The sequence below is a fragment of the Equus caballus genome, chromosome X (assembly GCF_041296265.1).
Source record: "Equus caballus isolate H_3958 breed thoroughbred chromosome X, TB-T2T, whole genome shotgun sequence".
Lineage (NCBI taxonomy): Eukaryota > Metazoa > Chordata > Mammalia > Perissodactyla > Equidae > Equus > Equus caballus.
Window position 1 is genome coordinate 116,251,084 of NC_091715.1, and position 57,644 is coordinate 116,308,727.

General features: G+C 41.1%; 3 protein-coding genes and 2 long non-coding RNA genes across 10 annotated transcripts in view; 3 read left to right on the forward strand and 2 right to left on the reverse strand.

Moving 5' to 3' along the window:
* Nucleotides 1–2,703, forward strand: part of LOC102147461 (uncharacterized) — a 7,528-nt gene extending 4,825 nt beyond the window's left edge. For both annotated transcript variants that reach the window (XR_011435027.1, XR_001377993.3), the window contains exons 6-8: nucleotides 1,329–1,626; nucleotides 1,825–1,880; nucleotides 2,489–2,703. This is a non-coding gene — a long non-coding RNA (uncharacterized lncRNA). The remainder of the gene's footprint in view (nucleotides 1–1,328; nucleotides 1,627–1,824; nucleotides 1,881–2,488) is intronic.
* Nucleotides 2,704–9,477: 6,774 nt separating this feature from the next.
* UPF3B (UPF3B regulator of nonsense mediated mRNA decay) lies at nucleotides 9,478–25,196 on the reverse strand. Of its 5 annotated transcripts, XM_014729140.3 has the most exons (11): nucleotides 24,710–25,196; nucleotides 23,713–23,819; nucleotides 23,435–23,541; nucleotides 19,411–19,509; nucleotides 17,862–17,972; nucleotides 16,787–16,830; nucleotides 16,138–16,320; nucleotides 15,703–15,741; nucleotides 13,714–13,874; nucleotides 13,096–13,390; nucleotides 9,478–10,475 (listed from the first exon to the last, which is right to left on the reverse strand). In XM_014729140.3, exons 1-11 carry the CDS (start codon nucleotides 24,863–24,865, stop codon nucleotides 10,329–10,331), a joined length of 1,449 nt encoding a protein of 482 aa, XP_014584626.2. In that variant the 5' UTR covers nucleotides 24,866–25,196; the 3' UTR covers nucleotides 9,478–10,328. The 5 variants fall into 5 exon arrangements, with proteins under 5 accessions (XP_014584626.2, XP_014584627.2, XP_070114426.1 ...); XM_014729141.3 differs by lacking the exon at nucleotides 15,703–15,741; XM_070258325.1 differs by lacking the exon at nucleotides 23,713–23,819 and having other exon boundaries at nucleotides 24,710–25,115.
* Nucleotides 25,174–31,632, forward strand: LOC111771656 (uncharacterized). Its single transcript, XR_011435028.1, has 2 exons — nucleotides 25,174–25,279; nucleotides 31,492–31,632. It is a non-coding gene; the product is annotated as an uncharacterized lncRNA (long non-coding RNA).
* An 18,237-nt stretch (nucleotides 31,633–49,869) lies between these two features.
* On the reverse strand, nucleotides 49,870–50,957 carry RNF113A (ring finger protein 113A). The gene has a single exon (XM_001491814.4). It carries the CDS (start codon nucleotides 50,955–50,957, stop codon nucleotides 49,923–49,925), a length of 1,035 nt encoding a protein of 344 aa, XP_001491864.1. The 3' UTR covers nucleotides 49,870–49,922.
* Nucleotides 50,958–51,237: 280 nt separating this feature from the next.
* On the forward strand, nucleotides 51,238–54,385 carry NDUFA1 (NADH:ubiquinone oxidoreductase subunit A1). Its single transcript, XM_001491785.6, has 3 exons — nucleotides 51,238–51,372; nucleotides 52,289–52,378; nucleotides 54,239–54,385. The coding sequence occupies exons 1-3, from the start codon at nucleotides 51,271–51,273 to the stop codon at nucleotides 54,257–54,259; spliced, it is 213 nt and encodes a 70-aa protein (XP_001491835.1). The 5' UTR covers nucleotides 51,238–51,270; the 3' UTR covers nucleotides 54,260–54,385.
* The last annotated feature ends 3,259 nt before the right edge of the window (nucleotides 54,386–57,644 follow it).

The following is a 57,644-nucleotide window of genomic DNA, read 5'->3' on the forward strand; positions in this document are numbered from 1 at the left end:
GTTTTTGCACTTTTCTGTATGGGTGTTATATTTCAATATAAACTTAAGAACACTTTATGTGGATCTACAGACAAAACTCTAAATGAAACATTTCCAGAGGGCTAGCTGCCATCCCAGTCTTCCCTCCCTCCCCTGTTCTCTCCATCCTCCATAAGCTATTTTTTTCCTCATAGGTAGTTTTGATTAGTTGCTGATTTCTCCTTCCATTATTTCTTTTGGAAAATATCTGAATATTTTCATTTTCATTTTGAATGAAATATTGAATAAGTCCCACCTCTGCCTTCCTATGGTAAAAGTAACATGTTATGTACAGGAGAGAGAACTTGGAGGTGGAGAGAAGGAAAACCGGAGTGGCACCTAGCGGATGGCTCGGAAGGTAGGAAATGAGGAGGCTCAACAGCCTTCTGCAGAGAATAAAGGGATTTGGAGAAAGAAGACAGGATTTGGAATAGATACATGCCTTCGCTCAAGAAGTTGAATGCCCTTACTATGAGCAATAGATTGTATTGTCACTTACAGAACAGTGTGACCCACATGCCGAGAGGGATGCACGGGATGCTGGCAGAGCACAGAGGATCCCCTCGCCAGCCCCGGCAGTAGAGAGTCGGGAGAGGTCTTCAGAGAAGGGGCTGCTTGAGGGAAATCCTGATGGAGGACTAGGAGTGGGCAGAGTAGGGCAGTGAGGGATGGCTTTCCAGGAAGAGGGAACTATATTTGCAAAGTTGTAGAGGTGGAGAGCAGGTATCCAGGGCCTCCCAGGGTCGGCCCAGGAGTCTGAGCTTTATCCTGGAGGCCAACAATGTGCAATTGTTTAGTAGAATAGTTCTTTGGGTTGAAAGCCGTTTTATATAGAAACCCACCCTTGACTCTTCTCTTTCTCTTACACCCCTATTCCAATCCATTAGCAAATTCTGTCAGCTCTCTCTTCAAAATGCGTCTAGAATCCAAATGTTCCTCACTGCCCCCACCCCAGCTCAAGAGACGACCATCTCTCGCTGGGATCATGACAAAAGCCCCTGACTCTTCTCCCTTCTTCTGAACCTGCCCCCTATGATCTTTTCTCAACACAGCAGCCAGAGTGATCCTGTTAAAACCTACCACATCGTGTCACTCATCTGCCTGCATGGCTCTAATGGCTCATCATCTCAGTCTTGTAAAAATCCAAGTTCTTACAGTGGCCTCCGGGGGCAAACACCGTCAGACCTTTCCGCCCCCACCTCTCTGCCCTCATTTCCACCTGCTCTCACCTTCAGTTCACTCCCGTTTTCTCCATAGAACTTATCTGACTAACATGTATTTTATTTCTTTTTGTTTGACTCCCTCCCTAGAATAGAAATTCCACGAGGAATTGTGTGTTTTGTTCACTGCTTCTTCCCTGAGCGTAGAATTGTGCCTCGCACATAGCAGCTCAGTAAATATTTGATGAATGAATGAACGAACTCTAATACAGCAAACAGACAAAGTACAAGAACAGGCTCCTCAGGGTGGTTTACGTCTTCAGTGTTTGGCCTGGACATTTGTTTGAGGAACCCCTGAAGTGCTTCTGCCCAGCCAAGAGGGTTCCTCCGAGAAGAGTTTCAAAATGACTGCTGAAGGCAAACGGGAGCAGCTGAAAGCTTTTGAAGGGTAAGTGGCAATTATGTAAGTATTTTAGGAAGATCCCTTGGGCAGCTGTGTGGAAAGCAGATGAGGGTAGAGGCAAGAGTGGAAACAAGGAAACAAGGAGACCCACGGGAGGCTGTAGCCACAGTCCCAACGCGCTGATGCTCTTTTTCGTTGCAGTTGCCTACCAGTCCCTGAGTCTCTCCCTCTCATTCCTTGCAGATTTAGCTCTTGGCTCACTGTCACTCTCTCGAACACTACTCCTGTCACAGTCCCTGGTGAGTTTGATATCCATGCAGATACCTCCAGACCCTTGGCCTCCTCTCCTTCAGTGTCTTGTCCTCCACCACCCTGCAGCCACTCGCTCCCTTGCCCTTCCTTTGACCGTGGCATTAGCCCATTCTCTGCTCTCCGTGCAGCTCCCTTCTTCTAGTACCCCAACACTGACTACATTTCCACCCCACCAGGACCGGCAATCCACTGAACCTGTACCTTTTCCCTTTTCTCTCCGCCACCCCTCCTTGTCTCCTCTTCCCTCCTTACTCAGTTTAAATTATATCAACCACTCACTTGTACACACCTTGCCCTTTCTTGTACTTGCTGGGAGAAAGCATAACCCTTGTAAATCCAGTTCTCCACCTGCTCAACATATCTGCACCTCTGGCAGCTGAATGAAGCTGGAGGAAGCCGACCGGCCTCACTTCAGGTTCATGACCACTGACTTCGAGTGGGCCCTCAGTGCTGTCCCACAACCCTACCTTTCTTTAGTCTAGCCACCCTCCCATTCTCCGAGAACAGTGCTTCTTAAGCTTGAATGTGCACACACTTCACCTGGGCATCCTATTAGACCACAGACTCTGATTCTGTATTTCTGATAACTTCCCAGGTGATGTGCATGCTGCTGGACTGTGGACCCGCACTTTCAGTAGCAAAGGCCTGGACCAGGGGTTGGCAAACTTCTTCTGATAGTAAATATTTTAGTCTTTGCAGGTGACGTATGGTGTCTGTTGCAACTGCTCAACTCTGCCATTGCAGCTAGACAATACATAAATGAATGGGTATGGCAGGGTTCCAATAAAATTGTAGTTATGGAAGCTGAAATTTGAATTTCATAGAATTTTCTTGTGTCACAAAATATTATTCTTCTTTTGATTTTTTTCAACCATTTAAAAATACAAAAACAATTCTTAGTTGGCAGGCTGTACACAAATAGGCAGCGGCCCGGTTTGGTCCACAGTTTGTCAACCCTTGGCCTAGACAACTGTTTCAAACCTCTTCTGTCCTCAGATCTGCAGCCCTTCCTCCTCCGTTCTCTCACATGATGGCCTTGCTTCCTAGTCACCGAGAAAATTTAAGCAATCACAGGAGATCTTCCATGACTCACCTACCACGTCCCAGCTCCCAGCACCTGCACTCGAATCCTCTGCCTTCATCCTGTTCCTGCGGATGAAGTATTTGCACTATGGCCAGCCTTTCTGCTTGCTTGTGCCCTCAATCCTAACCCCTGTCACCTAGTCAAGAACCTTGCTCTGGCAGTTCTGTCCTTTCTGTCCCTGCTTTTCACTGGATTGTTCCCAACAATGTACAAATAAATAGGCGGGCATTTCTCCCCTTTTAAAAGCCTGCTCTTTATCCCAACTCCCTTTCCACTGCTACTCCGTTCCCTCCTTCCTTTTACAACAAAGCTGTGCAAGATTTGTCGAGATTTCTGTTTCCAATTTCTCTCCTCTCATGCTTTTTTTTTTTTTTTGAGGAAGATTAGCCCTGAGCTAACTACTGCCAGTCCTCCTCTTTTTGCTGAGGAAGCCTGGCCCTGAGCTAACATCTGTGCCCATCTTCCTCTACTTTATATATGGGACGCCTACCACAGCATGGCGTGCCAAGCAGTGCCATGTCCACACCCGGGATCCAAACCGGCGAACCCCGGGCCGCCGAGAAGCGGAACGTGCAAACTTAACTGCTGCACCACCGGGCTGGCCCCTCCTCTCATTCTTTTTTTGAAATATAATTCACATACCATAAAAGTCACCATTTAAAAACGTACAATTCAGTAGTTTTTGGTGTGTTCACAAGGTTGTGTAACCATCACCACCATCTAATTCCAGAACACTTTCACTATCCCAGAAAGAAGCCTCTACCCACTAGCAGTCGCTTTCCATTCCCCTTCTCCCCCCAGCCTTAGGCAAGCACTAATATACTTTCTGTTTCCATGGATTTGCATATTCTGGACATTTCACATAAATGGAATCATACATTATGTGCCCTTTTGTGTCTGGCTTCTTTCACGTAGCATAATGTTTTCAGGGTTCTTTCATGTTGTATCATGTGTCAGTACTTCATTCCTTTTTACAGCTGTGTAATATTCTACTATATGGACATATCATTTTGTTTATCCATTTATCAGTTGATGGACACTAGGGTTGCTTCCACTTTTTGGCTATTGTGAATAATGCTATAAACACCGGTGTGCAATTATCTGTTTAAGTACCTGTTTTCATTTATTTGGGGCATATTCCTAGGAGTGGAATTGCTGGGTCATTATGGTAACTCTGTTTAACCTTTTGAGTAACTGCTGGACTATTTCCCACGGTGGCTGCCCCATTTTACATTCCCTCCGGCAGTATATGAGGGTTCCAATTTTTCTACATCCTCACTAACACTCACTGTTTTCCATTAATAAAAAATTATAGGGGCCAGCCTGTGGCCAAGTGGTTAAGTTCGCGTGCTCTGCTTCCGTGGCCCAGGGTTTCACCAGTTGGAATCCTGGGCGCGGACATGGCACTGCTCATCAGGCCACGCTGAGGCAGCATCCCACATGCCACAACTAGAAGGACCCACAACTAAAAATACACAACTGTGTACTGGGGGGCTTTGGGAGAAAAACGAAAACTAAAAAAAACTTTAAAAAAAATTATAGCCATCCTAGTGGGCGCCCATCCTCTCAGGAACCCACTCCAATTCGGTTTTCACCTAGCACTCAAACTGAAACTGTTCTTAAGATCACCAGTAGGAGTGGCCCCGTAGCCGAGAGGGTAAGTTTGTGTGCTCCGCTGCAGCGGCCCAGGGTTTCGCAGGTTAGGATTCTGGATGTGGGCATGGCACCACTCATCAAGCCATGCTGAGGAGGCATCCCACATGCCATAACTAGAAGGACCCACAACTATGTACTGGGGGCTTCGGCGAGAAAAAGGAAAAAATTAAAAAAAAATAAAAAAGATTACCAGTGACCTCTGTGTTGCTAAATCCTAAGTTAATTTCTCTGATCTGATCTTAGCTGACCTATGCACAGCATTTGTCTTAGTTGAGTTCTCCTTGGAATACTTTCTTCACGTGGCTTCCAGCACAGTACCCCTGCTTGGTTTTCTTCCTCTCTTTCTCACTGCTCCTTCAGAATCTCTTTTTCTGGTTCTTCTTTATCTCATGTCTAAATGCTTGAGCGCCCCAGACCTCAGTCATTGTACTCACTCCGTGGTGATCTCAATCCCATGGCTTTACATGTCTAAAACTGAGCTCCTGATAGCCCCCTGCACCATCACACACACACACACACACACACACACACACACACACACACACACACACACACACTGTTTCTTTTGCAGTTTTCCCCATCTTGATAACACACACCCCGTTTCTCTTGCAGTTTTCCCCATCTCAATAACTCCATCCTTCCAGTGCTTAAATACCTTTGACTCTTCTCTCATACCCCACATCTGGTCAATCAGCAAATTCTGTTGGCTCTACCTACAAAATACATTCAGAATTTGATCACTTCTGACTGCTTCCACTGCTACCACCGTGGTCCAAGCCAGCATCAGGTCTCTACTAGATTACTGCAATAGCTTAACTTCTCTACATCCTTCTATCTTTTCCATGCTTTGGTCTGTTTTAACACAGCAGCCAGACTGATCCTTTCATTTTAAAATATTAAGTCAAATTATATTACACTTCTGCTCAAAACTTTGCAATGGTTCCTATGTCATTTGGAATAAAAGCCCAAGTTCTAACTATGACCTATAGGATCTTGCCCCTGTTAGCTCTCTGACTTTATTCCATCCCTTTCAACTACTCTCCCCCTTGCTCACTGTATTCCAGCCATAATGGCCTTTGCCATTCCTGAAGAGGCCGGTCCCACTCCCACCCCAGGGCCTTTTCACATACTTTTTCCTTTGGAAGGTTCATCCCCCAGATATCCAGAGCTGGCTCCCTCATTTCCTTCTCAAGTCTTTACTCAGAAGTCACCTTCTCATTGAGGCCTTTTAGCCCCACCCTTAAACATCACATTCCCTTTCCCTGATCTATTTTTTTTCTCCTAAGCACCTGTCACTTTCTCACAATACATGTTTTGCTTGTTTTATTTAGTTTCTCTCTCCACTTGAATGTAAGCTCCACGAAGGCAGGAATTTTGTCTGTTTTGTTCACTGATGTAATTCCAAAATCTAGAACATGAATGGCACGTGGTGTATACTCAAAAAATAGTGAATGAATAAATGAATGAACAATGGCAGCCGGAACTAGGGCAGTGAAGGGATGGAGAGGAGGGAGATGAACTTGACAAACAGAATGTAATGATTAATTGGCTGTGGGGAGTGAGGATGGAGTCAAATATGACCCTCACTGCTGAGCGGAAAGGGGGTTAACATCCTCTGTGAAAACAGGAAGGTGGGAGGAACCTGAGTTCAGTTTGGGACCAGAGATACCTAGGGGTCATTTGGGTGCAGATGTCCAGTAGGATCTGAGATCAGGGGAGTGGTCAGGGCTGGGATACAGAGGATAGCCTTAAAGCCTGCAAACATAGGTAATATATCATGTATTACAATAGCAGTGAACAATTATGTATTTACCCATGTCTCCATAGTAGGAGCTTAATAAATATTTGGTGAACGAATAAATGAGCTCTGTGAGATTTCTAAGAATGGCTAATCCTATGTATGTAGCTGTCGATATATACTTTCCAAGAATTCACCAAGTATGAACCTATCTTCACTATGGTCATAATAAATTTTTGTGGTATAGAGGACAGCCCCAGAGACAGTCAAGAAAATTCTGGGCAGCCTCCATGAAAACATATACAGACCTATATACCAACAAAAGGCTGCAAAACTCTAGTTAACCTTTCTCCTATGGAATTAGCTTAAAGATAATGTCTGTGAGTACCGTAGAAAGTTAGATCTTAATTTATAATCAGAGTTAAATTACTGCCTCAGGACTACCTTGTGTATGCCTGCTGGGGCAAGAGGGTGCGGTTCCTGATTTTGAAGGCGTGAGTCTCATGAATGCCCAAGCCATCCTGTTTTCACTGTCCTGGAGATAACTGTTCCCACTGCCCTCACCCCTTGAATTTTCCCTGCCTACTTCCCTTAGCATCACTTCTCTCCACCAGAGCAGTGAACTCCCCAGGGCTGTAAGCATCACGAGGGCAGGGACCTTGCTCACTATCGTAGTCTCAGTGCCAACACATAGGAGGTGCTCAGTGAATGTTCAGATATCCAGTGTCTGAGCTCTCCATCCTGTCTTTGTTTCCAGAGAAATCAAACCTGTGTCTGAAGAAAAGTAGGCAGAAATGGAATGAATGCTCACTTTTCGATTGTTTATAGCAGTTTATTTTTATGAAGAACATGAAAATATGAGTTATGAGGAAGCGGTCCTCCCCTCCCTCGGACACAAGAAAGAGTGCAGCAAGGGAGCAAACTAGAGAAAGAAAGGTGGCACCGTGGAAAAGGAAGTCAAGATGGATTTAGAAAATTGCTTAGGAGGGAGGGCACTCCTGTAGTCTCCCCAGTCGATCTGGTTTAGGGATTTTCTCCAGCAACACTTGGCAGCTTAGGGACAGGAGACTCCCACAGCAGGCCATGCCACCACAGCCCTTCTCACACGGTGCATTGTGCTCTGGTTATTTCTACAGTCACGTGTCCCTTAATCATGGGGATATCTTTGGGGACATGTTCTGAGAAATGCATCATTAGGCAATTTCATCATTGTGCAAACATCCTAGAGTGTACTTACACAAACCTAGATGGTGTGGCCTACTACAAACCTAGGCCAGATCGTACAAATCTTATGGGACCACCGTTGTGTATGTGGTCAGCTGTTGACCACAACATCGTTACCTGCCGCATGACTGTAGTTGTTTCTTGCCACTACTGGACCATGGTTCCTCACGGACAAGGACTTGTTTGAGCCCTTGACCCCCAGGGCCTGGCACAGTCATTAGTAAATGTTTGCTAAATGAATACGTAAATGAGTGGAAGAAATTTAAGGGGGGTGGAGAAGTGTGGTTTACCAAGTTGGACTGGCAGGGCAAGTAAAACAAGAGGGAGGTGCTGATGCAAAAACAGCCTCTAGAGGGCTGGCAACAGGCCCTGGGCTGGGTAAGGAGGCAAGCAGTGCCAAATCATGACTGGTGGTTCCAGAACCTCACTTATCCTAAGGCCAGCTCCTCTAACCTCTGCCGCCCAGAGGCTGTTTTCATCTGCCTTCTCCAGAAACCTACACTCTTGGTTATCACTTCCCCTGGGTATTCATCCTTTCTCAGAGCTTTCCTTTTGGCTTCTAAACATGCTTTAGTAGTTCTCATATTTAAAATAATCCCTCATCAACACCCTTTACCTCTCACTGCCAAACTTCTCTAAAAATTTGTTTATGCTGTTTCCATTCTCAACCCAGTCTGGCCTCTATTCCCCATAATTCAGGTCATCAATTATTTCTAAGTCACTGAGTCCCATGGCCTTTTTTCAGGCATCACACTTGACCTTCCAGCAGCATGCAACCCTGACGGCTGCTGCCCTCTCCTTCCTCACTCTTTTCTCTTGGGTTAGGTAATACTTCCTTAACCTGTATAATTATCTTAGAGTTCTTCAAGGCTGGGCCCCAGTCTGCTTCTGTTCTTTCTTCATTCTCCCTCCCCAAATAACTAAATCTAGGCCCATGGCTTCAATGATCGCCTAAAAATAGATGAATTCCAAATCTGAATCTCCAGCCCAATCTCTTCTTTAAGCTCCAAGACTCATTTATCCAACTGCCCCCATCTCCATTTCCCACCTGCTACTCACCCCTTACTGTACCATGGTTTCTGCCGCACCAGTTCACTAATGACCTCAATACTGGCAAATCCAATTAACACCTCACATTTCTTATCTTCCTTAACCTCTCTGTGGCATGGGACACTGCCAGCCATTCTCCTCCTCAAAATTTTCCCTACCCTTATTTTAGTACTCTCTCCTAGTTAAGAACCATTCTTTTTTTTTTGAGGAAGATTAGCCCTGAGCTAACATCTGCTGCCAATCCTCCTCTTTTTGCTGAAGAAGACTGGCTAACATTCGTGCCCATCTTCCTCTACTTCATATGTGGGACGCCTACCACAGCATGGCTTGCGAAGCGGTGCCATGTCCGCACCCGGGATCCGAACTGGCAAGCCCGGGCCGCCCAAAGCTGAACGTGTGTGCTTAACTGCTGTGCCACCAGGCCGGCCCCCGAACCATTCTCTGTTAGTCATCTTCGATGGCTCTTCCTCTTTACCTGCTGCTTGGCGGGTGGGGGGGTGCGGGGAGGATACTGGTTTCTAAAAGCTGAGTAAAACATAAAGCAGTAACTTATGAAGTAAAGGCAAACTGACGCCACATTAGGAGAAGCTGGCAGAATGAAAATTAAGCAGCAGCCCAAGGATGTCCAAACATTTTCGTTCTTATGGAACAAGTGTAGTGAACTATGATTTCATCTTCTTGGTGGGCAAAATAAAGGCATAATGCTAGTGAAGGCAGAAACAAGTATCTTTCATCCCCTTTCAAAATTCCCAAGAGGTTAATTCAGTATCAAAAGTTTAACTTCTTAAAACTAATAGCTATTTAGTAAAGTTAATAAACACACATAGCTTCATACTTGAGCAATGTTGATATTTATTGACATCAATGCAAAACAAGCTAAGACTGAAAATTGCCATCTAACAGGAACAAAAACTGGTGCAGTTTCCTTCCTGGGGAGGGTATGCACTCAGATCATGAGACCTAAGATAAAACAAAGACTGGATTGTCAAGAACCAAACAAGGGTTAAATTTTACTTATTAATATAAAAATTGCTAAAGGTAAAAGGAAACATTTAAAAATATTCTTTATGCTAAGCTCACATAGGCAAACAAAAAGCTAAACCTAAAACTTTAGGACAGAGGATATAGACAGAACATGACTATTTAAATTTTTGCAGAAGCGAAAATTTGTTATAGCCTTCACTGTACTTGTACTACAATTACATGCTTGTTGCTTCTACACTATACAAAGTCAACAGTTATCACCAACAATGACTATAACTAGATCTGAACAAGACTTCAAAGTGACTTTGCTCCACTCAGATTAGGAAAATTCAATCCAGGATTAACAAAACCTTTTGATTTTAGAGCCAGCTCTCTTTTCTTCTTGTGTCATACCTAATTAAGTCCTCACTCGACATTTCCTGCTTGCAAATTGCAATCCATGTCCTCTCCCTCATCTTTGTCTGACACTTTGAAATTAATTTGTAGGAACTGCATAAAAAATGAAATTGTACTTCCAATCTGAACCTGCTATCAGGTTCCTGCTTTGACACAAAACATACTCCTCTGCAGTGTACCCCACCAGCACAGCGACCCCCTTTCTCTCTCTCTATTCCTTTGCCCTGAAGGCACTTCTGGATTGCTTAATACGTGCTCTTTGGCTGCCTAGACAGTCAGGACACCTAAGGCCATCTGGACTTATCACTCCTCTCCTTCTTTTCTATGGCTAATACCACTTTCCTGCTTTTTTTCTATTGCTGAATCTCCAGACTTGGTGCTGTCATCAGGGGGACAGAGTCGATTTCGGCTTCGAGCTCCTGGTTGGTAAAGCTGCATTGCTGGGCGATCCTAAAGTAAAATGAAATGTTAATGTTACAACATTGTTACTAAACGTTTACAGGGGATTTTCAGTGTTATAAGTTATGCATTGATATATACCAAGAACAACTCATATAAGACCAAAAATGTGAGGGCACAGTATGTGACAGTAAGTGTTGATGGTTAATTTGCTTCTAACTGCCCAGTTCCTTTCCTCTATCTCCAAAGAAAAGCAACCATTTCATAAATATTATTTTATACGCCTAGGGAAATTTTTTAATAAATCTACTGCCAAATTTTCTTAACCATCTCAAGATGAACTGAATCAGACTGAATTTTTTTTACTTAAAAACCATAGCCATTGCCTAGCTCTCCTCCCCATCAGGAAATTGACTTTAAAATGCATCACCACATAAGAAAATTTGGGGAGTAAAAACAACGATAATAAAGAGTGCAAAGTCTTAAGTGGAGACCTCCCTGAAGTTATGAGCTCAGACCCCATGTAACTTGCAACAAACACGACTGTTTCTTAATTCAGGTATGACAATGTAACACCCCAGCTTGAGATTCTCTAGGTGGTACTTTTGATGTCATATTCTTAAATAAGCCTCAATAAAGTCACCATGTATCTCTCAGTTCAAGTAATGTATTTGGTTTATGACAATATGATCCTGGAAAACTTAGATGTATAGGCCTTTTTTAGAATCCAACAAAAAATTACATGAGGCTTCCTTACCCTGTCTCCCTGATGTATGAAAGTTAGCCTTAAAGCATTATTCTCAATTGACTAATTCCAGCAAAATATGTCACTGTTTTCACAAGATGAAATGTTAAAACAGATGAGAATCCTGCATAGTAGAGAAATGGATGATGGGGCTCCCAATGTGCAAAGATGGGACAATTTAAACATCAAGAAGGAAAATTAACTGATAATAACAAGTTGGAATGCACCACATATTTCTAAATCCATGAGCTCTTAAAGACTAAAGAAAACAAAACTCATTGATAACCCCTAGAAGTTGCTGGGACACTAACTCATTACTCTGAATACTGGTAAATAAAGGGAAAAGATCAAGTGCTTATCTTGCCTTTCCTGTGTAAACTGAATTTCAGGCTAACCGAACAGTTGATGAGGGAAAATTCCTCTTTATAGAAGAACATCAGATAATAAATGCAACCGGAAAGGCAGAATTCTTATCTCACCATTGGCCAACCCCCCCTAACACATGAAATAATGAACCTAAGCGAAATCATTAGGAGAAAGGCTGATGAAATTTTTTATGACAGATGGATCAGGCTTACAATGCCTGAACCTACTAATCAGTTGTTTTTCAACTTTTTATCTTGAAAAATTTTAAATCTATAGAAATGTTGTAAAACTTGTACAATGAATACCTAATACCCTTCTCCTAGATTCAGTTGCTAACCTTTTGTCACATGTGCCTTTTCTGTCTCTAGTGTGTGTGCACACAAACATATATACACATTATTATTATTTTTGCAGAACTATTTGAGAGTACGTTGCAGGCATCATGACCCTTCATCCCTAAATATTTCAGCTTGTATATCCTAAGAACAAGGACATCCTATTACACAACCACAATACAATTGCTACTAATCAATCATAACATCACACTAAAAGGACACCCAGACACTGTATGCTTCCTGATATGATCCAATAGGAAGTGTACACCACTACCTATGAGGTATTCTTGCCAAAAACTGAACCAGAATATATTCAGGCCACTAGGTGATGGCCAACTATTTTTTGAATAAAGTTTGATTGGCACACAGCCACACTCATTCTTTTACATACTGTCTATGCCTGCTTTCCTATAGAACTTAGTGGTTGTGACAGAGACCATATGACCCACAAAGCCTAAAATATTTACTATCTGGACATTTACAGACAAAATTTGCTGACCCCTACCCTAGGTATAACTACCAGTTTTCAAGGAAACACAGAAGATAGAGGAACATGTTAAATGATACCCCAAGGATGTAATTAGCCAATCCGGACCATTAGAAGCTCTACAGGACAAACTGGTTTCTGCAACAAATAAATGGTAGGAAAACAAAAGGAGGGGGCATTGTTTACCTTAAAAGAGACTTAAGGAAACATTTCAAGCAAATACAATTTGTGGACTTTGTTTAGAGCCTATAAAAGAAGATATTAATGAGACAATTGGGAAAATCTGAACACTGAGTAGGTAGGATATCAAGGAATTATTGTTAGTTGGGTGTGTGTGTGAAATGCTATTGGTGTTATATTATGAAGAACAACAGTCTTTATCTCTAATATGGACATATTTAAAGAAGAAATTATGTCTAGGATTTGCTTGCAAATAATCCAGTAGGGGTAGGGATGGGGTAGAGTAGAAAGAAGGCTGGCCACGAGCTGGTAATTGTTGAAGCTGGGTGATGGGTACATCATAGTATTCTCTGTTCTCTCTACTTTTATGTTTACGTTTGAAATTTCTATAATAAGTTAATAAAAGGACCCAAACAATACTGGAAAAAAATTGCAGATAGTTAAAGTTCCCCTTTAAAAATTCTATCGTAAACAACGAGCTAGCCCTTTCCTATACACGCGCAGGAAAAGCAACAAAAAATCCTCGGGAAAATAAACAAGGGTAACGAAAAGCAGCACCTTGTTTCTTATGCGATCTCTCTTAACCACTTCCTCTTTCTTTTCAGTTTTTTCTGAGCTGCCTACTGATTCCGTACTTTCAGTCTTCTTCCCTTTGTCCCGAAGTGCTTCTTTCTCTTTTTTCACTTCCTCCTCCTTCCTTTTAAAAGCCTTCTCCTTCTCATAGCGCTCCTTCTGCCTGCGGCGCTCTTCTTCTTGCCGCTTGAGTCTCTCTCTCTCCCGAAGTATGCGCTCTTGATCACGTTCGTAATCCCGGTCCCTCTCCCTGTAGTCTCTGCCACTCTCATCTTCAGGTCTGCATGACAAACAAATCTCAGAGTGACCCTCAAAGATCTCCTAGTCACAAATGCAGGAACACTCTGATTGAGACTTGGCCACTACAATGAGGTTGCACTTTTGGACGAGTACAAAGATATAACGTTTTGAAAAACATAACAAAAACCAAAAGTCATTCACCCAGATTAAGATACTAGAATATTTGAAACTTTTCCTCTTTCTCCCCCCACCCCTCGCAAAACAGCGTATCTTAATTTAGGTACGAGTCCAGGACACAGCAGTAAAACTGGCATCTAGAAACACACTGAAAACAAATGTACCAAAGAGCCCCTGACTACCGACCTCCTAGGCTTTTCCTCTTTAAGTTCACCATCAGAACGCTTGGGCAATGTGCAACTTTGCCCACTGGCTCTTTCATCGTTCAGATTCTCTTTGTCCAGTTTCTTGGCTTTTTCTCTTTTGTCCAATTCTTTTTCATCTCCTTTTTCTGGCTTCTTGAGCAGCTTTAAAGAGAACAAATTTATTTTTATTTTGAAGAACGAGACATTGTCTTCTGATTCTATCAAAGAAAATATACTAAATATTTTAAATTTAGACTATAGAAGGCCCCTATCTCTGCAGGTACTCCTAAACTTTCAGATGAACAACTAGGCACAAGAGCAGTAATTTACTAAAAGGATGCCATTAATGTGAAAGTGTTATCCACTCAAATGCAGTGGTTTAATCACTTTGTGGCAATAGGATCAACACTCCTTTGGCTTTAGTTGGGTCAACCTTTAAGTGAACCAAGGCACACTTCCAAGCATGCCTTCTGTAGCAAACCAGCACATCGATGTAACTTGATGGGAACCCATGCCACAGTTTAAAATACTAGGCATATCATTACTGTTGGACTGTTTTAATGTAGTGCTTGGAATGACAAATACCTTGGTCACCAAAGGAGAGATCCATTGCAAGAATAATTTTGCCTTGAGCCTGAGAGTAACATACTTATGATGGTACAATCATATTATTAGAGGTGAAGAGCAAGAATTATTTGGCATTTTGACTTGAAAATCCAAATACCTCATACAACGGAACAGTGAAGTTCCATACCTACTGAGTAGGAACTCTGCTCAATGTCATATATATATATATATATGACAGAATGCAATTCTAAAATAAAAGTGGTTTATAAAGTCCAAATTGCTAACAAAAGTTTCATTCTCACACCAATACTACAAATCTCTCTGGAATACCCCTAAGTGTTGGATATTCAGAGAGATCCTTAGGCAAAATAGAAGAATTTCGAGTCTCAGAATGAAGGCATCATACAAAGGTTCATCTCAGGGTGAAGGCATCATACAGTCACCAAGCAAAAGGCAAAGCACCACGAGACTGAAGCGTGAAGTACTGCAGCACACAGCCAGCCACTGCAAACGGCGGGTCCAGCTGGACCCTAAGGCATCAGCGTGAAGTGAGGATACCACGTGCAGGTTTCATTGGAAGTGTTCTTATTTCTCGAATGAACATCTCTGTTAGAAGCCAAGATGTTCATTACTCTAATAAGAACATTAACAAATGTCTCTAGCATGGCTGGCTCTACCTCTGCCTTGCTGATAATTAGGAATAGCAAGTCAAGTCAAGTGTGGCATGGAGGACAGAGAGAATGCTAGAAGGAATTAAGATGGGAACCTCCCCACCCTGCTGTCAAGCCCCTCAGCACCAATAATGAGCCCTGGAGAGCCTTGGGGAACCCTAGCCACATCAACTGCTGAATTTTGAGGAGGTAAAAAGGAGGAGACCCTGCCACCATCTCGGAGATTTTCTGGCTTTCTCTGAAGTCCCAGGTACTAGTACTTCCCCAGGAAGTTCACTGGAACAGGGGCTGCCCAAGCCACGCCCTCAGAAGGGAAGCAGCAAGGCTGGGAGCTTTCTATAGGTTTTCCTCTCCCTACATGCAATGTGTTAATCAGAATCTGTTGCTCAGATTCCCAGGTAGATGCAAAAACACAACGTGGGGGATCATGTAAGAGGGGAAAGCAGGTAATGCAGGACATTTCTCCCTAGTATTCCCACAAGGCAGCCAGTTATGAGAGGCAGAGAAAAAGAAGAGAAAGAGCTATTGAGGCATGGTTGTTCTCTAGCTGTATACACAGCAGAGCATCAGCAAGTCATCTGAGCTTCCTTCTAAAGTAGGTATTGAAAATGGCTCAGCTTTTAAGAAGACTCAAGCCAGTCTGAAGGAGTTTCTACAGGTAACACTACCACCACCACCAAAAGGACTTATTAACTAAGACCTGTGTGTGTGACATGATACTAGGTGCTCTGTATCATGTACTTGGTCCTTACATTTTTCTGATTCACAGCTTGTAACAGAAACCTGTGTACCTGAAGACAGTGGAAAACAAACAGATGAAGCAACTTCATGTATCAAATATGAAGGAAAAGCTGAATAAAACCCACAATTCATGCCAGCCAGCCCTAAGCCCTTATTTATGAAGAATTGAATAATCCCCAAATTGAACATTTTCGATGATTAAAAATAACACAGATCTGCACTGAAGAAATATAATGTAAACTACTTAATTCTTTTAAATTATCTTAAACTTAAAAAATAATACTATTAGTATCAAAGGAAAGATTTCTATTGTTTCACTCCCCCCAAAAACGACAAAAACAAAACCAAAAAACTACATTTACACCAACACAAGATGCATGCATATTTAAAGAAGTAGATACATGCAATTTTCAGCAACATGCAGTCAGTTTAAGTTATTTTCTTACCTTAATCTTTGGTTCATCCTTTAATTTGTCCCTTTCTGGAACTCTGTCTATCTTCTTTAGCTTTTCTATATCTTTCCTTTTTCGTTTCTCTTCTTCTTTCCATTTCCTCCTCTCTTCTTCTCTTTGTCTTTTTCTTTCTATTTCTCGCCTCCTTCTTTCTTCTCTTTTTTCTTCTCTCATTCTCTAGAAAGAAACATCAACACAAGCCTTCAAACGAGATAATCATCATGAAAAACTTAATCAATCCCAAAGGTATGGTGGGGACCCACTAAACTGGATCATCTTTCCTTCCTACTTTCTACAAAGTGGGACTCTACCTCCTTAACCCCTCCCCACCCCATTCAGAATATGAGAGAGAATAAAGACCACGGCCTGCTAGTATCAGAATCTCCCACTGCTGCCTTGCTCTATTGCCAGGGGCTTTCAGAAAATCAAGAGTGTCTAAGGACTCTGGGTTTGCAGAGTGAATCTTTGGTCCAATAACCAGAGTGAAGGAGAGGGCCAGAGAGTGAGGCCAGTGGGCCAGATCTTTAGAATAATGGTACAAAAAGCAGCTATTTCTCCTATAGGATCCCAATGCTCTTATGTTTACAGAATGTGAATCAATGAAATAAAAGTATTGAGAGAACTATAAAAACAAAAGGTTTACCTGCTTGTTTTTCAGGAAGCTCAAAAGTGGGGTTGTCTTTTTAGCTACATAAATGTAAACAGATTATTAATAATACTTATCAACCCCTAGAAAAGGATTCCATTTTCTGACATTCCCTACCAACCACCCAAGGTGGGAAAACTATACCCCTTAAACAGAAAGTTCACAACTATAGTATCGGAAAGAAATTTTATAGTATTCTATTTCAATTCTGAAGGTTTAAAATACTTTTTAAAAAATGAAGAAATTCAAGTTAAAACAATCAAACAGTATTTTAAAAGAGTAATTCCCAATGTTGGCGAGGATTCAGTGCAAAGGACATTCTCTTGTTTTATAGATGGGAATATAAATTTGTTCACTGGGAAGAAATTGAGGGAAAGGGCTAAAAATATCTAATCCTTTTGACCCTATAATTCCACTTCTGGGAATTTATCCTAAGGAAATTATCAGAGATGGGCTTATATTATGCATCCATTAATAAAAACCAAGTTTTAAGGAATATTTAATTCATTTTTCAATATTCTGAACAATGCTATCTGGCCTTGTAGCTAGCTTTTTGAAAGCATACTTCCTTCAGATAAATTCCTAGGAGTGGAAATCCTAGGTCAGAGGCTATGCTTATGTTTAGAGCTAACTGAGTGGTGACAACTTAACTAATAGAACCAACATTCAAGCTAGAATTTCTCAAGAGGTTTTCAGTTTTGCAGTAACTAATTTCATTTTTTGATATTTTCAGGTCATCTTCTTTTAGGAATGTGAGCTTCTTTACTAGAAAACACCAATTAATCTTTAAAGGCTTACTAACATCTAAAGGTCCCAAGAGTCTTCAAACTTTGACTACTTATATTACATTTATGTGGCACTAAATAGGCCACAGATAATTTTTCCCATCTTATCCACACATTCTCATAATCCTGTGAGGCAGGCATTATCATCTGCATTTTATAGTAGAAACAGAGTCTCAGAGAAGTTAGTGGCTTCCCCTTGGTCACACAGCAAGCGACAGAAGTAGGAGTCAGACAGGTAGGTTTTCTGATGAAAAAGCCACTGCCCTTAATTCCTTGTGCCCACTTACCTATTAATTCTCTATTTTTTGCTTCTATTTCCTCTAGCAGTGTCTCTGGAGTAGATGTCATTTTCTCATTATCTGCAGCATAACTTTCCAAAAATTTTCTATATTCTGGATCTAAATAATTGTTTAAATAAACAGAAAATATAGCAGACTTTAAACAAAACGGGAAATATTATTGAGGATATTTATCAAAGAAGATAATTTTTATTATTTATCTAAGAAGATGTTTTTTATGAAAGTATCAAAATATTTATTATTTATCAAAGAAGATAATTTTCTACTTCATGGAAGCCTGAAAATAAACCTAACCATGGTATAGTGTAACCACAAGATAGATTATTTAGGGCTTTATTGGTCACTTACTCTCAGAACTCCTACTAGGGATGCCCACTAAGGGAGTCTGGTGTCAGGGTCCAGGAAATGAGACACCACACATTATAACAGACCCTCCAGGAATGTTAAGTGGTTTGCTTTTAAAAGTCACTGCTCCTACCAATCCAGAGTGACACTTAGGGGAGAACTGAAAGTTACAGTCACGGGACCTTCAGAGAGTATTACGTATGGCATGTAAACAATTCCTGTATGGGCACACCTCATTATAAGTAAACAACATATGAAAATCAGGTGTTCCAAAAAGATAAATTAGGGGGGATGTCTAGATGTGGCCTGGAGGTGATGGTAATTCCTGGAGTTCTTTCCTAGATGCCGCTGACATAGAAAGGGTAATACATCTGAGGCATCATACTACTTGTATTTGAAGTTTCTATGCACTATGGAGCATGTCACTTGATCTAGTCTTTCAGGTGTGAATCTATGATATAATCAATAAGCAGCTGCGGGCTGAGTCTTTTCTGTGTTTTCTTTATAAAGTAAGGGTAATAAATAATGGAAATCAAGCTAGGTGATTCTAAAATATCAATCTGATATAAAATATTGCAGCTAAGTCCTTATCCAAGATAACAACATTACAGAGATCTCAAAATCTGGATCCACTTTACCTTAAATGGCAATTATTCCAGTTTTTCAGTTCCTGTTTTTCACTTCAATGTAATTACTATGTGTGCAGTTAACTGTATATTCAAAGCCTAGAAAATAGGACTGGTCACTTTAGCTACTTTATATTAAGTTACTAAAGTACAGAAATTTTTCCATCACAGCCCTCAGTGATGAGTCTTCCTCTTTATTAAAAAAAAGTCAAATAACCATAAAAATGGTAAGAGGCCTTAAGGAATTGTACTTTGAAACATCTGATTTTTTCCCAGTGTCTTCTAATCAACAAACCTAAAAAGTAATTTATTACTCAATAGTCAACAATAAATTGCTTAATGGTGGAGGAATGAAACGCCACTAGCTAAAGAGAGTGGAAACTACAGGAAAGCTACCTCCATTCTAACAATTAAGCAAACCTTTCATCAGCAGACTATATTTCTCATGAACTTTATTCCGTATGTTTTCTTATTTAAAAGATTGGAGTCCAGTTAATTTCCACAAAGGTAATATTTTTTTTAAAAACCCACGGCAATAGTATTACATAACCAGAGCTATACTGTACCATCATCGATAGTCCCAACTTTAGTATCTCTTTTCTTAGTCTTCTTTTTTGCAGCTTTTTGAAAAGGTGCAAATTCTACTATAGCAGGATATTCCTGACCTGTTTAGAAAAAATACCACACTTGCTATAAGAAAGAAAATGTCAAAAGTGGATACAAGAGGGTCAACCCATCACTCTCTAGGCCCCCTTTGGTCACAGTCATCTGAACAGAGTCTGCTAACGGGCATAAATCACACTGGGACAACTAAAATCAACATGTCACCAAAGGAACCCCAAATTCATACTGATAATAGAATGAAAAGATATGGCAGGGAAGTAAAATACTCATTTAAATTCAACTTCTAACGTGTGATATTTTGATATGTAGGAACAAAATCTACAAACTAATTTTCATTGAAAAAATACATCAGAAATCTCTAGAATAAGCAAATCTATAGAAAGTAGATTAGGGGTTGCCTTGAGCTGGGGCTTAGTGGTAGGGACAATGGGGAGTGACACCTAATAGGTATGGGGTTTCTCTTTGGAGTGATAAATGTGTTCTAAAAGTAGATTGTGGTGACAGCTGCACAACTCTGAATATACAAAAAAAACCCACTGAACTGTACATATTTTATGGCATGTGAATTATATCTCAATAAAGCTGTTATTAAAAAATACACCAGGGGACACCAAAAGCACAGGCAACAAAAGTAAAAAACAGATAAACTGGATTACATCAAGATTAAAAACTTCTGTGCATTTACGGACACAATCAACAGTGTGAAAAGGCAACCTACAGAGTAGGAGAAAATATCTGTGGATCATTTATCTCATAGGGGTCAATATAAAGAATATATAAAGAACTCCTACAAATCAACAACAACAAAAATAACCTGATCAAAAAACGTTCAAAGGATTTGAACAGACATTTCTCCAAAGATGATATACAAATGGCCAATAAGCATATGAAAAGATGCTTATATGATCAAGCATACGAAAAGATTAAAATATTACCTCACTAATCATTAGAGAAATGCAAATCAAAACCCATAATGAGATATCACCCCACACCCATTAGAATGGTTACTATTACAGGAAAGAAAACCAGAAACTAGCAACTGTTGGCGAGGATGTGGAGAAATTAGAACCCTCGTGCATTACTGGTGGGAAGGTAAAACGGTGCAGCTGCTATGGAGAACAGTATTGTGGTTCCTCAAAAAGTTAAAAATATAATTACCATATGACCCAGCAATTCCACTTTTGGGTATATATTCAAAGAAGTGAAAGCAGAGACTTAAACAGATATTTCTACACCCATGTTCATAGCAGCATTATTCACAAGAGCCAAAGGTGGAAGCAACCCAAATGTCCCTCAAAAGATGAATGAGGGGCCGGCTCCGTGGCCAAGTGCTTAAGTTCGAGCACTCCGCTGCGGCGGCCCAGGGTTCGAATCCTGGGCGCGGACATGGCACCGCTCGTCAGGCCACGTTGAGGCGGCGTCCCACATCCCACAACTAGAAGGACCTGCAACTAAGATAGACAACTGTGTACACGGGGGGTTTGGGGAGATAAAGCAGAAAAAAAAAAAGATTGGCAACAGTTGTTAGCCCAGGTGCCAATCTTAAAAAAAAAAAAAAGATGAATGAATAAACAATGTAGTACATGCATACTATGGAATATTACTCAGTCTTAAAAAGGAAATTCTGACACATGCTACAACACGGATCAACTTTGAGGACATTATGCTAAGTGAAATAGGCCAGTCATGAAAAGTCAAATACTCTATGATTCCACTTATATGAAAAGTACCTAGAATGGTCAACTTCATAGAGACAAAATGGTGGCTCACAGAGGTAGAATGGTAGTTGCCAGGGGCTGGGGAAAGGGGGAAATGAGGAGTTGTTGTTTAATGGGTAAAGTTTCAGTCTTGCAAGATGAAAAAGTTCCAGGGGCCTGCCCCGTGGCCGAGTGGTTAAGTTCGCATGCTCCGTTTCGGCGGCCCAGGGTTTCACCAGTTCGGATCCTGGGCAGGGACATGGCACCGCTCGTCAGGCCACGCTTAGGTGGCGTCCTACATGCCACAACTAGAAGGACCCACAACTAAAAATACACAACTATGTATCGGGGGCGCTTTGGGGAGAAAAAGGAAAAATAAAATCTTTAAAAAAAAGTTCTGGAGATTGGCTGCACAACAATGTGAATGTACTTAACACTACCGAACTGTACACTTAAAAATGGTTAAGATGGCAAATTTTATTTGTGTATTTTACCAGTTTTAAAAAATGCAAACAAGGAAAAGAATGAGGTAATGATGCATGCTATAACATGGATGAACCTTGAAAACATGCTAAGTGAAAGCAGCAGTCACAAAAGGCCACATATCATATGATTTTGTTTATATGAAATGTACAGAATAGGGAAATCCATAGTTAGTAGATTAGTGGTTGCCAGGGGCTAGGAGGAGTGAAGAATGGGAGATGACTGCCAATGGATATAAGATTCTTTCTGGGGTGATGAAAACATTCTGGAATTACATAGTGGTGATGGTCGCACAACTTTGTGAATATACTAAAAACCATTGAATTTTATGGTGAGTTATATCTCAATAAAAAAAAAAGTGACTACTAGGAAAAAATACACCAGATCTCCACTATAGAATGTCTTACAATGTATAAAACACTATCCTCAGATCACTGGCATGTAGACATAAGCCAGAACAAAATAACTAGAATTGACCAGAACACATCACAAAGCAGTCATGAGGAAACAGGATTCTGGAAATCCTAGTGAATGCAGAATAAGATTAAATTAATAACTGATATATTTGAGAAGGAATAGATAAATCAGACCGAAGTAGCAGGAAATTGTGGAGATAGGCGGAAAAACAAGTGAGGCCAGACTACAGAGGACCTTGACTATGAAGCTAAGAAGTTTGGACTTTTTTTCACAACTGCTATCTTCAATCACGATTTTCAAAAAGATTAATTTCATGGCAATATAACAGACTGAATTACACTGAAATGGAAAAAAACGGAAAATCCTTTAAGTTTAGAGACAGTGGTTGTCTAAGTGTTAGGTGAGAGGACATAAAGTGTGAAAGTATTAGTAAGTCTAGATGAACAAGATATTAAAAAATACATAGACAAGATTCATCACTTGTTTAAATGTACGGGATAAAAAAGAGAGGAAACAAAATACAACTCAGATTTCCAGGAAATCATTGTTATCTGCTGGAATAAAGTTGGAGTGGAGAAGTAGCTGGTTTGGGGGATGAATAAAAGCTGGACAAACACAGTGACAGTCCTTCAACTTTTACCGGCATATTCCCTGACAAAGATTTCATTTTTACCAACTTTGAAGTAACACTGAAAAAAAATAACCCAACAATAATACACATCATTTACCTAAGACTGCAAAGCCAAAAGAAAAGTGGCAAATGGCAGCTTGGACATTCTCTGGCTAAATGTTGCAAGCAGCAGGTAATAAATAAAAAGTTAAAACAGAAGTTTTTCTTCCCTATAGACTCCTGGATACAAAGTGGGAAATCAACAAGTTCAATCTTTTAATTACATATGACATAGGATGTTAAACAGTATTCCAACTAGGAACTACTGGCTTAAAGGATGTGAATTAAATAAATAAATGTTGGTCCTTGAAGCAAGACGAGAAGCAAAGGTTTAAAACTTGTCATACAAGTCTAAAGAGTCATTTATCAGTATTACTACTGAAACTAGTAAACAGTCAAAACACCACATCTAATCCCGGGCAAAAAATTTATCACAGGAGGAGAAAAGAGTGGTAATTTCATTCAGTTGATCAAACTACAGAAATAACAGGTTAACAAAAATACCCAAAGACTGTGAAAAGTCACCTATCTATTTATAAGATGGTTAGAAGATTCTCAAATGTGTAAAACTCTAACTGTTGCATATTTTATCACCCAGGATTTTAGAAAAGCCATGAAGGCATTGAGAAAACACCGTGATACACACACATTGTCTTAAACCTACAAATGACAAACTCCCCTTCAGTTACAAGGACTCACCTTTATTGTCAAGGAATACATAACCATCAAAGCGATCCCTGAACAAAATAATGTCCTCTTGGTTTTTAAAGTTGATGTATGCTCTGGCATACATATGAGGATACAGACTGCAGAGAGGAAAGCAATTATGTAAATGTGCTAGCAGGTGTCTGAATTACAAGTATGCATATATTAAAGAGACAGGCTCAAAAATCAAATGGAAAACAGTAGTAGGATAAAAAAGAATGTTAGAAACCTTTTTCCATTTACCCCCTCCCTCTTTTATTCATTTATTTTACCTAGTATCATTAGAAAAAAACTCAAAATAATCATGCTCGGGCATGGGCTGAAGATGTTCCTGAAGCTGCTCCTTGGTCAAAGTAGGAGGTAATCTCCGAATTACCACCTTAAGAAATGAATGAGGAAAATAAAATTAGTACATATCAATTTTCTGTCATGCCTGAAAGAATCACCGTCCCTGAAGAAAGCTGGGCTTTAAAAGATCAGATCGCTTATAAAAACCCAGGAGAAAATATTGTTTTTACTGCTCAGAATTAGTCAAACATAATGATAACGTCGTTTTTAAAAACTTAGAAATGAGAACTGCCTGAAGCAAGGAAAATCTCAGGTTGTGTTAGCCCGACGCCGCGCAGTTTACTAGGTTATCCCATCCTTTTCTAGCACCCTTTTTGCAACCGACGTAGTGGTAAGAAATTAGTAGGCCAACCCTGCTTTTTTGTGGGTGCCACGATCTCTTGATTGATTACTATTTCCCTGCTACATCCAACACATTCTCAAACAAAATCCCTCTTCATTCAGCATAAAGAATTCAAAACTCTAAAAAATACCAAAAATTCCCTCATTGTTCCCCAAATAGTATGCACCTGATCTGGCCCCCAGACCATTAATCCCCCCCCCCCCAGCTCGCCTCCATTAACGTTCCTACCACAAACTACTCTCCCCCTTGGCGCCCCTTCAGTGTCGAATCATTCCCCGAGCCAACCTCTTCACTCCGCATTCCCTCTCCTGGCGCTCCCCGCCCCCCGTGATCGCCCCCCAGCTCCGACCTAAGCCCTCCCCGTCTGGGAATCCCCCCTCCTCACTCCCACCCCAGGGCTTGGCCGGGAGGGTCTCCCCCCATTTCGGGCGAGCGGATGAGAGAGGGTGATGCCATTTGCACTCAGGTGAAGCGACAGAGGGGGAGACTGGGAGAGGGGAGGGCAGCCCACTCCCAACCATCCGCCACAGGCAGCAGACCCGTCCCGCCCTCTCCGGGGCCAACAGCCGGCCAGGCACCTTGCTCAGCGCCTCTTTCTTCTCCTTGTTTCGATCCTGTTTATCTTCCCCTTTGCTGCTGTCCCCCGAAGCCCCACCGCCGCTGCCTGTGGCCCCCGGGGGAGTCAAGAGGGTTACTCGCTTCTCCTTCGGCCTGTGCTCCTTCTCCTCCTTCATGGCCACGACTCCGCTCCTCGCAGTGGCAGCTCGGCCGGAACGCCGCTCAGCCGGGCACCTACGCCTCCCGGCCCACTCCCGTCGGAGCTCCGCCCCCAACAAACACCCCTAGTGATAAGCTGGGGCCCGCGTTCCATTGGGCCCCGCCAGGATCTCGCGAGACTTCAGGGCGTCCGGCTTCCCTTGGTGGAAAGGTTTTAACACCTGGTCTTAACTTCCCGCCTGCGGGGTCCCCGCGCCGCCCAATCTCTTCGCGGCCCAGACTCCCTCGGGGCCCGCTCTGCGCAGGTCATTAGCAACTCCGCCATCTTGACTAGAACAGCTCGGCCGCGGACTACAAATCCCGGCATGCAAAGCAGGTATCCGCCTCTGGCCGGGAGTTCTGGAGCCATAGATTTCTCAGGGTCTCTATTTGTGAGTACAGTAAATGGAATCCCTAATCTTGAAAGTTTGGTGTTTTTCAGATCAAAAGATAGGTTCTGCGAGCTGTACTTCGCTTCATTTCCCTCAGATAAACCCTATGTTATCCGAAGTTTACCTCACTGTGGGAGCGATTTGTATTTTCTATTATTGATTCTGAAGTGTGCTTTCAGAAGCTCTGGAATTTCCTTATCTTGATTAAGATTCAGAGATACTTAATTAACACTCATAAGACACTGATATTTAAAGGAGTAATATGACCAAAATGTATGAGATTTGTTTTCTAAGTAAAAGGATTCTATGATGGTACTGATGCCCCACAAGGAGGATAAAATAAAATAGAATCTAACTTGCTTTAGATGGGCTCACCCTCCTTCCTGCCTTAAAGAACGGCAGTTATACATTATTTATAATAGCCCCAAACTGGAAACAGTCCAAATGTCTGCCAACGGGCGAATGGATAAACAAAATGTGGTATATTCATGGAATGAAATACTACTTAGCAATAACAATGAACTGATAATGTCCATCAGCGTGAATGAATCGCAAAATGATTATGCTGAGTGAAAGAATCCAGACAAAGAGAGTACATGCTGTACAACCTCATTTATATCAAATTCTACAAAAAGTAAAATTATGATAGAAAGCAGTTCAGGGGCCAGCCTGGTGGCACAGCGGTTAAGTTCGGGTGCTCCGCTTAGGGGTTTGCCGTTTGAATCCTGAGCGGGGACCTATGCACCGCTCAACAAGCCATGCTGTGGCAAGCGTCACACGTATAAAGTAGAGGAAGATGGGCATGGATGTGAGTTCAGGGCCAGTCTTCCTCAGCAAAAAGAGGAGGATTGGCAGCAGATGTTAGCTCAGGGCTAATCTTCCTCAAAAAAAAAAATTAATTCTTGACCCAGACCAGCCCTGAATTTACCTAAATCCCAAGCAGACAATTAGGAAAGGAGTTGGATAATTTGTAAAGTATAAAAAAATTATTTCACACAAGTGTCTGCTGATTCTAATGTTTGCTGTGAAGGAAAGGATAATACTTTGTTTTATATATTAGCCAAGTTAAAGATATTTTCGAGAACTTTGAACTCCAATATAAAAAGGAGGATTACATAGTATAATTTTTGAGGTATCTTCCCATCAGTCAAGGATTATAATAAAAGTCGTTAACCAGCTGTTCCCCGTGTCTCCTGATGACATAAAACAAGAGGTGATGGAAGATATGACACAAGCGACCCAGTTTCATGGGAAACGAAGGTGAATTTCTTAATTAAAAAAACTTTTTAGTTTAAAATCGGTGGCTGAGGCTTGGAAGAGTGACATTAGATTCTGAATGAGAATACCACACTTTTGTAAACTTGTAAGGAAATCAAATAAGCTTTAAAATCCTGAAAATGTATAATTTTCTCAGGGGAATAATTTTACAGGGTATAAAAGTCAAACGAAGAATTGAAAGTTAATCATATTCTCTAATGTGGACTTAGAAAGATCCTGTGTACTGAAAATGAGATGAAATTTAGACGAAAGAAGACTTACAGACTTTCACAACAAAAACAATCCTGATAAAAGCTCATTTTTGCCCTGTGCTGGGCATGATAGGTGTGATAACTTATTTGGCCCTCACACCAGCCCTATGAAGTAGGTCCCTATTTTTGCAGTGGGTGAAATTAAGACATATGTTGGTGGCTCAGACTCAAAATTACATGGTTAGCAGATAATACAACTGATTCATGAACCTAAATTACATCTCTAAGGCTGGTAGTTAAAAAACGTCAACCCAAAATTACATTTATTTTAAAAATACTGGTAAATTCTCAGATGTAACAGTAACGTTAATAAAATGTTGTTTGTTATATTACAAAAATATGAAGAGATTTTATGTCAAATATTAAAGTACAGTAACACATTAAATAGATATTAAATAGATAAGTAAAGGAAGACAGTTAGAAAGAGTAATAATGGAACTTACAGAAATTCAGGTTTGTGGCATTTGGAGCTATAAAAAAAACCCCAAAGGAAAAAAAAAAGAAGAATATATAAGAAAACAAAAACAGGGGGCCAGTGCTGTGGCGGAGTGGTTAAGATCGCGTGCTCTGCTTTGGCGACCCAGGGTTTTGACAGTTTGGATCCTGGGCGTGGACATGGCACCGCTCATCAGGCCACGCTGAGGCTGCGTCCCACATGCCACAACTAGAAGGACCTGCAACTAAAATACACAACTATGTAATGGGGGGCTTTGGGAAGAAGGAAAAATAAAAAATAAAATAAAAATATAAAAAAATAAAGAAAACACAAGCATTAAGATCAGAAATGTTTTTTCTTTATGTATGGTAAACAACTACTAAGCAGCAACTTCTAAGGCTAAGGGGGAAAATGGTTCGAAATTAATATTTTCCTAATTTCGAGTAGGCCAGTGTCCCCAAGACAAAAAAAGTTCCAATGTTAAAAGATCTCCTAGTTCACGTTTTCTCTTTACGGACTTTATAGAGCCTTTGCCTTTTGGTTGTTTGAAATACTTTAAACCATTGTTCAGATAATCACATGAGTAAAGAATAATGCTGAGTTTAAAAATGAAATCATTGAGCGTCACCAGCTAAGAACAGGGTATTCAAAATAGAAAAGCTTTATCTTGATGATGTTATGATGACTAATTTTAAATTAGTCTTTCTGCTACAATAAAAAAAATCATTTGGATTTTTTTTTCTAAATTTTAAACTCAAAACTTAAAGTTGTTTGCCTAATTAATTCCCCAAATCCTTCTCAGGATGCACACAGAAGCAAAGGTAACAATTACCTATTGAATTTTTTTGAAGATGAGCATTGAGTTTTCTTACAGCCACCACCTCCCACAAACACACACGTGTGGGCACACAAGTAGAGTCAGAAAGTGTATGAGAGGAGGAGTGTGGCATACAATTATTTGTGCCTTCTGTCCACTCTCAATTAAAAGAGAAAAATGGAAGGGCTGGCCTGGTTCTCTAGTGGTTAAGTTTGCAGGCCGCGCTTCGGTGGCCCAGGGTTCGCAGATTTGGATCCTGGGCGCGGACCTGCACAGCTCATCAAGCCATACTGTGGTGGCCTCCCACATACAAAATAGAGGAAGATTAGCACAGATGTTAGCTCAGGGACAGTCTTCCTCACAAAAAAAGAGAAAAATGGACAAAGAATATTGAACAGAGAGAAAACATTTTTTTGGAACTAAAATATTCTGTTCATTTATGTACTTTGCTATAGATTACATTTCTCTGTACTAATAAAAAAAAAAAAGCTGGAGAATATTTAAGACCCTATTACCTAAATAGGAAACCTTGTTACCTGACTAATCATCTTGAAGGCAAGTTTCTTTTTTTTTTAAAGATTTTATTTGTCCTTTTTCTTCCCAAAGCCCCCCAGTACACAGTTGTGTATTTTTAGTTGTGGGTCCTTGTAGTTGTGGCATGTGGGATGCTGCCTCAGCATGGCCTGATGAGCAGCGCCATGTCGGCGCCCAGGATCCAAACCGGGAAAACCCTGGGCCGCTGCAGCGGAGCACGTGAACTTAACCACTCGGCCATGGGGCTGGCCCCCAAAGGCAAGTTTCTGAGTAAGAGTAAATTTAACTATGCTGTGTTCTTTTTCTTCCTTTTTCTTTTTTTCATGAGGAAGATTGACTCTGAGTTAACACCTGTTGCCAGTCTTCCTCTTTTTACTTGAGGAAGATTCACTCTGAGCTAACATCTGTGTCAGTCTTCCTCTAGTTTTTGTATGTGGGACGCTGCCACAGCCTGGCTTGATGGGCAGTGTGTAGGTCTGTGTCCAAGATCCAAACCCATGAACCCTGGGCCGTGAAAGCAGAGCACGAGAACTTAACCATTACACCACTGGGTTGGCCCCAACTATGCTGTGTTCTTTATCATAAGCTACAGGAGGCCTCTCTATTGTGCCTCCCTGACATTCAGTATAAGGAGATGAGGACTCTTGTTGTGATATTTTACTAAAGAACCTGTCTTTACCCATCCTGTGTTAAGGCATGTATTCGCTCCAATAGCTTGTAAAACATGTTTTGGAGAATTTCATGGTGTCATAAACATGTCTATTGTAGAAAATAGTTTCAGCTCACAAATTTTATCCATTATTAATTACTCAAGTCATGGCAGACTGGCAAACCACAAGTACATAACAGTAGTGCTTCTGACAGGATTTATTCACAATGCAAGTCTTGATCTTGCATATACTTCCCCTTATTTCATTTAGTTATATTTTTCCTTTAAATCATAATTTACTGTTAACATTCTTATGACAATGTAAATGTTCATAGATGAGGCATATAATGCACTGTTATTATGCTTCCTTTCATATATGACATTTTGTTTTTCCTGGCGTTAATGATTATTTTGATTATTTTGTTTGATTGATTTGTTTCCTTGTACCTATTACTGATTTTTCCACCAAACCCCTCCAGAGATGTAAAACCCAACTGGAGAAGGTGAAACAAATCAGGTAGTGTATTAGTTTTTGTTTTTGTTTTTGTTTTCTGTTTGGAGAAATGTTGCCTCCTGCCATCTACCCTTCTGGTCCTGTAAGGATTGATTGATCCTTAGGCCTGCTACCCAGCCTTATCCTGGGACTTCACTTTGCCTTTCTTGGATTCTCCTATTTACTGGATGTCATTCTACTGGCTTTGCTCATTTGGGTTGTTTCCAATTTTTGGCTCTTCTATAATGTTGCTATGTACGTTCTTGTACCTGTTTCTTCATGCAAGTATTTCTGTTGGGTATATACCTAAAAGTGGAATTGCTGGGTCATAGGTTGTGCATATGTTGAACTTGTAAACTTGGATGGAAAAAAATTACATCTTTATTTTCATTAATTGTTAAATGAACTTTAGCATTCCTTCAATTATGAATGTAGGCAACAAACCATACCACTGTTAGCGCTACTTGGGAGTTTGACTGATAAAAGTCATAGATCTTTTCCTAGCACTTTACAGTTATTGCACATAACGTGAAATATGTACTGTTTACACTGATGCCTTCAAGTCCTGAATTTTCTGAGTTTCTACAGCACAAATTGACTTATATATATATATTTTTGAATTAAAAAAATTTTTATAGCTTTTTTTTTGGCTTATATCCTTTTGATTTCTCCCATGCATGTACTTAGTTTCATAATTCTTCCATTCAGCTAAGCAAGTTTTATGTCCTTGTGGGTCCATCTATTTTTTAATTATCTATTATCATTTTAGTAGGATCTCTGAATGTTGTGGAAATGAAAACATTTTTATTCTGCCATGTTTCCAAAGTGTTCTATATGGCTTTAAGTTTAAATTGAATCTGTAGTTATGTCTTTTTAAAATATTATTTATGTATACCCTTGATCTTTTTGATAGAGGTATGTCTATTATATTATTCTTTTCAAAGAACCACCTTTTCTGAGCCAGCCCTGATGGCCTAGTGGTTAAAGTTCAGTGCTCACCACGTTGGCAGGCTGGGTTTGCTTCCCAGTCGTGGAACCACACCACCTGTCTATCAGTTGCCATGCTGTGGTGGCAGCTCACATAGAAGAACTAGAACGATTTACACCCAGGATATACAACCACACACTGGGGCTTTGGGGAGGAAAAAAAATTAAAAAGAAACAAAAACAGAACCACCTTTTGGTTTTGTTGATCATTTCCATTTTTTGTATATTTGTTTCGTTTTATTACATTTTGCTCTTCTCTTTATTATTTTTTTCTGTCTGTCTTCTCAGGTTTAATCTACTCTTTCTCTAGCTTCACAAATTGAATTATTTATGCATTACTTTGGAATATTTTTTAAAGTGCATTTAACACTATAAATTTTCTTCATGATTCCATTTTAGATGCATCTCACATGTTTTTACACGTATTTTGTCATTCAGTTTTAACTTGTTCATGCTTTCCATTAAGATTTTCTCAGTAACTCATTGGCTATTTAGGGTTGTGTTTTAAGTTTTTAGATGTATGGTTTTTGTTTGTTTTTATTGTCCTTTATATGTTGATTTAAAATTTCAACATGCCTGTCTAATTTTTAATAAGTTTAGGGTTAATAAGTAACTTCATCATTCTTTCAAACAGTATATGGAGTTTTCAGTGCTTTAACTCCAAACCTTTGTATCGCACCATCTTTTTTGTTGTTGTTGAGGAAGATTTGCTCTGAGCTAATCTGTTGCCAATCTTCCTCTATTTTGCATGTGGGCCGCCACCACAGCATGGCTTGATGATCAGTGCAGGTCTGCACCCGTGATCCCAACCCATGAACCTGGGCCGCTGAAGTGAAACGTGCTGGACTCAACTACCACGCCACAGGGCCGGCCCACACTGTCTACTTTTTTATGTTATGGTTGTAAGGTATTTGGGTTTCAGTATTTTATCCTCCCCTTTTTATATTAACAGTTAGTACACGTTTAGATTTTGCAAAGTATTTGGTCACCATTTCTTTTTGCTTTTTTTTCCTTTCTGGGTTCAAGTTCTTTCTTGCAAAAATATTCATTTTAATAGTTATATCAGTGAGGGTCTATGATTACTAGACACCCAAACTCTTTATGTCTAAAAAATGCTTTTATTTCTCTCTCACTCTTAAATGAAAATTTAGCTGGATCCATTTAACTAAGTACCTCACCTCCTTCAAATCTTTACTCCAATGTTATCTTCTTAATGAGGTGACCCTGACAACCCTTTAATAACTTTCACCCCATTTCCTACCCCAGGCAATCTCAACTCCCTTACCTGTTTTTACCTATTATATAATTCACCTATTTGTTTATTTCCTGTCTTTCTCCACTAGAATGTCAGTTCTGTGGGGGCATGGATTTCTGTCTATTTCATTTGTAATGTATCCCAAGCATTTAGAAAAATCCCTGGCAAATAGAAGGTGCTGCGTTTTTAAAAAATAAATTGCAGTTGCTGAGTTTGTTGAATGAATATAGAATTTTTTTTTTTCTTTTGAGGAAGATTAGCCCCAAGCTAACATCTACCACCAATTCTCCTCGTTTTTTCTTGCTGAGAAAGATTGGCCCTGAGCTAACATCCATGCTCATTTTCCTCTACTTTATATGTGGGACGCCTGCCACAGCATGGCTTGATGGGCAGTGCATAGGTCTGCACCTGGGATCCAAACTGGCGAACCCTGGGCTGCCGAAGCAGAGCGTGTGAACTTAACCACTGTGCCACCAGGCTGGCCCTGAATATAGAATTCTTGATCAACTTTTATTTTTCTTCATCACTTTGAAGATGTTATTCTGTCGTATCTGGTATCTGTTTTTTGAGAAGGCTGTGGTTATTCTTCTATTGTTACTTTGTAGGTAACCTCTCTCTCTTAAGATTTTTTCTTTGTTTTTGATGCTCTGTATTTTTGCTACAATGTGCCTAGGTGTGAATTGTTTCTATTTATCTTGCTAAGTACTTGAAGTTGCTCCTTTAGCTTAAAGACTTACTTTATTTCTAAAAGTGTCTGTCATTATCTCTTCAAATATTGTCTGTCTTCCATTCTCTGCTTCTTGAATCCCTATGAGATGGGTGTTGTAATGTCTCATTTTCTCTACCGTGTAACCAGGTTTTCTTTCATCTTTTCTATTTCATTGTTTTACTGTGCTGGGTTGCAGGTGATTTCTTGAGATCTGTCTTCCAAGTCACTGATTCTTTCCTTGGCTGTGTCTAGTCTAGTGTTCATTTTGTCTATTAATTAAAATTTTTTTTCCAAAATTTAATGATATCATTTTAAAATTTCTATTTGGATATTTTTCAAATCCATCTTTCTTAATGCTTTAATATTTTTGTTTTATGGTTCCTATTCCTTCCTTTTTCCAAAAACTCTTTTAGATTGCTCTGTTACCTCTCGTTCCTCAGGTGTAAATTATCCCATTTGTTGCCTCTTTTGACCCCTCCCCAAGGCAGATAATTTCCTGATGTGGTCTGCAACCTTGGCTGTGAGCCCATCTTCAGTGGGCTTGCTCCCTGTAAAAGTCCCATATGCCTGGATATGAAAATATCCTTACAGAGAAATTTTGTGTTTGCCTCTACTGGGCCCCATGATTTCACCAGTTCAGATCTCTTTTACTGTATTTTTGTTGTTACTATTGCTTGTTTCTCAGCTTGAGGGATCTGCACTTTGCAGGTGTGAGGAATTTAAGCCCTATTCCCAAGCACCTCTGGGCATGATGCATACTTAGTGTTGCACCCACTTTTTGCTTTAGTTTACTCTTGTGCAAACTACCTGGGATTCTGTTTTGCTCCTCAATCAAATTTCCTCTGCTTTTGGTCTTCCTAACTCAATTATTTAGGATTAAGTTTAACTGTGTTTTAAAGTAGATAAAAGTTTATTTTGTTCTGCTATAAATTAAGTCAGAAGATGAAGTCCAAAGTGAGTATGGTGACCTAATGCTCATCAGGGACACAAGCTTGTTCTTTTTTGTTTTTGTTTTTGTTTTGAGGAAGATTAGCCCTGAGCTAACATCTGATGCCAGTCCTCCTCTTTTTGCTGAGGAAGACCAGCCCTGAGCTCACATCCATGCCCATCTTCCTCTACTTTATATGTGGGACGCCTACCACAGCATCGCTTGCCAAGCGGTGCCATGTCCGCACCCGGGATCTGAACCAGCAAACCCCAGACCGCCAAAGCAGAATGTGCGCACTTAACTGCTGTGCCATTGAGCTGGCCCCAAGCTTGTTCTTTATTGTTGCTCTGCCATCCTTAGTGTGAGTCTTCTGCCTCGTAGCTCATAATAGCTGCTTGAGCTCCAGCCACTTGAGCTGCATTTCAGCCAAAAGGAAGGAGGAAGGCAAGAAGAGCATGCCTCTTCTTTTAAAGAACATGTACCACTTCCACTTACATCCCTTAGCTAAGACTTACTCTGTAAGGGAGGTTGGGAAATGTTTTTACTAGGCAGCCATCAGAACTTCTTTTATTCAAGACAAAAGGAGATAAAGGATAATGGGGGAAAGGTAACAGTTTCTATCACACCCATTAAATTGTAAACCACCCTAGAGTGAGGATCCTGCTTTAGACCCTTTATAAAATTCAGTGCTCACAAGGAGCTCAATAAAAATCTCATCATTAATTTATCATTATTAATCATTTGAATGATTAATCCTCTCAGGAAACATTTATTAAGCACCTATTTTATGCCAGGGCCTGTGTTAGGCAGTGCAGCTACAGAAATGAAATGAACACAGGAAACAAAAAACTTCACTTCAAAGAAGTGTTGCTTTAAGCAAGTATTTGAATCATTAACAAAAGTTGTCAGGCAAAGGAGGAGGGGGAGAACATTCCAGGCAAAGGGAATAGGAACTGCTGGCTTGTATTCGTAGACCAGTGGTCTCAACAGGGGGCTCTTTTGCCCCCTAGGGAACATTTGGCAGCATCTGGAGAATTTTTTTGGTTGTCACAACCAGGGGACTGCTACTGGCATCTAGTGGGTAGAAGACAGAGATACTGCTAAAAATCTTACAATGTGCAGGTAAACCCCCCACATCAAGGAATTATTGGGACCAAAATCACAATAGTGCTGAGGCTGAGAAATCCTAACCTGGAGTATGGAATGCAAGAGGAGCGGGGGTAGGAGTGTGTAAGATATAAAGCCAGAGAGCTAGGTCTGATCCTAAAGAATCTTGTTTTCCTGCTAAAAAATTTGTACTTTATCCTGGAGATTGGGATGGGGAAATAAAGGAATTTTTTAAAAAAGTTTTTTATTATGGAAATGTTCAGGTGTGCCTAAAAGTAGAGAGAATGGTATAATGAACCCCTATTAAGCAGTCACTCAGTTTCAACAATTATCAGTATTTTTTTATGTGATCTTGGAGAGTGTGTTTATTTAAAACAGCAAGATTTTTGGGATTGGTGTTTAATGATAAGGTTAGTTTATTAGATCAAAGCATTTCATTTTGAGGAAACTAGTGAACTTGCATGATTGTTAGCATTTAAGGAAAAGCTACTTTATTCCCTGGCAGATGAAATGATATGTTAGCTGGAAGTTTCATTCTGTTGTTGGCACTCACATTTAGAACTTTTTTTAATTAAAATTTTTTATTTCATTGTGGTAAGAACCCAACATGAGATCTACCCTCTTAACAGATTTTTAAGTGAACAGTACAGTATTGTTAACTATAGGCACAATGTTTTACAGCAGATTTCTAGAACTTATTCATCTTGTATACCCATTGATTAGCAACTCCCCATTTCCCCCCTACCCCAGCCCCTGGAAACCACCATTCTGTTCTCTGCTTCTATGAGTTTGACTATTTTAGATTCGTCATCTAAGTGGAATCAGGCAATATTTGTCCTTTGGTTTATTTCACTTAGCATAGTGTCCTAAAGTTTCATCCATGTTGCCATATATTGCAAGATTTCCTTCTTTTTTAAGGCTGAATAATATTTCATTGTATGTATATACATTTTCCTTATCCATTCATCTGTTGATGGACATTTAGATGGTTTCTACGTCTTGGCTGCTATAATAGTGCTGCAGTGAACATGGAAGTACTAATATCTCATTGAGATTCTGATTTCAATTCTTTTGGATAAATACCCAAAAGTGGGATTGCTGGATTTTATGGTAGTTGTATTTTTAATTTTTGGAAGAACTTCCATACTGTTTTCTTTACAGCTGCACCAACAGTATACAAGTGTTCCAATTTTTCCACATCCTTGCTAACACTTGTTGTCTTGTTGTTGTTGTTGTTGTTGTTGTTAATAGCCATCCTAACAGGTTTGAGGTGATGTTGTGGTTTTGATTTGCGTTTACCTGATGATTAGTGATGTTGAATATCTTTTCATATATCTGTTGGCCATTCGTATATCTTTGAGACATGTCTAATCAAGTCCTTAGCTCAGTTTTTAATCAGGTTAATAGGTTTTTTTTACTGTTGAGTTGTAGGAATTCTTTACATATTTTGGAGATTAACCTCTTCTCAGATATATTGTTTGCAAATATGTTCTCTCATTCCTTAGATTGCCTTTTCACTCTGTCGATTGTTTCATTTGCTGTGCAGAAGGCTTTTAGTTTGATGTAGTCCCACTTGTTTATTTTTGCTTTTGTTGCCTGTGCTTTTGGTGTCATATTCATGAAATCATTGTCAAGAAATTTTCTCCCTATGTTTTCTTCTAGGAATTTTACAGTTTCAAGTCTTATATTTAAGTCTTCAATCCATTTTGAATTGATTTTTGTGTATGGTGTAAGATAAGGGTCTAATTTCATTCTTTTGCATGTAGATAGCCAGTTTTTCCAAAATCATTTGTTGAAGAGACTATCCATTCCCCATTGTATATTTTTGGCACCTTAATTTAGTAAAGTTTCAGGATACAAAATCAACATATAAAAGTCAGTTGCGTTTCTATACACTAACAACAAACTATCTGAAAAGGAAATTAGGAAAATATTTCCATTTACAGTAGCATCAAAAAATAAACCACTTAGGAATAAACTTAACTAAAGAGGTGAAAGACTTGTACAGTGAAAACTGAAAAACACTGATGAAAGAAATTGAAGACACAAACAAATGGAAAGATATCCCATGTTCATGGATTGGAAGAATTAATATTGTTAAAGTGTCCATAATACCCAAAGCGATCCACAGAGTCAATGTAATCCCTATCAAAATCCCAATGGAATTTTTTACAGAAAAAACAAATTCATATGGAACCACAAAGGACCCTGAATAGCCAAAACAATCTTAAGAAAGAACAAAGTCAAAGGCATTACACTTTCTGACTTCAAAATATATTGCAAAGCTACAGTATTTAAAACAGTATGGTACCGGCAGACAGATATTAAAAACAATGGAACAGAATAGAAAGCCCAGAAATAATAACAATGATCAATATTTTGCCAATATTTTTTCAACTATCACTGAAGAATTTTAAAGAGAAGTCACATGATGACATTTGCATTTTAGAGAGATCTCTGATGGCAGTTCCCAGGATGAATAGAAGGGAGTGTGACAGTGAGGAGAGAGAGCTGAACTAGGGCAGTCTATAATTCCTTACTTCCCATTATCTTTTGAACTCACTTCAGTAAAGTTCACACCCCTACAGGGCCTCAGGATCACACTTGTCAAGGCCCTCCATGGCTTTCCCTTCCTGCTGTCACATCCAGTGGTGAGTTCTGAGTCCTCATCTTACTGGGCCTCTCGGCGGCATTTGACATGGTTGCGACCCTTGCTTGCCTTGGCTTCTGGGACACCAGGCTCTCCTGGTTTCCTTTGGACTCACTAGCCAGTCAGTCGGTCCTCAGCGCCTTTTACTGGACTCTCCCTCCATCCTCTGGAATCTGGAGGTTGGAGAGCCGCAGGGCTCAGGCCTTGGACTGCCTCTCTGTGTGTTCACTACTTTGAGGATCTTCTCCGGACTCAGGTCTTTCACTGCCCCCTCTGCATGGGCACCTGCTGCTCTGATCCCTCCTCTGGGTTCCAGACAGATGCAGCTGCCTCCTTGATCTCCCCGGGGAGGTCTCAGAGGCCTCTCAAACTTAGCCCGTCCAAATTGAAGTCTTCCTGGGCTTACCCCAGGCTCCTCCGCAGCCCTCCATGGCATCTCCTTCCTTCAGCTGCGTAGGGAAAACCTTGGGGTCATCCTAGCACCTCACTCTCCTCTCACACCCCAACATGCAGATTCAGCAAATGCTTCCCATCCCACTTAGAGTGAGCTCTCTACTCCTTGCTGTAGCCCACAGGGCCCTACATGATGGGGTCCTCCTCTCCCTCACCCACCCCATCTCCTATCAACTTCACCCCCCACCTCCTTGTGCTGCTTCTGTCCTCCCCCACCCCACCTGCTTGTTCCTTGATCATGCCAAGCATGCTCCCACCCCAGGGCCTTTGCACCTGCCATGCCCTCTGCCTGGCATGAGCTTTCCCTGTTCATCCACGAGGCTTGCTCCCTCACTTCATTCAGTCCTGCTCAAATGCCGCGTGGTCAGGGAGGCCTTCTCTGATCACCCTGTCTAAAACAGCCCCTCTGGGCCCTCTCTCTTCCCATCCCCTGCTTTAATCGTATCCCTTTGCTCTGTGTCGATCTCTTCTCCTAGAATGTAAGCTCCATGGGTTTAGGGACTTGGCTTTTCCACTGCTGTCATCCCCACCACCTAGTGCAGTGTGTGGCACATATATATTGAGTCACAGAATGAATCAAACTGATCACGTTGTTCTCCCAGGTTAAAATCCTACTATGCCCCATGGCATCTCCATGCCTTTGCCCATGCTGTTCCCGCTACTTGGAAGGTGCTTCCTCCTCTTAGTCAGCCTGGAAAACTCTTACTCATCCCTCAAGACCCCACCCAACTGTCACCACCTTTGTGAAGCTCCCACGTCCCCAGGTAGTGTTAGCCAGGTGACCCTGAAGCATCCTGTACATGCCTCAGTTAATGCTTGACTCTCACGCAATTTATCTGTGTGTCTTCTTCAGTAAACTGTGAGCTTCCTGAGGGCAGGCGCTGTGTCTTCACATCCTGGATGCCCAGAGCCTAGTCCAGTGATTGCACAGCCTTAAGTATTTGGTCAAGTTTGCTGACTGACTGAATAAATGAACCAACAGATGAGGGCGGAAGGGAGTAGAAAGGAGGGAAAGAGGAAACCATCTCTTTCCCTGGAGGTGTCCTCAGGGTGCCTGGGAGCTCCTTACCAGGGAACTTCTCCTGCTCCCCAGACTAATCCTGATACTCTGCCTCCTCGTCCAAACTTTCTAGAAGCAGATGCTACCCTCTCTGCCACAATAACTTAGTTTCCAAACCCTAGAATTAGGACCCATGATCTGACAAGTTTGATTTTGCTTTTATAATGATGAGTTTAATGTTTGTAAAATGCTGGTCACATGTGTCTCAATCAATAGTAGCTGTTGTATGCTGCAGAGAGGTCAATTAAGGTAAACACTAAAAAATGTAATTAGGAGTTGGGTTGTACCTTAGCACAGGTACAAGCCTTTTGCTAAGTCTGGGTAACTTTAGCAAAAGTCATGACAGCAGAGTGGCGTATTTATCAGGATAGGTTAGGCTGTGTTGCAACTACAGACAACACCAGAAATTTCAGTGGTGTAAGACAACAAGAGTCTCTTTCTCCCTCCAAAGTATATAGCAGGGCCAAGCAACTCTTCCAAACAGCTTCCCTCCATGGGGTGACTTAGCAATTTAATAAGCTTTGGTATTTTAGCTTCACCATCTCAACATGAGGCTTCCAGGTTCACTTCAGCAGGGGAAGAGAGAAACTGGAGAACCACATAGAGCCTTTGTGCAGGCATTGCTTCTGCTCATGTTTCTTTGGTCTGATCTAGTCATGTGGCCTTGTGTAATGCAAGGATATTGGGAAGTGTATTCTTCCATGTGCCCCAGAAGGAAGGGGAACAGGATATTGGTCAGCATTAATCATGTCCCTCAGAAATGGTAAGGCCAAAAGAGGGCTTTTTGGTGAGCTAAAGAGGAAATGGGAGGAGAGATTGTCTTCCAGCAGGCAGTATGAGGAGCTCCATGCACCCACCGCTCAGTGCAACTGGAGAAGATTATTAAAAAACAACAGCCATTTACGGTGTCTGGAAATAATCCTAAGAGTATACACCAAATTAAAAAAATATCTATTCAAGATAATCTACTAAGATTCTATAAGAACAGCAAGAGCCTGTGGTATTTGAACTAAGACCATCGTCTCCCTCTCTCTTCCCAGATCAGTGAGATGGAAGCTCCATTCTAGACTGGTGCATCCAAGAATACAGGGCTCTCTCTATGCAGCTCCTGGTTGGAGGGCTATCTTCCCAGAAGAGGCGGGATATCAGCATTTCTCATCCTGCCTCCCACTGCCTGTTGCTAGGGCTAAGTTCTGGGCTAGTGTGGCTGAGAGGTGGGGGTCCCTTCTTTCACCCATCCCCCTCAGGTGAGATAGAGGCTCTACTTTGAGCATGATGGGGCTGAAAATACTAGGGCCCTGATCACCCTTGCCCTGGCTGGTAAGGTGTTTCCACACTGGCAGAAGCAAGCTAAGAAGACCTGAGGCTACTGCCCCACCCCCACTTAGCACTCAGGTCCTAAAGTGGGGATGTCAGACAGAGAAGCAAGTCATTCACCTCACCCCCCAACTCCACAGTCTTGGTTTGGAGATTTTTCCTTGGGGGAAAAGCAGGTCACAAAATAGATAGATCCTAATTTCTTCCCAAAGGAACTGACTTCATTTGCAACATAAGATGAGGAAGTTCAAGCTTAGAAGGATATTCTCAAACAGTGGAGGTTGTGGTGAAGGGCCATTGGGAGGTGATTGGTAGATTCAGTGGAGATATAAACTAAACTGTAGGCCAGCTAATCTGCAAGAGAGAACTGCATAAGGAGACAGCTGGGAGGAGCCCTCCTGGGGTCAGAAGGTAAAAGGATAGAAAAAGATATATCATGCAAACAGCAACCACAAGAAAGCTAAAGTAGCTACACTAATATCAGACATAATAGACTTTAGAACAAAAAATGTTATTAGAGATAAAGAGGGACATCCTATAATGATAAAACGGTCAATCCATTAGGAAGATATAACAATTATAAACATACGCACTTAGTAAAAGAACACCAATATACATGAAGGAAAGTCTAACAGAAATGAAGGGAGAAATAGACATTTCAATAATTTTTGGAGACTTCAATACCCCATTTTCAATAATGGATAGAATAACTAGGCAGAAGATTACTGAGGAAATAGAAAAACTGAACAACACTATGAACCAACTAGACCTAAGAAACACATTCCATCCATAGAACATTACACTCAACAACAGGAGAATGTACATTCTTCTTAAGTGCACATGGAACATTTTCTAGCATGGACCAAATGACGGGCCATAAAACCAACCTCAGTAAATTTAAAAGTATTGAAAGAATACAAAGTATGTTCTCTGGCCACAATGGGATGAAGTTAGAAATCAATAACAGAAGAAAACTGGAAAATCTACAAATATGTGGAAATTAAACAACACACTCTAAAACAATAAATGAGTCAAAGAAGAAATCAAATGGAAAATTAGAAAATACCTTGAGATGAATGAAAATGAAGATACAACATACCAAAACATATGAAATGCAGAAAAGCAGTGCTTAGAGGGAAATTTATAGCTGTAAATCCTTACATTGAAAAAAGAAGAAAGATCTCAAATTAATAACCTAACCCTTCATTCTTAAGACACTGGAAAAGTGTCTTTTCCAACTTAACCTAAAGCAGGCAGAAGGAAGGGAATAATAAAGATTAGAGTGGAAATTAATGAAATAGAGAATAGAAAAACAATAGAGAAAATCATCAATGAAACCAAAAGCTGGTTCTTTGAAAAGATCAATAATATTGGCAAACCATTAGCTAGATTGACTAAAAAAACAAAAGGGAGAGGACTCAATTACTGGAGTCAAAAGTGAAAGAGGGGACATTACTGCTGACCTTACAGAAATAAAAAGGATTATAAATGAATACCATGAACAAGTGTATGCTAACAAATTAGAAAACTTAGATGAAATGACAAATTTATAGGAACACACAAACTATGGAAACTGACTCAAGAAGAAATATACAATCTGAATAGACCTATAACAAGTAAAGAGATTGAATTAGTAATAAAAATAATACAGAAAAATAGCCCAGGCTCAGATGGCTTCTCTGCTGAATTCTACCAAACATTTAAAGAATTAGTAACAATACTTCACAACCTTCCAAAAAATAGAAGAGGAGTGGACACTTCCTAACTCATTTTATAAGGTCAGTATTACCCTGATATCAAAATTAGACAAAGACTTCACAAGAAAAGAAAATTATAGACCAATCTTTCTTATGAATATGGACACAAAAATCTTCAACAACATACCAGCAAATTGAACCCAACAACATACAAAAATAATTACACACCAAGACCAAGTGGAATTTATACCAGGAACACAAGGTTGATGTAACATCCAAAAATCAAATAATTTAATACGCTGTATTAGTAGAATAAAAAACAAACCCTCAGAATCATCTCAGTAAACACAGAAAAAGCATTTTATAGAACTCCAATATCCTTTCAGGATAAAACACTTAAACTCAGTATAGACGGGAACTTCCTCAACCTGAAAAAGAGCATCTACAAAAACACAGCTAACAACATACCTAGTGGTCAGAGACTGGATGCTTTCCTCCTAAGAGCAGGACCAAGACAAGGAGGTCTGCTCTCACCACTTCTATTCAGCATAGTACTGGAGGTTCCAGCCATGGCAATTGGTGAAGACAATGACTAAAAGACATCCAGACTGGAAAAGAAGTAAAGCTATCTCTCTTGGCAAATGCAGTGATCATGTGCACAGAAAATCCTAAGGAGTCCAGCATGGTTACAGGCTACAAGATCAAGATAAAAAATCAATTGCATTTCTATACACTTGAAATGAACAATCTGAAAACGAAATTAAGAAAACAATTTTATTTCCAATGGCATAAAAGATAATAAAGTATTAGGAATAAAGCTAATAAAATAAATTTAATACTTACAATCTGAAAACTAAAAAACATTGTTGAAAGAAATTACAGATTAAAATAAGTGGAAAAACATCCTGTGTTCAATTGGAAGATTAATATTAACATTAATTAATATTAAGATGGCAATGCTCCCTAAATTGATTTGTAGATTCAATGACATCTCTGGCAGAATGCCAGCTGATTTGGTTATAGAAATTGACAAGCTGGTTTGAAAATTCATAAGGAATTGTAAGAGATCCAAAATATCCAAAACTGTAGGAGGATTCACTGTTCTTGACTTTAAAACTTACTACAAAACAACAGTAATAAAGACCTTATGGTACTGGCATAAGGATGGACAGATAGATAAACAGAATAGAAGTGAGAGTCCAGAAATAAACCCATGTGTGTATGTTCAACTGATATTTTACAAGAGTGCTAAGAACATTCAGTTGTCTTTTCAAGAAATGGTGCTGGGTCACTGGATAGTCACAGGCAAAAGAATGACATCGAACCCTTACCTCATGCTGTATACAAAAATTAACTCAAAATGGATCAAAGAGGGGGCCGGCCCCGTGGCCCAGTGGTTTAAGTTCGTGCGCTCCGCTTTGGTGGCCCAGGGTTTCTTTTTTCTTTTTTTTTTTTTTTCCTAAAGATTGGCACCTGGGCTAACAACTGTTGCCAATCTTCCTTTTTTTTTTTTTTTTTTTAAGGATTGGCGCCTGGGCTAACAACTGTTGCCAATCTTCCTTTTTTTTTTTTTTTTTTTTTAAGGATTGGCGCCTGGGCTAACAACTGTTGCCAATCTTTTTTTCTTTTTCTGCTTTATCTCCCCAAACCCCCCCATACACAGTTGTATATCTTAGCTGCAGGTCCTTCTAGTTGTGGCATGTGGGACACCGCCTCAACGTGGCCTGACCAGCGGTGCCATGTCCGCACCCAGGATCCGAACCCCGGGCCGCCGCAGCGGAGCGCGCGAACCTAACCACTCGGCCACAGAGCCAGCCCCTGGCCCAGGGTTTCGACAGTTCGAATCCTGGTCGTGAACATGGCACCTCTCATCAAGCCATGCTGAGGCAGTGTCCCACATGCCACAACTAGAAGGACCCACAACTAAAAATACACACTATGTACCAGGGCATTTTGGGAGAAAAAGGAAAAATAAAATCTTAAAAAAAAAATGGATCAAAGACCTAAATGTAAGAGCTAAAACTATAAACTCTTGGAAACAGGGGTAAATCTCTGTGACCTTGGATTTATCAATGTATTCTTTGATATGACACCAAAAACATGAATAACAAAAGAAAAATGGATAAATTGTACCTCATCAAAATTAAAACCTTTTGTGCTTCCAAAGAATACCAACAAGGAAGTAAAAAGACAACCCACAGAATGGGATAAAATATTTGCAAATCATATATCTGATAAGTACCCAGAATTTATAAAGAACTCTTACAAGTGAACGACCAAAAGACAAACAACCCAATTGAAAAATGGGTAAAGGGCTTGAACAGACATTTCTCCAAAGATGATATATGAATGGCTAATAAGCTCATGAAAAGATGCTCAATGTCATTAGTCATTAGGGAAGTGCAAATCCAAACCACAGTTAGATACCACCTCACATCTACAAGGATGGCTGTAAAAAAAGGAAAATAAGAAGTGTTGGTGAGGATGTGGAGAAATTGGGACTGTCTTGCATTGCTGGTGGGAATGTAAAATGGTGCAGCTGCTGTGGAAAACAGTTTGCCAGTTCTTCAAAAAGAATAAGGAGCATTTGCTTCAAAAAGTTAAACATAGCCTTTCTATATGACCCAGCAATTCTACTCCCGGGTGAATACTCGAAAGAATTGAAAACAGGTACTCAAGTAAGTATATGTACACTCCTTTTCAGAGCAGCACTATTTACAAGAGCCAAAAGGTGGCAAATGCACAAATGCCCATCAACAGATGAATGGATAATAAACAAGTCGTGGTATATACATATGATGGGATATTATTCAGCCTCAAAAAGGAAGTACTGATGGTACATGCCACAGTGTGGATAAACCTTGAAGACATTAAGTGAAAGAAGCCAGACACAAAGATTATGTATTGTATTGTTCTATTTATATGAAATATCTAGAATAGATATTTCTGCAGATATTTCTAGATAGCTACATCTGCAGAAACAGAATGCAGACTGGTGGTTGTCAGGGAGTGGAGGGAGGAGAGAATGAAGAGCATTTGTTTAAGGGCACAGCGTTTTCTTCTGGGGTGATGAAAATGTTTTGGAATTATATAGAGGTGGTAGTTTCACAACATTGTGAATATATTAAATGCCACTGAATTGTTCACTTTAAACTGATCAATGTTATGTGAATTTTACTTCAGTAAAAAAAAAAAAAACGTTTTAGAAGAAGTTAAACAGAGCATATGACTTAGCATTTCCACCTAGGTATCTCCCCAAGAGAAATGAAAACGTATGCCCCCGCAAAAATGTGTACATGAATGTTCATAGCATCGTTTTTCATAATAGCCAAAATGTGGAAACAACCCAAATGTCCATCAACTGATAAGTGGATAAAAAAATATGTAGTATATCCATACAATGGAATATTATTCAGCCATATTAAGGAATGTATTGATACATGCTACAACATGGATGAACCTTGAAAACATGCTAAGTGAAAGCAGGCAGTCACAAAAGACCACATATTATATGATTCCATTAATATGGAATGTCCGGAAAAAGCAAACAGAGAGAGACATAAAGGAGATTAGCGGTTGCCTGGGGTCGGGGGTGAGGGGGGATGATGAAGAGTGACTGCTAATGGGTATGGGTTTCTTTTGGGGGTGTTAAAAATGTTCTTGAATTAGATAGTGGTGATGGTTGAACAACCTTGTGAATATACTCAAAGCCCCTCAAGTATATACTTTAAGATTGTGAATGATATATGAATTATATCTAAATAAAGTTGTTACAAAAAAAGAGTAAATGGGAGGTGAAAAAGGAAAGCCTTTAAGTATACATTATTCTTGGTTTGGTGAGAGGGAAGGAGAGAGAAATAGCTAAAGAGGAAGGCTGGGGTCAAGGAAAAAGACCAATGGAGTGATTACCATAAAAGTCAGCCTAGAGGTTACCTGTGTCTGTGGGGGGGCCGTTGTAATCAGGAGAAGGTACATGAGTGGCTTCTTGAGTGTTGTCAGTTTTGTATTTCGTGACCTGGGTGGTAGTTATGCAGATGTTCCTGTATAATCGCTTGTTATTCTGCAAAGTTGTGTTTTCTGCATTTTTCTGTATGTCCATCTTTCCTTCTCAATATGTGGTACCACCTTCCACCCGGTTGCTCGTGTCAAAAATCTTGGGGTCACCTTGACTCTTTATTTTACGCCCCATATCTAACCCACCAGGAAACCTTGTCAGTTTTACTTTCAAAATACATCCAGAATCTGACTCCTTCTCACCACTACCTGGTTTGAGCCACTGTCATCTCTCACCTGGGCAACGGCAGTAGCCTTCCAACTGACCCATCTGCTTCATCCCTTGACCCTCCTGCCCGGGTTTATTCTCTACCTTGCAACCAGAGTTCCTTTTTTCCCCTTTGGCTTGAAGATATTTCTTAATGAGATATAATCTCATACAATGAAATGCACATTAAGTATACATTCCAGTGAGTTTGGACAAATGTAGACACTTATGTAACAAACATCCCGATTAAGATATAAAGCATTTCCACTATCCCCCAAAAGTTCCAGAAAGGTCCTTTTTAAAGCCAGTGTCAGATCATGTCACTCCTCTGCTCAACACCTCCCAGTGGCTTCCATCTCACTGAGAAGAAAAGCCCGAGTCCTTACAGTAGCTAATAAGGCTGTCCACAGTCTGCCCCTCCCTCCATTACTTACCTAATCCTAGAGTTCTTTCCTTTTCCTTGAGTCCACTCCAATTACACTTCTTCCTCACTGTTCCTAGGACATGTCAGGCACTTTCTGCCTCAGGGCCTTTGCTTGGTGTTCTCTGTCTAGAATGTTCTTCTCTCAGATACCTACTTCATTTAGGTCTCTGCTCAAATATCGCCTGATCAGAAGAGGCCCTCCCTGCCCACCCTATTTAGAAGAGCATCCCCCCACACTGCACTCTTATCCTCTTGCTTTGCTTTATTGTTCCTCATAGTACTTACCTCAATCTGATATTACGTATCTGTACATACAAATCTATTACTGTCTCTCATGTCAGTTCTGTGAGAGCAGGGACTTGAGTGCTTTTGTTATGGCTGTATCTCCAGTGAGCTTAAATCAATGCCTGGCAGGTAGTGGGTACTCAAAAACTATTCAGTGACTGTCCACAGCCTGCAATCTAGTCCCGTTTACCGTACCACCTGGACTAGTGCACCAGCCCCCCCCCCAGCTGATCCCCCCGTCTCACGTCTGGCTCCTTCCTTCCCCACGCTGCAGAATTATCTTTTTACAATTCACATCTGGTCATCTCACTCTCTTTCTGAAAACCCTTTGATGATGTCCCTTGGCCCTTCAGATAAAGTCCAGAGTCCTTCACATGACTTGCAAGGTGTCTGCTCTTTGGCCCTGACTGCTTGGCCCGCTCGTCTTTTGCCTCCAGCCATCCTGGACTGCTTTGAGTTCTCAGCTGGAGCCGGTCTCTCACTTCAGGTCGTTTGTATATGCTTCTTTCTGCCTGGGCTCCTCTTCCTCCCACTCCCCTTTCCGGTCTGTTTGAGGGTCATTTTCTAGGGGAGCCTCCTCTCACCTCTCAGACTAGGTTAGCTCCTTCCGAGTCCGGCTGCAATCTCATCTCTGCTGTTTTCTTTTTTTTCCATATTTAATTTTTTTACATTTGTAAGAACAACTGTTTACTTTCCCCCTATGAAATGAAGTTGCACCATTTAATTAAAGGAGATAAAAATAGTTCTGACTTTTAAAAATATAATCATAAACTTGTAAACATGAAAAATACTTTGAGTACACTATCAATTTATGTGCTTTTGTGAAGTTATGATACCTTTTAAGAATCTGCTGAATGTTGTGGATCCCAAGAATAATACTCATTTGCATATATTTTGAATACTCTTAAGTTTCACACACAGGTATGAAAAAATGTATGTGGAGTAGTAGACGAATATCATCTTTCGTCTTTCAGCTCTTTAAGACTTTTTTTTTTCCTGCTTTTTTCTCTCCAAGTAGCCCCAGTACATAGTTGTATATTCTAGTTGTGGGTCCTTCTAGTTGTGGCATGTGGGATGCCGCCTCAGCATGGCCTGATGAGCGATGCCATGTCCGCGCCCACGATTGGAACCGGGGTGAAACCCTGGGCCACCGAAGCAGAGCGCGTGAACTTAACCACTTGGCCACGGGGCTGGCCCCTAAGACTAACTTCTTGATTTATGCCTTTAATCCCACCCCCTCTCATTTCTAGACACCTTCTAGAGCTTAGTCATCAGCACCATTCTTTTTCTTTCATCTTCTTTGTTTTCTCCTGGACCTTTTCCCTCAGCTTATATAATACATAGCAATTCAATGTATATCTTTTTCCATAAAGCTTTATTACTTTTGAATAACTTTCTTAGTATAAATTCTAAAGAATAGTAAAAAATATATGTAAGAACCATTTTTTATGATTCTTTTGCTACTCGTTGCCATATTTCTTTCCATGACACTTTTTAGAACACTCTCTTCCTTTGCCTTCTGTGGCAGTGTATGCTCCTGTTTTTCTGTCTGCCTCTACAATGTTCTCTTTCTTGTTTCCTATTTGGCTGTTTCTTTGTCCCATCGGTTAATACTGTTTCCTGTGTGACGATTTCTTAAGCCCTTTTCCCAGCAGGCTTCTCATGTATCCTCTCTATACATTCTGTTATAGAATGTCTCTCATTCTATCAAGTGAGTTTATGATTCTGAACTCCTCTAAAGCTGGGATTGGGCTAACCCTGAGAGCTCAACCCAGTGCACTTTTTTCCTTGTACTCATTACATTTGTCATTGTTTGATGTCCAGCTCCATGAGGACAAGGGCTGTGTCTGTCTTTTTTTTCTAATATCCCCTATGCCAAACATAGGCCTGACAGAGCAGCTGCTCAAAGAATATCTTTAAATGGATTAATGAATGTGAATAAAAAAACACTCTAACCCACAGTTTATTTTTGTATCTGTTTCCTGGGATCAGCCCAGATTCTAGTCAGATCAATACAAATATACTAATCATTTGGCTGAACTGGCCTCCCTGCCTATCAATCCATCCAATAGCCTGCAACCACAGTAACATAAGAAAAAGTCCGATTGTGTTCCCATCCCCAAACCTCTGCTATCTCATTACCTACAGAATGTAGCAAAGCTCCTCAGCTTGGATTCAAGGCTTTGGCTCCAATTTCCCTTTTCAGACCTCTCTGGGTTTATTTATTAAGTTCTTATTATATGCCAAGCAGTGGGCTAGTCACTGAGGAATTCACAAACTAGTTGGGACATCCGGTACATAGATTGACTTTAATCGGGCGTGGTCAGCTCTATTACAGAGTCTGTGAGAATAGTTTCAGATAACGGCTTATAAATACTAGGTTTTTGCCCTCTGCAGGTTCACAAGTTCAGTCTAGAACTGCGATATCCAGTACAGTGGCTGCCAGCCACATTTCAAGTGCTTAACAGCTGCATGAAATAGTGGCTATCATATTGGACAGCACGGCACAGACCATTTCAGTCATCCATGGAAGGGGAGTTACCTATAGGTGCTTCAAGGAGAGCAAGGGCAGTTTCCCACACATGCACCCTGTGGTGCCAGCTACCAGTCCCCCAGCCCAATTCGCCCACTCAAACCCACCCCCCGACCTTGGCTGGGGTGTGTTTGAAGTAGTACAGGCTCCCAATAGAGATAATGCATGAAAGTACTTTTGTAAACTATTAAGTGATACGGAAATGTGCTAGAACAAATAGGTTCAGTTCTTGCTTTCATCACAGCTTTGGTTACTTCAGCAAAGTCTAGCCCTTTTCTCGGACTTCTCCCACCCCCAGGATTTATGCCAAAGGATTGTGAGAAGTATCTGTTACACACAGGCAGCATTTACAAAGTAAAAATTCAGATTATACCTACCTCGATGCTTTTACAAGCTATCCATCCAGGACCCTACTTCACCACCCGCCTTTTCCTCTGTCACTTTCCTTAGAAAGGAAGGACACGAATTGAAATTTCCAAAACAAAATATTTATTTTGAGATTTGAGAATAATGGGAAAACTAAGTAATGGGAATTGGACCCTCATCGGGGTCTTCTGGGAAATCGGAAGCACCACCCTCTTCCGCAGCTCGATGCTTCTCCAGTTTAGCGATCAATTCTTTCGCTGGATTGAAGACGCCATTGGTTTGCTGGTCACAGACATAGCAGCGCGGGGTGGTGCGGAAATGCTGCAGTGCACAGCTCTCGCAGAAATAATGCCTGCACTTGGTGACAACTGGGTTTTGGAAGGTCTGGCGACAGATGAAACACTTGAATGGTATTTCCTCATCATCGCTGCCCACTTCATAGTTTTCGTCCTCATAGACACCATAGCGACCCTCATCAAGCTCACGTTCGATCTGCCACCCATGCTTGTAATCTGAACGATCATGGAGGAATTTGCAGCTATCTCCGAAGCCGCAGAAGCCAGTCTCCTTGTAGTCCTTACAAATGTCGGGCTGGTAATCCCAGCGCACGGTGGCGCGTAGATGCTCGGGAGCTCGGATGGGGCCTTTCCTCACCATCCCGGAGGACGCATTGCCCATAGACGTATCCTTGGGCTTCATGTATTTCTGATAGTTGTTGATTCCCCGATAGATCTTGTCATCTTCCTTGCCCCTCAGCTCTTCCTGGATCTTCTGGCTGCGCTCAAAGATGGCCTGTGCGTCACGCTCCTTCTCTGTGTCTAGCTCGTAGACAGCAGTCGCCCCCATATCCTCTGGCCCCACGGGTTTCGCCGAGCGGGTGGACTTATAGACCACGCCGAGAGTCTCGGGCTCCTTCTCCTCCTCTTCCTCGCTACTCAAGTCCCCGTAAGCCACCTTCTGTTTACCACTGCCACGGGTCTTCTGTATCATTGGATTGTGGGTCGCCCTCTTCTTTTCAGGGCGAACCACAGTGCTGCCTTCTTCGCTGCTGCTGCTGCTGCTGTCTCCGCGCTCTTGGTCGCGGACTGGGCGCTTTCTGCGACCTGCAGCTCCTTTCCGCCCAGGCTTTTTGAAGAGGAAGGTGCACACCTGCTCTGTCATCTTTCCTGGAGAAAGTTCCTCTGCCATTTTGGAGTCCCGAGCTCCAAAACGGCTGCGGCGTGGTGGGTAGTACGGGGCCTGTTCACGTCACTTCGCGGCGAGCGCTCGGCGGCGAGTCGCAGCAAAATAAGCTGCGGAAAGAGGACTGCGGGAGCGCGGGAGGGCGAGAGCGCGAGCATGCGCCACTCTTGAGCCCTGCCGGACTCCGTCGCTTCCTCCAGAGGCGTACGTGACCCCGCGCCGCTCGCGGGCTGCCGCGGAGCTTACCGGGAAGGGACCGAAGCCGGGTCACCTTTAAGACGCCTGGAGGGAAGCGTCTGGCGCAGGGGACCGTCCCGCGATGTGGTTCGAGATTCTCCCCGGGATGGCCGTCATGGCCGTGTGCTTGCTCATCCCCGGGGTGGCCACCGCTCGCATCCACAGGTTCACTAACGGGGGCAAGGTGAGGCAGCTTCCGCGGCCCGGCGGCTGACTCGGCGGACTGGCGTTACCAACTGGGCGGTGGGGCAGGGGGCCGGCCGACTCCGGAGCCTCTCCGGGACGGGGAGCACCGAGGGCGGCCCTCCCGTTTCTTTGTGTTGCCAAAAAGCGGAGGCTTGCGGAATGAAGCCCAACGCAGAGCACATTCTACTCCAGCAAGAAGTTGCTGGGTGAAGAGTGGACAAGAGGGTAGAGTAGAGATTCGGGGGCTGGAAGGTAGGAGATTCGAAGAGGTAGGTCCAAACTCTTAGGCAGAGGGAGGCATCAGTTAGTCTTGTCCCCGCTCGCTCGACCTCCAGTCTCCTTTCTTGCTGGATTTTGACTTTAATTTCTCGCCTCCACGTCTCGGTAGCTTCTCGGTTTTTACTTCTTCCCCACCCTTAATTAGGTTTTTACCTTGACATTTTTTTATCCCCCGCTTTCTCTTGCAATCCTTTAGGAATTTACCGCAAGCTCCTGTTATTCACATCAGGATTGTAATTTTCCTCTCTTCCTAGTACTTCACATCATCTCGGGAATACAGAGCACAATGTATTTGTTTTCTGCTTTTGTGATTGTCCTTCATGTGTGATCTACCGCTTTTTCTGCTCATCAGGGTCCCAAAAGGAAACAGTCATGTCTTTAAAAAAAAATAAACGTAAGGAGGAAAGGAAAAAAATGATGCTGGTTAAAATGGAAAGTGTAAGAACTCATGGTTACCATCTTAATTGTAAAATTTAGTGGTCCGATGTTATTTAGGATTATTGTCTTATTGTTAATTTGTTTTTTATTTCAGTAATGATTCCATTTTCCTATAATGTCACTTATTAAAGTTCTAGTATCCCTCTATTGGGTCACTTATCTTTATAAACTGCAATAATAATTTCTTTTAATTGTAGGAAAAAAGAGTTGCCCATTATTCATATCAATGGAGTTTGATGGAAAGAGATAGGCGCGTCTCTGGAGTGAATCGTTATTATGTGTCAAAGGTAAGATGGCTCTGATGCTAGCCATCTGTCAGGGACGTGGGTTCTGGTAATAGTTTGCCAAAAGTCTTACAGTGCTAATTTAATTTGCATTTTCTTGTCTACTAGTGAGGTTGAGTAGCCTTTTACATATTTAATATTTGTATTTCCTTTTCTGTGGATTGTTTGCCTATATCCTTTGCTACTTTTTGATTTATAGGGGTTCTTTGTATATTATGGATATTAATCTTTTATATGTGGCAAATATTTTTCCCAGTCTGCTGTTTGTCTTTTTCAACGTATGATGTCTTTCATCAGACAGTTTTTAATTTGATGTTCAGTTTACCATATTTTATCCTTCTGGACTTGGGGTTTTATGTCTTGCTTACAAATGACTTTACTACTCAAGATGATAAAAATGCATTCTTACAAATTTTCCAAATACTGTTACAGTTTCTTTTTTCTTTTCTGTTTTTACATTTAGTGTTTTGACCCTTCTACAGGTCGTTTTGGGGCATAATGTGAAACCGGGATTTAACTTTACTTTTTTCCGATAGCCAGTTGTCACAATTATCCATTTATAGAACAGTCCATTTTTTTATTTGAAATACCACTCTAGTAAATTTCCATATACACATGGGCCTGTTTCATCAATGCACTCTTCTGTAATCCATTGGTTTACCAATTCCTGCACCAATGCCATATATAAAGAATTACTGTAATTTTATATTTGATTGAATCATATGAAATTGGGTTTTTTTAGGTTAAAAATGGCCAAGTAGTAGCATTTTCATATGGTTCAACCTAATAGTATGTTCTTATATCTTGTAGGAGTTTGTCCTCATTATTCTTTGAAAATGTTTGTTACTTTTTTATATTTTCTCCTTGCTCATTCATTCTTCACAGTGAACCTAGGTAAATATTCCATTTTATAGATGAGAAAACAGAGGGTCTGAGTGACTAGATAACACAAAAGGACTCAGCCTAGGTGATGTGCCTCTCAGTATAGTGCTATGTGAGAATCTAATCTAATGAAGGTGATGATAGAGATCTACAAATCGAGAGCAGTATTTCTCAAGTATGGTCCAAGAATAACTGTCAGGATCACCTGGCATATGAGATACAATGCAGATTCCTAGGCCCTTGGCCAGACCAAATGAATTAAAGTTTCTACAAGGTGGCAATTTTAATTCCTCTCAAGGTGATTCTTTCTACAATAGTAAACAAATATCTGGACTGTGTTATTTTAACACCTGGAAGACATGTCATCACTGATTAATGTTTTACTGTATAGTTTCTCAAGTATTTGGTTGTGAACTGAGTAAGATAGAGTGGGTCTTCTGAATCAATAGTGTCATGCTTACAGGGCAAGAGTTCTGGAGTTGCGAGGGTCCCTGAACTTGAATTCTGGCTCTGCTGCTTCCTTACTGACTTGAGCAAGAGACATTAAACCTCTCTGAGCCTCTATTTCTTCATGTGTAAAACAGTGGAATGAGGCTAGTAGTATCTTCCTCATGTTGGCTGTCATTTTATAGAACAGTTTTACTATGCTGTCCCCTGACTCTCTGAGGATGCTTTATAGAAGGATCCACATGGTAACTATCTAGTTGCTTGACTTTAGTTCTGTTATGGGGGGGTCTTTTTACATAAAGTGATGTGTTTGCTGCTGTCAGAAAAAGAAAACTAGAAATCATTATAGGTGATTCTTTTCGCTTTAGTGATTATAAAATTCAGTCCAGTTTATTTTTAGAGTTAGAGCAGTGTAGGATGTGCAGGTCCTTTCTTTAATAACAGAGAGTGCCATTTAGTGACACTGGAAATAACACATGTACATCTTTGATGGGAGAAGAATTCTCACATTTTCGTTTTTAAACTGTTTTTCAGGGTTTGGAGAACATTGATTAAGGAAGCATTTTCCCGATTGATGAAAAATAACTCAGTTATGCTCATCTACCCCTGCTAGAAGGTTATGCAGTGTATTGTGTGTTATGTAGTATCTAATAAAAATAAAACAAAAAAGTAAAACCAAAAGTTTTCTTTATATTTTTTCATAGTACTACACAAGATGAAGCAGTCTACCCAATGTAGCTTTATCACTTTAAAAAAACTGGAAGGCAATTGAGGCTTGTAAAACTACAGACACAATTGTACACCAGGCACCTATCACTGTTCCCAATGCCTAATGTGTCATAAATGGTAGTTGCTACTATTGTAATAGATACTAATATACTAAAAACCGTTGCTGCTTCAGAGATTGCCAGGAGAATACAGAAAGAGAAGTACTTTTTTTCTAGTTCCTTTTCTGGGTGAATCCTATAGTGGTTAAAATTCCAGTTAGGATGCTTTAAAACTGAGATTGCACCTTCAACTTTCATTCATTCTGTATCTAACACACAGTCTTCGCTTAAGTGTTGACTTCTGTTTTAGTGCAGAGCAGCAGCAACAGTCATGTTTGTGAAAATGAGTGTACTGACGGTTTGAAATACAGAGTTGCATGTTCAACACTAAAGGTAACCAAATAATGTGAGGATCTGAACAGGTAACTGCTGTAAAGGTGGTGATAGTCCATGTGTACACATCCACACCCCAGATGACCACCGGACCTATAGGTGAGAAAACGAAATTGTTTTTCACCTCCATTCTTTATCTAGCATAACATTTGATCTGCTGATGACCCTTATCACACCCGTACTCTGTGGTTTCCGTCAACTGCATCTGAGAGGGCAAGACTTAGAGGGGAAGGAGGTGGCAGTCACACTTAGAGTAATATTCTATATTGTGCCACCCTGTGAGGATGAAATTGTTCAAGGAAAGCCGTGGTCAAGACTACAAACTTAGTACAACCTCTAGTCTACACTGAGTGCTGCACAGGCCTCGTTTGGTTGATCGTTAAGAGAACTGTCTCTAGAAAGGAAGAAAGAGGGCGGTGAGTACAGATAGGGATACGGAGGACTTAGTGACAACGTACTAAATCTACCGATGTTTCAGGTCTGTTACCTCTCCACTGTGCCCCTAGGCAGGGATCGTCCACTGAGTTTGCCTCCTTAGGTGAGTGTCAGGGCTGTACAGTTGGGGGCTACAAAATGACAGGTAGACCTCGCGTCAGCTTCAGCATTCGGGTCCGAGGTCTTCACCTCCCTTTTCTGTGGCACCTGCTGTGAAATTTAGCTTTATTTTTATACTCTACTGCCCGGGAGTGAACCAGATGAAAACACTTTGAAGCTAAAAGATTATAGTGGTGCTTCATAGCCTGCATTTCTCTGATTCTTTGCAAGTGCAATTAACCAGAAGGGTTTTCATAAAGCAGCTCTGAAAGATGTGGTCCAGCCACTGACCTCGGGCCCGGAGGTTGCCTCACTTAAGGCCAGTTGAAATGATGCTTGGGAAATGATGCCACTCATTTGGTTTTATTCCCTGTCTTTAATTTTTAAATAGAGATTGTATTCACCAAAAATGCCCCAAAATCTAACAACATAAGGTATTCAGTGAAAAGACTTGTTCTAATCACCTGTCCAGCACCTTCCCTGTTGTCACACCACCCCGAAGAATCTATGCACATATAAATACAAACGTGTTCTGTCTTCCGTGATGGTAACATCTGACACACGGCTTACCTTTAAGTCACTTGTTTGGAAGAATGGTTCTTGTTTGAAATTACATCCACCAGGCTGCCATAGTTATTTCTAGGGTCAAATGAAATAGTCAATAGGAAAAGACTGAAAAAGGTTAGAGGAAGCCATACACATTCACAAGGGGGAGGAAGAGATGGCCCTGCCCTTTGGGAAATATTTTTAAGTGAAATATTTATGAAAAAAGAACATTCTAGAATCAGCAGTTCCAACTTATAGGACCTTAGACATTGATTCCAAGTTTTGATTCCTCAGATGAGGAAACAAAGGGTCAGGGATGGGAAGCAGTTGCTTAGCTAGCTAGTGACAGAACTAGGTCCAGGATCTTGGTGTTTTGACTCCCAACTTAGTGTACTTTTAACTGTTCTTTGTGGTTCACTTAAACACTGCTGAGTAAATGCTACATGCCAGGCACTGTGCTGTAAATGTGAATAAGACACAGCCTTGCCCCTAAGGAGCTCACAGTCAGTAGGGGTGACAGTTAATTACAGGATGGGGTGATGAGTGCTATGACAGAAGTTGGAGGTGGGGCTTGACCTAGCCACCTGTTGCAGGGAAGGGGGAAGGGCTTAGAGTCAGTTTCCAGGTGCTGCCCACACCAAGCCAAGGCTTGAAGGTTGGGTAGGATTTACAAGGTAACTGAGGGGAGGACATTCCACGCAAAGAAAACAACATGAGTGTGGGGACACAAACTAGCATGGCTGTGTGGGAAACATCTACAAGCAGTTGTGCAGAACTAGAGCAAAGAGTGCGAGGCAGGAAGGAGAGGGAAAAGGGACTGGAGAGGTTGGCAGGGCCCGGAATATGAAGGGGCTGGTCTATCTCCCTCAGGGTGCTGGACTTCCTCCCCAGGGCAGGGAGCAGGAGAGTGAGGTGGTGACTTGCATACATCGGCCTGGCTGCTCTGTAGAGAACGCACTGAAAGTGGTTCTCAACCAGGGTGAGTTTGTCCCCCAGGGCACATTTGGAAAATTTGGGCACGTTTTTTCATCGCCACAGCAGGGGGAGTTAGGGGAGGTGATCCTGACATCTAGTGGGTAGAGGCCAGCAATGCTTCTAAACGTCCTATAACGCACAGCACTGGCCTCTCCCAGGACAGTTTTAGGTAGCCCAAGATGTCCATAGTGCTGATTGAGAAACCCTGAAAACAGTAGCAGGATCTCCATCAAGGAATACACCAGGAAGTGGGTTTTTTAAAAATTCCTACTTAGGGGCCGGCCCCATGGCCAAGTGGTTAAGTTTGCACGCTCTGCTTCAGCGGCCCAGGGTTTTGCTGGTTCGAATCCTGGGCGCAGACATGGCACCGCTCGTCAGGTCATGCTGAGGCGGCGTCCCACACGCCACAACTAGAAGGACCTACAACTGAAAATACACAACTATGTACCGGGGGGCTTTGGGAGAAAAAGGAAAAATAAAATCTTTAAAATTCCTACTTATTCAGGAGTATACGGGAGCAATTCCCCTTCTTCCTCCCGCTCCTGGTTCTTTTTCATTAAAGTTCAGATTCCAGTAGAAAAAAGGTGGGGAAGACAGTGGAAACACTGAGCATTATTGCTACAAGAAAACAAAAACCTTCCTAAGTGTTTGAGTTTCTTTGGTATACCTTGCCTATCTCCCTGTGTGCTACCTACAACATGGCCGGGGAGTTTCTCTTTCATTCA

Bases quoted from the DNA above. Each gene is read 5' to 3' on its own strand.
- NDUFA1 (XM_001491785.6), top strand. From the start codon at position 51,271: ATGTGGTTCGAGATTCTCCCCGGGATGGCCGTCATGGCCGTGTGCTTG. The intron at 51,373-52,288 runs GTGAGGCAGCTT...TTTTAATTGTAG, and splicing joins GGTTCACTAACGGGGGCAAG to GAAAAAAGAGTTGCCCATTA. The intron at 52,379-54,238 runs GTAAGATGGCTC...ACTGTTTTTCAG, and splicing joins ATCGTTATTATGTGTCAAAG to GGTTTGGAGAACATTGATTA.
- UPF3B (XM_014729140.3), bottom strand. From the start codon at position 24,865: ATGAAGGAGGAGAAGGAGCACAGGCCGAAGGAGAAGCGAGTAACCCTC. The intron at 23,820-24,709 runs GTGCCTGGCCGG...TCATTTCTTAAG, and splicing joins AGAAAGAGGCGCTGAGCAAG to GTGGTAATTCGGAGATTACC. The intron at 23,542-23,712 runs GTAAAATAAATG...TCCTCTCTGCAG, and splicing joins TTTTTTTCTAATGATACTAG to TCTGTATCCTCATATGTATG.
- RNF113A (XM_001491814.4), bottom strand. From the start codon at position 50,957: ATGGCAGAGGAACTTTCTCCAGGAAAGATGACAGAGCAGGTGTGCACC.